At 44.7% G+C, this 72,089-nt stretch overlaps 1 protein-coding gene across 1 annotated transcript; it reads left to right on the top strand.

Moving 5' to 3' along the window:
- Positions 1-15,062: 15,062 nt before the first annotated feature.
- Positions 15,063-71,248, top strand: nt5c2b (5'-nucleotidase, cytosolic IIb; the record flags this gene model as incomplete). The annotated part of the gene is made up of 18 exons (XM_084318193.1): positions 15,063-15,283; positions 17,275-17,394; positions 33,839-33,912; positions 48,043-48,160; positions 49,056-49,151; positions 49,238-49,329; positions 52,720-52,777; positions 53,452-53,545; positions 55,052-55,105; positions 55,381-55,464; positions 57,266-57,307; positions 60,492-60,599; positions 61,916-61,982; positions 64,140-64,310; positions 66,941-66,992; positions 67,290-67,350; positions 67,764-67,940; positions 70,970-71,248. The coding sequence occupies exons 2-18, from the start codon at positions 17,294-17,296 to the stop codon at positions 71,246-71,248; spliced, it is 1,728 nt and encodes a 575-aa protein (XP_084174319.1). The 5' UTR covers positions 15,063-15,283; positions 17,275-17,293.
- Between the last annotated feature and the right edge of the window lie 841 nt (positions 71,249-72,089).

The raw sequence follows: 72,089 nt of genomic DNA, 5'->3' as shown, positions 1-72,089 counted from the left end.
AATAATAAGGGGATGCAGACCAGAGAGTTTACATCAGGGTCCCCCATTTTCAATTAATCAGGACATATATGACATACACAACATACAGATAGACAGTACTGCTACATCTAGACATTTATGACATACCAGATGTTCAAATTTGAGTACTGTTTGTGATACCAAAAGAGTCCAGAAAAGAGAGTATATATACATTTGACGTAGAAACTGTACATTGGAGGAGGTTGGGTGGGGGGGGGGGGAATTGTACATTGGAGGTGGTTGGGTGGGGGGGGGGGGGGGGGGGGAACTGTACAACTGTACAATCAAAACTGTAAATAAATACTGTAAATAAGTTTGAATGTTGATAACTGATAACATGTTGTTCATTGTTTTTTTTTTTCAACATATGCATACAGTATACATGGAGTGTATATAAATAAATCCATGGTTAAAAGCAACAGTTTTGTTCCCTGAATTCTGAGTTTATTTGATAGCGATATATTGGTGTATTGAAATACCTTACCCCAGAAATCTTACATAAAAATGTTATGATAGAGTATAAAAATATGCTCACCATATGCATACAGTATACATGGAGTGAGTAGTGAGGTCATATAAAATGATTCTGTAGTGGGAGCATTCTTTGATAGCGATACATATGTATTAACAATTAGATTAAAAACAACTACTCTGCTGAATTCTGCTGACAGCGCTCCTGTGCTTGCGCACGCATGCGCATGACCCACAATCGTTCACTACAATATTCTGCCACAAAAAAGTTATTAAAAAAAAAAAAAAAAAAAATCACATCCGCGACCCACTCAAAATGGCCCCGCGACCCACTTTTGGGTTGCGACCCACCAGTTGAGAAACACTGGCTTAGAGTAGACGACAGAGTACAGCAACTTGCAATGGGCCTGGTCTACAAGATACACTACGCGACCAAGGTACCCATGTACATGTCAAAATACTTCCCAAAGGTCAGTGAATACCACGATCACAACACCAGAGGGAGCTCCACAAATCATGTAAAACCCAGATTTGGCTCAAACAAGGGACTAAACACGTTTTGCAACTATGCCACATCAATGTGGAACTCCCTACCTAAAGCTGTAAAGGAATGTGAATCACTACCCACTTTCAAAAACACTCTCAAAAAACACCTACGTGAGACTGCAATTCGAAACTGGCCCCTACAAATGTCCTAACCTAGTTGTACAGTAAATGACCAAGTAAGGCTTTGTCAGTATTCCAATGTACAGTGTAAAATGTGTGTGTGTCCCCTACCCAACCCCCCCCCCCCCCCCCCACCTCCAATGTACAGCCCTCACCCACCCAACCCCACCCCACCCACCCAACCTCCTCCAATGTACAGTTTCTACGCCAAATGTATATACACTCTTTTTCTGGAAATTTTTGTATCACAAACAGTACTGTATTTGCAAATCTGATATGTCATAAATGTATAGATGTAGCAGTACTGTCTATCTGTATGTCATGTATGTCATATATGTTATGATTAATTGAAAATGGGGGACCCTGATGTAAACAAGACGAACGTCTTTCTCTGGTCTGCATCCCCTTAACAATTGTATGTATTGAGCTGTACTGTACTGTACCCATTCTGCAATCTGTTAATAAACTTTTCAATCAATCAATCAATCAATCAATCAATCAATCTTTTTGCAGTGCCTCTTTTCGGTGTTGCACTTTTTAGACGGTCCCTGGCTGCGCACTTGCCTCGTCAAGGCCGACTGCACATATAGATCAATTTATTATTATTAGTTATTAAATGTACAGCTCCGAGGCCGGCTCGCCTCGTTTAGGTGAAAGTAAGGTTGCAGCTCATTGTCTACCTTACTACGATAGGAAAGAGGTGTCCTTTGTCAGGGTTCGAATTATCACCTGAGAGCTATGGGGGCCCCCTGAATCTTTTTTTTTACAATTTTTTTTCCTGGAATTGTGGCTGTTTTCGAAGTCATATTTAGAGGAATATCTCATTAGGATTAGTCTAATACTAAGTAATAATGACATCACACAACATTCTAATCATTAGACCAGGGGTGTCAAACTCATTTTCACAGAGGGCCACATCAGCATTATGGTTGCCCTCAAAGGGCCAAAGACCGTATTAATGTTAATGTAATGTAAAATAAATGTAGCTACTCATTTACATATTGTTAAACATGTTGTTTCTGTATTTATTACTTATTCAAGTTATACATATTGCATATGCATTTGCATAGATGTAAAAATATATGTTAGCTTATTATTTTATTATTATTTTAACAAATAATTTTAGTTTATCAGAACCCCATATTACTCCATCAATCAATGATCAAACCATTCAAGTAAATAACAAAGAAGAATATCATCAAATACAAGCTATGACATTAAGTTTGTTCAAAACCTTTTTGTCACAGTCAAGAAGGGCAGAACTAACAACTGAGCTGCAAAGAACACGTGGGACAGATGTAGCAGATGTTACAAAAACAAATGGCTGCACACAACCTTGCAGAGGCCACTAATGGAAGATAGTTTAATTAACTTTAATTAACAGATTGCAGAATGGGTACAGTACAGTACAGCTCAATACACACAATTGTTAAGGGAATGCAGACCAGAGAAAGACTTTCGACTTGTTTACTTCAGGGTCCCCCATTTTCAATTCATCATAACATATATGACACACACGACATACAGATAGACAGTACAGATACATTTATGACATACCAGATTTGCAAATACAGTACTGTTTGTGATACAAAAAGAGTCCAGAAATGAGAGAAGAGAAGAAGTACCCAGAGACAGATCTACAGTATTGGTACAGTATATTATCCTGTAAAACAATAAAGTCGTGATGACAAAAGTTGGCTATAAGAGAATAGTCTACACACTAGATCAATATGTCTGCAGATGTGCTATACAAGCTCATAAGATAAGAGTGTAATACCTTATTAGGTAGCAGTCTATTCAAAGGTTAAAACAAGGTTTCCCCCAGTAGATTAGGCTTATATTAAGCTACTCTCCCAATCTAATTTATATTATCACAAGAAATAAGAATTCTAGATCCAAAATTGAGTCAGTTGTTGTCTACAGCGGTGACTTCTCTTTCTTTCTGCCCTCCTCAGTTCCTCTCTACAGAGGTGTCAAACTCATTTTCACAGAGCAGCGGTGACTTCTCTTTCTTTCTACCCTCCTCAGTTCCTCTCTCACAGGGGTGTCAAACTCATTTTCACAGAGGGCCACATCAGCATTATGGTTGCCCTCAAAGGGCCAAAGACCGTATTAATGTTAATGTAATGTAAAATAAATGTAGCTACTCATTTACATATTGTTAAACATGTTGTTTCTGTATTTATTACTTATTCAAGTTATACATATTGCATATGCATTTGCATAGATGTAGAAATATATGTTAGCTTATGTTATTTTTACAAATAATTTTAGTTTATCAGAACCCCATATTACTCCATCAATCAATGATCAAACCATTCAAGTAAATAACAAAGAAGAATATCATCAAATACAAGCTATGACATTAAGTTTGTTCAAAACCTTTTTGTCACAGTCAAGAAGGGCAGAACTAACAACTGAGCTGCAAAGAACACGTGGGACAGATGTAGCAGATGTTACAAAAACAAATGGCTGCACACAACCTTGCAGAGGCCACTAATGGAAGATAGTTTAATTAACTTTAATTAACAGATTGCAGAATGGGTACAGTACAGTACAGCTCAATACACACAATTGTTAAGGGAATGCAGACCAGAGAAGGACTTTCGACTTGTTTACTTCATCAAGGTCCCCCATTTTCAATTCGTAATGAAATTGCTATTATGTGTCTGCATGAACACACAACTGTAACTGTACTCAAAAATAACAAAATAAGGGTTGTCTCAGTTCACAACTATATTGGTCAAGTTTTGGGTGGGACTTGTTTGCGTCCCTACAGCTTCTTATTCAATTGAGCGAGATGCTCGGTTATGTCACACAGCCAGCTTGCATCTGACAGTTCAGACAATATTTCTTCAACCCTTTGTTACCTATTCCGCCTGGATCTTTTTTGTATTTTGGGCTGTAAAATTGTCAAAGAATGTCTGAGGAGTAAGTGCTTTTGGCTTTTTTCCTTTGTTACTTCATCAATACCTCAGATGTTCAACACACATGTATGTGTAAGAATGTGTAATAACTAAGGCTGTCAAAGCTTTATTAACGCATTAACCCACAATTATTTTAACGCCGCTATTTTTTTACCGGCGCTCTTGGGGGGCCACATCAAATGACGTGGCGGGCCGCATTTGGCCCGTGGGCCATGAGTTTGACACCTATGCATTAGACTATTGTGTGATGTCATTATTCAGGCTCATTCTTAACCATCAATATTTGTTCATTTTCTTACTCACCTCTGATATATAATGCCATATTTACTTATTTGCATTTTGCATCTGAAAAAATACAACAATTTAATTTGAAAAATTAGACCAAATTTATGAACTTGAATTAACATTTATTTGTCTCTGCACTTATAAATCAAAAACTAACAAAATAATCTAATGGAAAATAAATAGTTGTATGGCACAACAGCAGCATTTATCAGGATACAGTAAGTAACATTATCATCTGATAATAAAATGAACATAAAATAAATACTTGTATAAATCAAAATAAATAATGTTATAAACACATGTGCACAGGTAATCAAGAACTGTATGAAAAATAGTAGCAGCATCTTCTTAGAACAACAAGAAGAAAAGTAACTACTGCAGCATGTCACTGACATGCAGACTGGAAGAGCCGGGATTCAAACCACTGACCTCTTTTATCCAAAGCGAGTAGTGACGACTATATTCTCTTCCTCAACTTCTTGCTCTGAGAGCTAGTCACAGTCCCATTCATCCACTGCTCTGCCAAATGGGCTCCAAATGATTTATTTAACAATATCTTGGCGTTTTTACATGGAAGGCAGCCAATGCATCCCTCCTTGGCAAATAACCAGTCATATTTATTTTTCCAAAAGTTCCACTGACTCGGACCCCAGCATTGTGGTGGTTGAGTAGCAGCGCAGTCCAGGTCTAGTGGTGGAGACTCGGGTCTGGCAGTGGCAACCGACGCGGTAACAATAACAGGTGCACTGCGCACAGGAGCAGCAGAGCTAACACTAGTACTAGCACTAGCAGTGTCAACTTCAGTGACAGTAGCGCTGCTAGCTGCTACACTAACAGCGTCAGTCTTTGGCCTTTTTATAAAACCAAAGCTGTCCAGCTTTGTACAGCCTTGCGGCGGGTTGAGCCTTTTTTTTTCTTTCTTTTTGGCGGCATGTGGCGTACTGTTTAGTGTTTATGTTTTTAGTTGCAGGACACAGACCGGCAGCTTTCTGTTTACAGCAGCTGCTTGCTGCTTCTTCTTCACTAGGTTGGAGTAGCGTTAAACTTATGGGTGACGCATAGCGGCTTGGAGGTGAAATGCAGCCTATTCCACAACATTAATTACTCAGTTCTTTTAAAAACTGAAAAGAAAAATATGATCTATTAACAATTTATTTAGAGAAGTCGCCTATTCTCAGTCCTTGCCCCACAATGGTGGAATGAACTACCCACCCCAGTTAGGACAGCCGAATCACGTCCAATCTTTCGCCGTCGACTAAAGACGCACTTCTTCAACCATTATCTGAATTAAAAAAAAAAAAAAAACAATAAAAAAAATCTAACCCTAACTAACCGTACTGTCATGCACTTGTCCTAATAAACTAACCTACACTGTAGCACTCAACACTTTGATGAACATTGTTGCTCAGCTGATAGAGTTGTGCCCTTCCTGATGGCTTGTCGTACAGAACTTGTAAGTCGCTTTGGATAAAAGCGTCAGCTAAATGACTAAATGTAAATGTAAATGTAAATGTAACATAAATAATACTAATTCGTAAAAAAAAAAAAAAAAAAAATATTATATAAATTTTTTGAGAGACCCCCACAGGGGCTCAGACTATAGCTATGGGGGCTGAGCCCCCATTGGCCCCCTCATAATTCGAACACTGTCCTTTGTGTTTTAAAAACATTTCGCTTAAGAATTATTGACGCGGAAATTCGAATCTGTGAATATCTTTCTAACTTTACCTAAGTCTCCCGATTCCGATACAATAAAGCGAGTCTTCATCACAAATCATATTCTCAAAATAATCTGATCGGCAGATATTATTGCTGGCGGACCTATTTCGGTCTGCGAGCCGCCTATTGCCGACCACTGCACTGAACTAGGATACAGACCACACAGGCTATTTCCATATTATTATGCTATTACTTCACATAAAATATCATGTCTAAATGAAATGCACAAAACAAAAAATGTATGTATCATAACGTTACCCTGGTATAGATCTGTATGCATGTATTTATGTATTTATTCATAACGTTATACATATTCGTTAACGTTAGATCGTGCATGGCTTTTACATTGAAAAATGTACTTGTCACGTGGTTCCGTTCTCCATTCTTCACATCAAAAACGAAAAACGAACTATCAAAACGTACACGGCCCATTATTGACTCCTTTTTTTCATTTGATTCTGATACCAAAATACGAAAAACAGGCCCGTATTTCAGTTTTTCCCCGTTTTTTCGATTTTGGTTTCAAACGGAAATAGGAAACACCTCGTATTTCAGTTTTTTTTCGTTTTTTCGTTTTTCCTTTTGAAACGAAAAACAAACTATCAAAACGTACACGGACCCTTGAGGTTTGTGTGATTAGAATCTCCTCCAATTAAAAAAAACACAAGCATTAGCACTGGGGGGGGGGGGGGGGGGGGGGTGTAAACAGTACCAAAACAGAGATCAAAAGGTTCAAGTCAAGTCAAGAGTTTTATTTGTCACGGCATACGAGTATACAATGAAATGCGGGTGGTCTTGTCCGCAACGATGTGCATAATACAATAGTAATAACATATAATAAGAATCCAATAGAACGCCATTGTGCAATAAAACAAGTAAACAGAGTAGGGCATATCGGTATATGTACATAAGTTATTTACAGAGCATGGTAGGACATGCTAGGTCCTGTGGTAGTGCAATACACTGTTAGCTACGGATGAGTGTGTGTGCTCATGTGTGCTTGTGTGTGGAGAGTTCAGTGTTCAAGGCTCTGATGGCCTGGGGGAAGAAGCTGAGCCGAAGTCTCTCTGTCCTTTGTACTTAACCATCCTATATTCCGATTCAGGTGAGCAATGTCTCTTAATAATTTCTACGTTGGTACTATTTCTTTTGAGATGGCTGAAAAAAAACATAGCAGAATATATTATAATACTATAATATCCATAATCAGCACACAACGCAAGAAGTGAAATTGTATTTGTAGCACTCTTTCAAAAACATTGTTACAAGGTGCTTCACAAAACACGATGGAGAAATACATACAGTACTACTACACTAATTATTTCTCTAAATGTGGTCACAGTACGTTTCTTGGTGTCATGAATGTGTGCTGCAAGTTGTACATATTTTTAATAAAAGCTTTTCGAGATACACTAATTCTGAAATAGAACGTTTGGCCTGATGGTGGCACTAGAGGAAAGGTCATGGGGTCACCTACATCAATAGGGTTCTTCCTCTCTGAGTCATGAATGTGCAAAGGAAATTTGAAAAGATACCGGTACATTGAAAGGTATTCCGAGATACACAAATTCAGAAATGTAAGGTTTGGCCTAATTTATACATGTACGTGCAATACGACAGATGTAACTGAGGGGTACAATTCCCTGACTGTATTAATCAAGTATTAGTATCATTAAACTACTACCGTCTTATGTACATTACTGGCCAATACCGTACACAAGTATATCAGATTAGAACACTTCCACAATGAAACGGTTTCCACACAAATACTTGTTTAGAATATTTATTACATCAAAAGGGTATTATTACATTACTTTAATTGCGCTTATAAGGCAAATAGAATGTGCATAGGCAAATCAATAATGAATATTAGTAATTATCTATGGTACTCAGGAGAGATACTGGAGATACTGAAAGGGGGGTACTACCGGTTGTAAGCCAGCAGGGGGAGGCAATGCTCTATACAAAGTAAAGGGTCCACGGAGGCGATATCACCCCTGTGTCAGCGGGGAAAGCAGCAGCTGTAATCCTAGGGTGCGCGCCGCAGATGAAGCCGTGGAGTCTCTGCTCCGACAGAGACGGGCTCGAGTGATGTCCTCACGGGCCTGTGTAGATCCCACAGTAGCAGCGGGGTAGGCGGTTCTCTGCTCCAGCAGCCACAGTCAAAGCAATAATCCTGCCGGAAGGTGGCTCTGCAATCACCGGTGTAGGTATCCTCCGTGGTGCACAGTAGTCCACGGTTGAACTTGACGTTACTATCCTTATTAGCACGCGGCAATAAGTGCTCTATGTAGACACACCATTACTCACTTCACGTGGTCTTTGACTCGTAATGAAGGCTTTTACTAGTAGGGAGTGAACGATACGTTAAACAAACGTAGTAGGATAACATGAGACTCTATCTTGGGGCGATGCGAGCCCTACTCTGCCCACGTTGCGTAGTGGGGAGAGACGTCACTTGGATAACTGGAACTGAACGAGACTGAACGGGACAAGGGACTAAGAGGAATTCTACATTTCTTGCGCCCTATTTATATGCACGGTGAACAAATAGTACCATTCGTATTTCGGTAGCCGTATTCCTACGCGGAACCGGGGCTAGTTGGGACATGTTCGTCGGCACTATTGAACTTGACTCAAGGGGCCTGTCTGCTGGCGCCAGGTTCTTGTCCAATGAGAGAATGAACTATTATGGGCCGTAGTAGACTAAAGGGATATTCAGTGTATATGTACAAAGAATATACAAGGGATATCAAACGATACACAGATATTATACATGGGATCTCAGGCAATAAATATATATATTCGGTTTAATCTGACCCTTTGTAACAGCCGCCCCCTAATTAGTCCCACCTAATTAGCTAAGCAGAGACAGATTAACCGCACTGTCCACTACTTAATGTCCGTTGTGAGGGTAGGCAGGTCACAAAGTCAGGGGTCATGGTCGTCATTAGGCGAGTCGGGGAGCCTTGGCGACTCTATCAGCCTCGCCACGGGTCGGTTGTAGATCCGCCCTTGGCCGAGCACTTCTGCCACTCTGACCTTTCCGTCGGCACCAGTGGTCACTTTGCTTACGCGGCCGGCCGGCCACGCAGCTCGGGGTAGTGACTGGTCTATGGTCATGACGACTGGACGGGATGAAGGGGGGCTTAGGAGGAAGCGGGCCTGAGACTGCTTTGATCTGTGCTTGGCTGTGCTTTCTCCTCCTCCGTCTGTTTCTCTTGTTTGCTCTGTACCCCATCTGAGGAGGGGCCGGTCCCGGCCGCCCCGTCAAGGAGTCGCTTGGGGTGCTGGGTTCGAGGTCAGCTACGTCTGGAGCGCAGCTGAGGGGGGTGGAATTCCGAACTCCCTCTGGTACCCACGGTTCTCTCACGGGCCTCTCGCTTAATGTCAATAGCCTCTGCTGTACGGGGGAGAGGCCGGTGTCGCTCGCCTCTGTGTGCAGGCAGCGTGTAGACGTGGGTTGACTGTCAAGTCCGTAGAGGGGGCCCTGGAGCGTCCATCCCAGTCGGGTCTGAACCGCGACTGGGCATCCTTTAGGTCCGACGTGGGCCGCCTCAATTGGGAGAATGAGGTCCGCGTGGTCGGAGCCGATGAGCAGGGTCGGTGTGGCGCCGTCGATAAGCGGTATAGGTAGTTGACGTAGGTGCACATACTTAGCCATCAGCTGTGGGATGGGGTAGGTGTACTGAGACAGGCCTATGTCGTGGCTAGTGAAGACGTTGCTTATACTATACTGCTTCTCTGGCTGGTCCACCGCTGCTATCTCGAAGGAGACCTTTTCACCCTTTATGGTCTTCTGGTCCCTTCTGATGGTGCGTATGGTCATTGTATCTTTGACACCTCGCAGGCCCAACTGGGCTGCTGCGGAAGCGAGGAGGAGAGTCTTTTCAGACCCATCGTCCAGGACGGCGTAAGTGTCCAGGACCTTGTCCTCGTAGCTCAGGAGCACTCTGACCACTTTGAGGAGCACACGGGGGGTCCCGCTATGCTGGTCAATGTGGAGCACTCCTGTTGGTTGGTTGCCTTGGACCTTCTGGTGGGCTCCGCACAGTGCTGCGCGGTAAGCGGCGCCCGCCTGGGCCGCCCCTGCGTGGTAAGCGGCGCCCGCCTGGGCCGCCTCACGCCACTGGTCCACTTGGACGGGGTTCAGTGTCTTATATTCGGCGCACTGTGCCAGCCAGTGTCCGCCATCGCAGTAGGTACAGTAGGGAGCGGTCTGGTGGCTCTTCGGTACTGGTGCCACCGCCTCGGCATGGTACATTACCGCGACGGGCCCACTCTGTTGTCCTGGCTGACGCCTGTTGATGTCATGCAGGACCTCCAAGTGGGTGCCACCGCACCTGCTGCACTTCTTTTTCAGGCGGCACTCAGCTGCTAGGTGGCTGCGCGCGCAGCGGAAGCAGCGGCGGTGGTCCTTGGTCCACTGACTCACCTCGTCCGTGGTCAGCTTCCCGAAGGTGTCGCATTGGTACAGCCGATGTTCTCCCTCACAGTACTGGCACTCAATCTTCCACTGGTCCTCTTTCGTCGAGGGGGTGTTGTGGTACTTGTGTGGTACTGATTCGGCTTGGTGCATAACGGTCACCAACCGGCGGTTATCCGTTTGTCCCCGAGGTCCGAGTCTTGGGCTTGGTCCACTCCATACGAACGTGTCGAGTCGTAGGCTACTGACCTCCCTGGCGAGGAACTCAGATAGGTCTAGGAGGGATGCCTCTGGACCGTTGGGGTCGCGGTAGTCTCTCTGCCGCCTGAAGCGCTCTTGTCGGGCGGGAGGGAGCTTCTCTAATATCCTCTCTACGTTAGAGTTAGCGTACAGTTCGTAGATACCCTTTTCCTTTTGGGACCCCAGCATCCCTACCAGGGACTGTACCTTGATAGACAGGTCATCTAGCGCTCTGTTGTCTCTGGCTGGGGGGAGACGGTCAATGTCTCTTATCTCCTGTATCACGTAGTCCCATACGCGTCCATACCGTTGGTCGAGTGCTGCTAGAGCCGCTGTGTATGGGGTAGTAGAGTTGGCATAGGCCAGCGCTATATTGTGCGCTCGGGGCACCTTGAGGTGCTTCAATAGGGTAGCATACTTGTGGCGTTCATCAGCTACATCAACCATCATTGTCTCTAAGCACATCCGTAGCTCCGTGTACTGTGCTCGGTTCTCATGGGTGAAGTCTGGAAACGTCGGTGCGCCAAGGTACGATGCCATGGATGACTGGCACATCGGTGAGCGTTGGGGAAGAGGCCTCCTAGGCGAGTCTCCCCGTGCGTGTCGTCTTGGGCTGGTACTTGGTGGGTACCGAAGGTCGGGTACCCAGGTGCTGTCCCTCGGGGCTGGCGGTGCGTCAAACTCACCCGTGAGTTGAGTCGGGGGTTTGTAGCGCAGGGCATTGGGCTGCGTCGCGCGCTGCTTCGCGCTGGGCATTGGCGACGTCGCGCTGCGCATTGGCGCTGGCCTGGGCAGCGTCGCGCTGTGCGTTGGCGGCGTCGCGCTGGGCATGTGCGACGTCGCGCTGTGCATTGGCGGCGGCGTGCTGTGCATTGGCGCGGCTTCTCTCAATGTTCTCTTCTGTCTGGAGGCGTCTGGTCTCCAGTCTTATGCGGTCGTCTTCACTCCTTTGTTGCGCCTGGAAGCGCTCTCGCTCGACTGCAAAATGTTCGCGCTCGCGCGTCTGTTGCGCTTGAAGTCGATCGCGTTCGGTGGAGGCTGCCAGGGTGGCGATGAGTGCTTGCGCCAGCATCTTGTCCGCCGCGCTGGGGGAAGACGCCGTTCGGGGCGATCGGCTCCCGGCAGTACTTGTTGGAGACCCGTTCTCCTGTTGCGTACCGAGGAGACCCATCTCCTGGGTGCGCGTCTCTTCTTGTGGTGGGTCGGGTTCCATCCCGGGAGGGCTTTCTTTATCCTGGAGCGCTCCGGGGACTACCTCGTCGGCGTTGTCGGGGGATAAAGTCGTGTCAGTTCCCTCCTGGTCCCCACCGTGAGCTTGGTCAGTTACATTAGAACCCACTAGGGCCTCTGTTGGCGGGGTAGCCTGGTTGGTAGGGTCGGACATAATTTTACTATCCGCTTTAGTTATTTTATCCGTATCTAATTTCCCTTTAAAGCTAGGTATTGGACTGACAGAGTATGCCTCTAGATAGGGAGGTGGCTGCCGTCTGCGCTGCGGGCGATCTAGCTTAGGAGAACCGTTTGTGGAGTGTTCGTCATCGGCCATGTCAATATTAATATTATATTAATATTACGCTAATTATTATCCGGGGCTCGAAGGACCAATTGTAACTGAGGGGTACAATTCCCTGACTGTATTAATCAAGTATTAGTATCATTAAACTACTACCGTCTTATGTACATTACTGGCCAATACCGTACACAAGTATATCAGATTAGAACACTTCCACAATGAAACGGTTTCCACACAAATACTCGTTTAGAATATTTATTACATCAAAAGGGTATTATTACATTACTTTAATTGCGCTTATAAGGCAAATAGAATGTGCATAGGCAAATCAATAATGAATATTAGTAATTATCTATGGTACTCAGGAGAGATACTGGAGATACTGAAAGGGGGGTACTACCGGTTGTAAGCCAGCAGGGGGAGGCAATGCTCTATACAAAGTCAAGGGTCCACGGAGGCGATATCACCCCTGTGTCAGCGGGGAAAGCAGCAGCTGTAATCCTAGGGTGCGCGCCGCAGATGAAGCCGTGGAGTCTCTGCTCCGACAGAGACGGGCTCGAGTGATGTCCTCACGGGCCTGTGTAGATCCCACAGTAGCAGCGCGGTAGGCGGTTCTCTGCTCCAGCAGCCACAGTCAAAGCAATAATCCTGCCGGAAGGTGGCTCTGCAATCACCGGTGTAGGTATCCTCCGTGGTGCACGGTAGTCCACGGTTGAACTTGACGTTACTATCCTTATTAGCACGCGGCAATAAGTGCTCTATGTAGACACACCATTACTCACTTCACGTGGTCTTTGACTCGTAATGAAGGCTTTTACTAGTAGGGAGCGAACGATACGTTAAACAAACGTAGTAGGATAACACGAGACTCTATCTTGGGGCGATGCGAGCCCTACTCTGCCCACGTTGCGTAGTGGGGAGAGACGTCACTTGGATAACTGGAACTGAACGAGACTGAACGGGACAAGGGACTAAGAGGAATTCTACATTTCTTGCGCCCTATTTATATGCACGGTGAACAAATAGTACCATTCGTATTTCGGTAGCCGTATTCCTACGCGGAACCGGGGCTAGTTGGGACATGTTCGTCGGCACTATTGAACTTGACTCAAGGGGCCTGTCTGCTGGCGCCAGGTTCTTGTCCAATGAGAGAATGAACTATTATGGGCCGTAGTAGACTAAAGGGATATTCAGTGTATATGTACAAAGAATATACAAGGGATATCAAACGATACACAGATATTATACATGGGATCTCAGGCAATAAATATATATATTCGGTTTAATCTGACCCTTTGTAACAACAGATGTTGGGACACATGTGCAATAATGTAATTATCTAAGGTGCAATATTTTCCGCCGATGTGCAATATTTTTTCTCTATTGTATGTTTTGCAATGCTTAAAAAAAAAAAAAAAAAAAAAAGCGTTCTACTTCTACTACTTCTCGCCATGTTATAAAAATCATAATTTATTTTATTAAATTCACAATCTTTTAACATTATCTTTTTATTCTGCCGATTGATTCATCACATAAATAAAGTAAACACCACTATGCCATTCTATTAGCTCATGTGCATTTATTTTCCATTTTAGTCAAATATTGTGACTTTCATGGGTTTTTTACATTTTGTCATTTAGCTGACCCTTTTATCCAAAGCGACTTACAAGTTTTGTACAACAAGACAGCAGGATGAATGAATGAATGAAAACTTTATTTAACAGATTGCAGAATGGGTACAATACAGTACGGCTCAATACACACAATTGTTAAGGGGATGCAGACCTGAAAAAGACGTTTGTCTTGTTTCCATCAGGGTCCCCCATTTTCAATTCATATAGACATTTATGACATACACAACATACATGACATTTATGGCATAGGGACATATAGGTATTTAGTACTGATACATTTGTGACATAAACGGTATTCAAATATACAGTACTGTTACCCCTAGATCCTGACAGAGTATATATATACATATGATGGAAGGACAACTCTATCAGCTGAGTAACAATGTTCATCAAAGTTGTTGGGTGCTACAGTGTCTGCAGGGAGATAGAGACAAACTCAGTCAGCGCGGGGCTATCTCCCTGCATAATCTTAGATGTAGTTATATATGTGTACTTAACACCACATAAACCTTAGTTATATTATCTCTTACAGAATGACTTCCTAGACCCTAATCAGTCAGGCTTCAGGACTATACTATAATGTGACAACTACCTGTACATGTTAAACCACACAAGCACAATAATGCATGGATGACTTTTGATATCATTTGATCTGATACCACTGATCTTGTCAACAAATAACTAGATAAAATATACAGTATATATAATAATAATACATCGAAAGAGGAGGAGGCAGAGACAGCAGTCAGAATTCACAAATGGATTAATAGTTAGAATCCTTGGATTACTATGTCTGTTCTCAGTCACAAATTAAACCAGCAAAATATGGCAACTCTCGGATATTTGACACACACACACACACACACACACGCACACTCACAATCACACACACACACCATGACCACGTAGGCCGACCTAGCAAGGGAAAATAAAATGGATGCGTTGTTGCTGCTGGCTGGAATCTTTTGAATATAACGGTCGATAGCAGTACTATTATTGGGATGGGCAATGCTGTATAATATAGGAGCTTTGCATGTGATGATGACTTCTGTTGCCAGAGAGTTGCGCATCAAAAGCACTGTAGAGTTGTGCAGTTATTACAGTTAGCTTGTCCCTCCCCCTCCAGAGAGACCGCCGGAGTACTATAGGAGCAAAACGCCGCCCACTGGTCCATATAATAACAACTGGCTGTGAAACAGACACACTGCTGAGCACTACTGTCTACTTCCACATAGACTGTATTCGTTTTGAGAGCTACTTTTTTTTGTGGCGAAAACATTAACTTTTTTTAAATTTCCATTTTGCCCCAGTTTGAGCGTGCATGAGGCGCATGCTCAGAGTATCAGACGGTGCAGTTGTTCTATTGAGGAAAACAGAGGTGATCGTGAGTACAGTAAATATGTGAGCCACTACAGCTCAATTCAATCTACCAGATAAATCCGCGTTGGTTTTCTAATCAAAGCACAACAAACGTTAGCTGCGTTTCTTCGCCGCTAGGCTGGCCGGTTTTAGTTGATCTTCTAGAGACAATAGTGTGAGTATAAATAAAGACAGACAATGAATGCTTATCTGGAGCTAAAGGCTGTGCAGAGAGCTGTCAGTGCAACATAAAGAACTGCTAGTCTGCTGCTAGCACGGATTATTTTGTTGGTGGCTATAAGCTCAGTAGCATATAAAGGCACCTTAGGGCTAGAACTATTCTGCCTTTGTAAATGACGTTAGTGGACCAGTTAACTAACGGTATCTAGCTCTGACATGACAATTTTATTTTTTATTTTTTTATTATCATTCTTTTAACGTTACCCTCACTTGTTTGTGCTACTCTTCCTTCCACGGATCTGAGGCAACACAGCTAAGTTAACGTTAGTCAAAAGTAGGTTCTAATAAGTATGTTGTTGTTGTGCCTTGCCTCGTCTGTTCCCCGTGTCCCCATCTGCAGTGCAGACCTGCTGATCCCAACCCAACACACTGGACTGTATGGGGAGATATAGCTGAAGGATCAAATAACATTACACTAAAATGCACAACATCCTAAACGAATAGCATTTCGGTGCCACATCATTTCTAGCACAATTTTTGTGTGGAAACTATTGAGATGATGTTGTTGACATAAAGTCTCTCTCCCCAAGATAGCCGTCTTGTTTGCGTGTGACAGCGGTGGGAAGAAGAAAAGAATGCTGACCTCAGCCTCCACACCCCTTCCCCCCTTCCCCCAGCATCTCCAGAGATAGAAGGGCCGTGTTTAGGAAGAAAAACCCTGGTCATTGACCAGACAAAGCCTACATTCCGTTTAGACATAAAAGGATACATCTCTCCCCTGAGTCACGGCGAACAGATGTGCCTGCCCTGCATTGCTTTGGAGTTTTTTGTTGTTGCTTTAGGCCAGTCCGTATGTGAGCCCTTTCGGACACAATCTGACCCATTATTCAAAACGAAGAGTGTCCTTTTATCCGTTCTTTTTTGTAAGTGTACTAGTGTGACCCCATTTTAAAATCTCCTTATGGGAGTCTTGATTCAGTCCACCCTACGGCTTTGTCCTACAATCAATGCTAAGTGGGTGAGTGAGGCCCTTGATTTTATTTATGTATTATTTTTTTGGCACACCACACCAGCCTAATTGTTTGTATAGAGTAGACCATAGAGGCTTGATCAATCTCCTTGTGTCCTGAATATGGTCCTGAAATCAACTTAACCGCATCCCATGATGCTTGTTACCACCTTACACACACACACACACACACACACACACACACACACACACACACACACACACACACACACACACACGCACACACACACACACACACACACACACACACACACACACACACACACACAGCACTGACCTATATGCCACATACACACACCTCTCATCTACCCCTCAAAACCCCTGAGATTGATAACCTCTTTGGCTTTTTTGTACTGTGATTTACTTATTTACAACAATGCCTACATTACGTGATGTTTGTTGTGTGCACCCATGTGTGTTTGTGTGTGACTGTATTCCCATGTGAGAGAGGCCTAAAGTAAAAGTAGGCTAGGCTTACCTACTTGTTAGAGTTAAAAAGGTGAACTTGTTGCTACATGACGTTTGAAGTCAGAACGGCCTCTGTCACCACAACAGCTCAGGAGCTACTTTAAAGGCTGTCATTTGATTGGTTGTTTATGCTAACTATAGGTCACAATTCCAATATAATTGCGTTAAATGCATTCATACTACAGAGCTCTAATTATAGATTTTATATATAGACCTAGGGAAGATAAGGAGAATTGTTGATACCGCTTCACATTTTGGATTCTGTGTTGTGACTCACACCCCTAGCGTATAGGCGATTATAATTGCTGCCCTGCATGTCTCTCTCCTCTTCCCTTCAGACTTGGAGAGGGTTTAAAGATGACCACTTCATGGAGCGACAGATTGCAGGACTATGCAGACCTGCCTGCCAACATGGACGGCCTGACCATGAAGAAGTACAGGAGAATGGCTCACCATAGGTATGTATGGGGCTCTTGGTCATGGCTCTCATCATAGGTATGTATGGGGCTCTTGGTCATGGCTCATCATAGGTATGTATGGGGCTCTTGGTCATGGCTCATCATAGGTATGTATGGGGCTCTTGGTCATGGCTCTCATCATAGGTATGTATGGGGCTCTTGGTCATGGCTCACCATAGGTATGTATGGGGCTCTTGGTCATGGCTCATCATAGGTATGTATGGGGCTCTTGGTCATGGCTCATCATAGGTATGTATGGGGCTCTTGGTCATGGCTCATCATAGGTATGTATGGGGCTCTTGGTCATGGCTCATCATAGGTATGTATGGGGCTCTTGGTCATGGCTCATCATAGGTATGTATGGGGCTCTTGGTCATGGCTCATCATAGGTATGTATGGGGCTCTTGGTCATGGCTCATCATAGGTATGTATGGGGCTCTTGGTCAGGATCGGTTGACACCTGTGTCGCTGAACCCGTCTGCTTTAGCCAGATGCAGCAACCAAAATTCTTGTGCGTCTGTCACATCATCAATTGTGCACATGAGAATTGATCGTAATACTGTGCCGTAAACTTTGTCAGCACGAGGTTAAACACAACATGCTACAGTAGCATTTGTTGCAGGTAAACAAAGCCTTTCATTTCACTTTGTGCATTTCACAAACCGGGCCACACCACTTTAATCAAGTGAGTTTGAATTCTAAGTAGGAGGCACACCTAGTACTAGTTAGTCAGTCAGATAATGCCCCTTAGGTTTCACTTTACATTTCACACATATCCCACTGGCAGCACCTTGAAGAGGAACTACACCCCATTTCAGAATTCATATGTGTTATTCCTCCAGTCGGTACAAACATATTAGTGAAAATGATCAACTCTCTCAAATCCAAAAACTAGAGTAGCTAAAACTTGTGATGTCATCAAGTATAAAGTCTGAAGCTGCTCCATAGACAATGGATTGCGGAAGATGTTCTAGATCTAGATGGCACTGAGAGTACCAGGGGAATGTTCATAGGTACCTTTTCTGTTTCAGAACTAAGACCACTTATTAAAGCTAATTTGGATATAAAGAATAACCAACAAATTTTGTGGGTCCACAAAATCAGTCTCCCATTTATTATCAGTGGAGCAGCTCCAGACTTTATACTATACTTGATGACATCGCAAGTTTCATTCTTACTTCTCTGGTTTCTGGCTTTGCGGGAGAGTGGCTCATGTTATTAGAGTGGCTCATGTTCACAAATATTGATTGAACCGTCTTAGGCCATGGAAATAACATATTAGAAATGATAACTTGACTGGTGCTGCCCTTTTAAAGTGTTTGTGTTACGTCAACTTCCTGTCCAAACATTCACTCCAAATCTTCACTACCCTGTGTGCAGTCCTGTCAAATCTGAAGCCCACCCTTTCAGGCCATCCTCATTAAATCTTGTAACTTCTTGTTATCTTGTTGACTTAAAAGGCTAAATGACAGTGTCCACAGATATAAATAGGTGACATTCTTTAGGCAGTAACTTAACTTGAATAACTGATCAAATGGGCAACACATTAAAATAGCCTGGCCCCCCTATAGCATCTATCTAATGACAGGGGGACAAAGTGGCCTGTGGCCATGCTAGCTAAACGGTTTACGGAGGGAGGAATGTAAGTCCACTCACGTGTGTGATAAAAGGTGGTTGTGCACATGTTTAACCTACACACTAAAGACAAGTACAGGTATGTGTCCACACAGGGAATTGCTTGTTATTAACATAACACGCGACGCCCCTATGTTAACGTGGGCTCTAAAACTGTCACTCAGTTCTTATCTTTGTCCACCGTGTGCTGGCATCTGCAGCACAGCCTGTAACAACCCACATCCCATAACCACAGAGTTACACACATGACAATGGCTTGACCATTTCTCACCCGACACAAGTTCTCTTGTCACTTATTCAAAAGTAAGACCTGCTTTATCAAAGCTATTTAATCAATATTGGCCCTTGTTTAAAATTGTAGCCCTTTGTGCAATACCCGTATCTTCCAGAGGGGGACCGTTTCCTTCTGAAGCACAACTTAAGAAATGTCTCATCCTTCCAGTCGGGACCATTTGTCACATAGTGAGAGGTTCCACAGCTCTGCCCAACCCAGATAGACTGTCTTTCACAGGGGGCTGAATGGACTGTTTTCATTAGATAAGAGGCTGGTGGAAAAAAATCTGCCAGATTTGCTGCACAGCTGCTCAGTCGGACAGAGTTGTTAAGGGATTCTCTTGTAGGTGTGGGGGCTCTAGTCCATGTGGGCTATTTGAGGCTCCACTGTTGTCAGCGGCGGGGCCAAAGTCGAGGCCGACTATCTCTCACACACCGCCCCCCACCCTCTGTCAATACTGATGAGGCTGGGAGAGGCGGGAGCTTTACTTGAGTAACATTTATGGTTCTCCTTTACTGCTACTCATGCAAACCCAGGACAGCATGTCACGCGAGCATTGAAAGGGGCCTTTGAGTTCAGAAAGATCCTCCTTCCCTTGCATGTACATTTTCTCTGAACACAGAAAATACAGGAGCATTGTCCCATATTCCAGTTTTTTTTGTGATCAACCCTTTTTTATTTAGAAAATACACAACAAAACAAACACAACAACACCAGGGCGGCACAATACAACTTACGTACGAAGACCTGAGTGAAAATAGAATCCTTCCCTTGAGTGGTAATAACTAAGATTAGGAGATGAGACATTCCCAAGGAAAAGCAAATAATGGTAGCCTAAAAAGAAAAGAAGAAAAAGAAAAAAACAACCATACCAAACTATATCACCAAACCATATCACCAAACTATATCACCAAACTATATCACCAAACCATATCACCAAACCATATCACCAAACCATATCACCAAACTATATCACCAAACCATATCACCAAACTATCACCAAACCATATCACCAAACCATATCACCAAACCATATCACCAAACTATATCACCAAACCATATCACCAAACCATATCCCCAAACCATATCACCAAACTATATCACCAAACCATATCACCAAACCATACCCCCAAACCATATCACCAAACCATATCACCGCTGCCGGATGAACACCCTGCATTCTCAAAAAGGCAGACCTTTCAGGAATGAAAAACAAGAAAACAGCCTCATTCTCTGTCATCCATGTCTCTTTAAAAGTCATTACATTGGGTTTTCAATATGTTTCTACTCCATCATGTGAACCTGGCTCACATGATGGAGAACCGGTTATAGAAAGGTGCTTCAGGTCTGATATTACTGGTTATGGAGGGTTGCTTCAGGTCTGATATTACTGGTTATGGAGGGTTGCTTCAGGTCTGATATTACTGGTTATGGAGGGTTGCTTCAGGTCTGATATTACTGGTTATGGAGGGTTGCTTCAGGTCTGATATTACTGGTTATGGAGGGTTGCTTCAGGTTTGCTATTTAAGCATTACATCACACGCAGGAGTGTGTTATAAGAATTCGATTATGCATAGGGGTGGTTGTTAGATGTAATGTCTTTTATACAATTGCCAAATTCATTGCCTTATTGCTATACAATAAACACATTAATTTAAGCATAATAGAGATTTATTCACAACCATCTGCAGAAAAAGTAGGTAAAAAAAAATAAAAAGTTGCCTCCGTGTCTAGAAGCAGCTTGGAGGTGCAGCGTTTCAAAGCATGCCATCTAACAGTGAAGTTAGCGGTTGTTATTGGATTGATTGATTGAACATTTTATTACAGATAGACAGTGCTACATCTATACATAGGTTGCTTCAAAGCATGCCATCTAACAGTGAAGTTAGCGGTTGTTATTGGAATGATTGATTGATTGATTGATTGAACATTTTATTACCAGATTGCAGAATGGGTACAATACAGTACGGCTCAATACACACAATTGTTAAGGGGATGCAGACCAGAGAAAGACTTTCGTCTTGTTTACATCAGGGTCCCCCATTTTCAATGAGTCATAACATATATGACATACATGACATCAGGGTTAGAAATTAACGGGGGCTTGGGGCAAAATGCACTCGAAAATTTACCAAATGCCCTCGAAAATCAGTTAAGGGGGGCAAGAAAAGCCCCTGACAGTTTACTAATTATATATATGCTCTACAGTGCAAGCATTTCACTTGTATTTGCCCCTAATAATATGTGTGTGTGCGAACTGGAAAAACCATTTACTCGCAGTGTGCGATTGAAGATTACAAGCTCCGCTGTTAATAGTTCAGAAACTACAAGTCCCACAAGCGTCCAATCACAGTAGAGTTTCCTGCGGTGACGCGGCTGGTTTCACGAGAGAAATGAAACGATAAACACAGTACGCGCTGGAACAGAAAGTCACCAAGTTATACATTCAGAATCAGACAACGCTAAAGATTCAGCCAGCCATGAAGCCCATTCATATTTTTTTGAGCAAAAGAGAGACGAGGAGAAAGAGGAATCCGGCGAGGCAGCTAATGTTACTGAGGCGGATAACGTTAGCGAAGTTAGCACACGCACATACATGCACACTGTGGGCCAGCCAGTGACTTTGGTGGTGTGACGGGTGTGTGCTATTGCACAGATGTGTGTCCCGTTCCCGTTTGCACACGCATATACACACACACGCACATAGTAAGCCATCACTGGGAACGCTCAGAGGAAAGGGGGGGCTGAGAATATCTGTGTCTATCTGTGTGTGTGTCTTGCTCTCTCTCCCTCTCCCTCTCTACATCTCTCTCCTGAACCTATTTCTGTTAGGGTTTGAAACCGACCTCAAACTGACAGGTAGTTCAGAGTTAGCCAAATACTAGGGCGTATTTATTTTCAGAGTCAAAAAGGAGCAAGTAACAATCTTGAAACAAAGGGAGACTGCCTTCAGCAGAGTTATCTGCGGCTCTGCAGATCCTCCTGGTGTTCGAGGTGGGGAAACGGTGTTGACGCCGAAGCGGCTCTGCAGATACTCCCAGCTTCAACTCGAGGTGGAAAAGAGAGAGAGAGAGAGAGAGAGATCAATAACAGTCCACATCACACAGAGGCAGTGCGGTCTCCTCCTCCCTTAGCTGAGTCCAGAACAAACAAAACGATATCTTCAGTGTTCACCACAACACACAATTAAGCTGAGGGTCATTGCAAAACCAAAACGATAAACTTCAGTGTCTCTTCTAAACACACACCCCAGCTGAGTCCAGTGCAAGCAAAATGATAATCTTCAGTGTCTCCTTTAACACACAACTTAGCTGAGTCAAGTGTAAGCAAAAATAGAACTCTTCAGTGTTCTTCAAAACACACAAAACAGAATAGTCCAAAAAGGGGTTTGGTTCAAACTCACCAAAGCGCAAGAGTAAAGCGGGTAAACGAGGCGCAGCTCAAAACGGGGGGACAAGGTCTTCACCAGCGGCAATCCACAGATGTCCTGGAGTAGACGAGGCACAGCAACGGGGAACAACAGGCAGAAACAGAAGTATTCAAAGCAGTAGTACTCAAAACGACCCAACATCGAATGACAGAAGGTCCGAGTATATGAAGCCTCTGGAGCGCTGATTAGAACACACATCAGGTGCGTGATGGTAATTGATACTTGACCTAGAAGTGTGCGTTCGGCAACGGGCCAATCCTCACAGTACCCCCCCCTCCACGGGAGCCACCCGGCGACCCAACCGACCTCGGCTAGCCCGGATGGGACCGAAGGAAGCCGGTGATCAGGGGCACCGGAGAGGAGGACAGAGACAGAGGCCCGGAGGGGGAGGCTGGAGACGGGGACCCGGTGAGGGGGGCTGGAGACAGGGACAGGGAACCGGCGAGGGGGGCCGGAGACGGAGGCAGGGGCCCGGTGAGGGGGCTGGAGACGGGGACAAAAGGGGAATCCCGGGGCGAAGGACTGGACGGCGCCTGAAGACACTGGGCATGACTCTGATGGTGCCGGAGGACCAGGCGATGTGGGGCTCATGCAGCGCGAGCCAGGGCCGACCCAGGACTACCGGGACAAGAGGGGATCTGGTAATGAAAAACTGGAGTCTCTCAACGTGGTTACCAGCCACGGTGAGGAGGACAGGACAGGTGCGTTGAGTGATGTCAGCCAGGCGGCGATGATCCAGCGCGAAGACCTCCAAGGGCCTCTCGAGGTCCTCAAGTGGAATGTTGGCCCGGGTGGCAAACTCAACGTCCAGGAAACTCCCATCAGCACCAGAGTCAATGAGTGCACCCACCGTCGCCCGCTGGTCCGCCCAGGCTAGGGTGACGCTCGTCAGACGGTTAGGTGGTGCACGGGTGGGGGAACAGGAAAAACGGCTCACCAGAATCTCCCGGGGTCCAGGCGAGCCTGGTCTTCTTGGCCGGGTAGGGCAATTGGAGACACGGTGTCCATCCCGGCCGCAGTAGAGGCAAAGGCCGGACCTGAGCCTGGACTCCCGTTCGGCCGGGCTAAGGCGGGTGCGTCCCAGCTGCATGGGTTCCTCCTCGGTCACAGCCCGGGAGGGAAAAAACCCACCAGTCACGGAGGGGGCAGGACGGTCAGCAGAACGGTCCCGAGGACGGGGGGTCTGGGGAACGTCTGGGGGTCCTAGTCGTGCTCGCTCACGCCTTCTCTCCCGGAGGCGTCCGTCGATGCGGATAGCGAGGCTGATCAGGCCCTCGAGAGAATCGGGCTCCTCCTGGGTCGCGAGCTGGTCCCTTACTGCGTCGTTGAGCCCCCTCAGGAAGGTGAGACGAAGCGATTGATCGTTCCAACCGCTCTCCGTTGCGGCCAGTCTGAATTCCAGCGCGTAGTCTCTGACACTGCCACTGTCCTGCCGGAAGGTGCCCAACCGAGCTCCTGGGTCCTGGCCACGAGCTGGGTGGTGGAAAACCCTTCGGAGCTCTGCCACGAAGTCTGGGTAGGAGAAACAAAAATCGGCCCTCATAGCCCAGGAAGCAGTGACCCACTGTGCTGCTCGGCCCGTGAGCAGGTTAGTCATGTAGGCTACTCGGGCTCCCTCTGACGAAAAACGGCTGGGTTGATGAAGGAAGACCAACTCACACTGCATGATGAATGTGGCACAATCCTCGAAGTTACCCTCGAACAGACGTGGTTCGGAGAGACGGGGCTCCCGAGGTGCGAGGTCTGCCGCGGGTGGTGGTCTGGCTGAGACTCCTGGGACAGGTGGGGTTAAAAGCAGAGTGTTTAATGCTGTACTGAGAGCCTGTAGCTGGTGCAGAACAACAGCCTGCTGATACCCCTGGGTAGTCTGCTGGGTGGCCAGAGTGTCAATGGCATCCAGAATAAGCTGGACCTCGGCCCGGAGGTCCTGTAAAGCAGCCGCAGCCGCACCCAACTGTTGGGTGTGGTCGTTGACCAACTCGATCTGGACCGCCAACGCTGCCCTGACCCTGTCTGTGTCGGCTGAGGTCGTCATGGTCGGGTCGTAATGTTAGGGTTTGAAACCGACCTCAAACGCACGGCACAGACAGGTAGTTCAGAGTTAGCCAAATACTAGGGCGTATTTATTTTCAGAGTAAAAAAGGAGCAAGTAACAATCTTGAAACAAAGGGAGACTGCCTTCAGCAGAGTTATCTGCGGCTCTGCAGATCCTCCTGGTGTTCGAGGTGGGGAAACGGTGTTGACGCCGAAGCGGCTCTGCAGATACTCCCAGCTTCAACTCGAGGTGGAAAAGAGAGAGAGAGAGAGATCAATAACAGTCCACATCACACAGAGGCAGTGCGGTCTCCTCCTCCCTTAGCTGAGTCCAGAACAAACAAAACGATATCTTCAGTGTTCACCACAACAGACAATTAAGCTGAGGGTCAGTGCAAAACCAAAACGATAAACTTCAGTGTCTCTTCTAAACACACACCCCAGCTGAGTCCAGTGCAAGCAAAATGATAATCTTCAGTGTCTCCTTTAACACACAACTTAGCTGAGTCAAGTGTAAGCAAAAATAGAACTCTTCAGTGTTCTTCAAAACACACAAAACAGAATAGTCCAAAAAGGGGTTTGGTTCAAACTCACCAAAGCGCAAGAGTAAAGCGGGTAAACGAGGCGCAGCTCAAAACGGGGGGACAAGGTCTTCACCAGCGGCAATCCACAGATGTCCTGGAGGGAGAGTAGACGAGGCACAGCAACGGGGAACAACAGGCAGAAACAGAAGTATTCAAAGCAGTAGTACTCAAAACGACCCGACATCGAATGACAGAAGGTCCAAGTATATGAAGCCTCTGGAGCGCTGATTAGAACACACATCAGGTGCGTGATGGTAATTGATACTTGACCTAGAAGTGTGCGTTCGGCAACGGGCCAATCCTCACAATTTCATTCAAAAGGAAGACATTGATGGACAGTAGCTATACGTATAAATTATAGCTCAGTTGTAGCTGTAACAGAATAATTGTATTAACTATTAATTAACTATTATTCAATAGCGTTTCAATTATAATGAATTAAAGAAGTGTATAAAGAATTGTCCATGTTCTGTCATCTAATAATATATTCCATTGCCTTTCCTATCTGTATCAAAGTCTAAATGTTGGTATCGTGACAAGACTACAACATACAAAAGCAGCTTGACAACTGATATCCTTTGCGTCTAGTAGGCATGGGGCAATTTGTGATTTTGGTGGTATGTGCTATTTGCACAGATGTTTAGCTCTTAGTATGCACACACACAGTATAATATACATGTAATAAATAGTTTGTTAATAAACTGTTACTTGAACAATTTTCACTGTACTCCTAAATTTCTTTGTGTGCTCCTAAATTTAGATTTAGATTTTATTTATTAAAAATTTATTTAGGAGCACATGTGCTCCTTGGGAAAAAGGTTAGCGTAGAGCCCTATATATGGAGACATTAACATTACGTTATCAAACATAGGGACGAAGACTGTAAAAAAAAGTGTCAACAATGTTTTATAATCTTTATGTTAATTTTCATCATAAAAATTCTGTGCCCCCGAAATACAAAAAAAAGCCCCCGTAAAAATCAATTAAGGGGGGCAAAAAAAGCCCTGGGGGAAAAATGTCATTTCTAACCCTGCATGACATACAGATAGACAGTACTGCTACATCTATACATTTATGACATACCAGATTTACAAATACAGTACTGTTTTTGTAAGGTGATTATGGTTTAGTTCTGGGGTCACGTGGAGTGTATTATATACGAAATAACAACCGTCGGCTTTCCTTTTCTAAGCATATTCGGTGATAGAAGTGATTGGGGAATAGTTGCGGGACGCCAAGATGTACCCACAATAGAAAGCTTGCATGGATCCTTATATTGGTTCTTTTAATACAGCGTTTTTTAAATCACGCGAAACAAATAACCTCTGTTCTCCTTGCAATGCGTTTTTAATTCGTTCTTATACAGTAGGAAGGGGGAAGAACACTATATCGTGGGTGTTCCTATGACTTGTATTCTGCTTACAGCTTCGAAACTCCACTTATTTCGTTTTACAATGTCAAAGCCTTTTAAATATAATCAAAAACGTTCCCGTATTTCTGCAATCTATGCGCCAATAATAACGAGTTGAGTGCTATTACATGCTGGGTAGGCTGATGGTGTCTGCGCGTTCACCAGAGAGGAGTCTGATTCTGCAACTGCCAGTGGCCACCCCCCCTCCCCCCCGCAATTTATATTTTGTTTTACAATGAGTCATGACAAACCAATTACATAATCCAACAATGTGTAAACAACTAACATATTCCAGGGTGCTCCAGGTCTGATATTACTGTTATGAAGGGGTGCTCCAGGTCTGATATTACTGTTATGAAGGGGTGCTCCAGGTCTGATATTACTGTTATGAAGGGGTGCTCCAGGTCTGATATTACTGTTACGAAGGGGTGCTCCAGGTCTGATATTACTGTTATGAAGGGGTGCTCCAGGGCCCTCATTCATCAACGTGTTCTACGCACAGATCTGTGCTTACCCTGTGCGTACGATCATTTCTAAGCAAAGAGTGGGATTCATCAATTTCGATTTGAACTTGACTCCGTGCTTACATCTACGCACAGGTCAGACCAGTCGTACCTGGCGCCCAGTGGTAGAATATCGTTACTACGCATAAGCACTCCTCAGTCCTGCATTCGTTTCAAGGCGGAAATAAGCTTCCGTGCATTAGTGTTCAACTTCTGTATGACCCGTAATTCATTATAGTTCATTGTAAAATAGCGACAGTAGTGTAATTAAAACGGGCTCACACGCGAACAAGAGGTTGGCCTGCTTGTTTGGCACGGGGGGGCAGACGCAAAACACCAACCTCCAAACGCGATTAGATATTGTTTCAAATAAAAAGCAAATTATTTTGTGTGTCATGTTTCCAAATAAGATTGGTCACGAAATGCTTTCTACTTCAATTTGTTGGTTAGAATAGATGACCTCCGTTGAAACTTCACTGAGACTAACAGTCTATTTGTGAGCTCCCGCACAGACGTGATGATAATAATAATAATAACAATAATAATAATAGCTTCATTTTATATAGCGCCTTTCAAGAGACCCAAGGTCGCTTTACATAGATAGGGGGGGGGGGAATAACAAAGTAACAAACATAGTGGACAGACACACAACATATATGATGATGGAATTCATTCAAGATCCTCTCCACCCTCGGGTCTTTGCCACCGCGGCACGGTCCATCGTGATATTGGAGATGGATCGAGCAATAGACTGTTACTTACTGTAGCTGTCAAAGCTCCATCACAAATGCAGTTATGTGAATAGAAAGGGATTCCACTCAGTCAATGTTGCGATGCGCATTTGCCTGATACATGTTATTGCTGGATGCCGGGAGGAAGGCGATGCTGAATGTTTTCAATTCATTAAATAAAACGGATACTTTTTGCAAGGGTTTACTGACTGTCACACAAATAATCAACCAACTACATACTGTAACTTTTCAGTGCACGTTCTTATTTACATTGTGACAACAGCCTTGTGAGTTCCCGCAGTGACCCGCACACAGACATAATGGAATTCAAGTTCATGTTTGTATTGATCACATATAGGCAGGCTACACATGGCGCATCTGCTACATCATACATGGCAGTAAGATTCATTGTTCTTGTATTATATGCTCTCGTATTATTGTTTATGTATAGGCTACCCAATACTGACATCAAAATAGATTGTAGTATGCCTCTAGAAATCATATGCAGCAGGTAGAAAATGTACGGGAGATCCATCGCGATTTGGAATCAAATTGAGGAGAACTTTAATCCCTGGGTATTAATCAAACAACACGGGAAAAGGCAGTCATATTCCAGCGCGTCTTTATTAGCCGACAACAAAATAGATGCCTCTAAAAATCATATAGCCAATCGAACACAACTAATAAAGGCATTCATATTACAGCACGGTTATAATGACACACAACCAACGCCAAACAGTGGTCAACGAACGGTCTTTATTAGTATTTTGAGCTGTCCAGGCAGAATTGCAGCAATGGTCTTAGGGAGCCGTTGATATCTGACATCACCGTTTACAAATCCGCCTTTTATTTATCCCATAATACGCGATAGTGTCTTCTTGGTTCGACAGCAGTGAATTCTCCGTGGAGTTTCTCAGAGTCCCGCTCGGGTCAGTCCATTATTTCACATCCCATGGGGGGTGTTTCCTCATTTTCATGACCATATATGGATAATCATGCACGAGCATTGACGGTAGAACAAAGTGGTATTCATCAACACGGAGGAGCATAGAGCCTGCGTACGCACCGTGTGATGAATCCCGACTTCCCTGTGCGTACACTAGTTCTACATTCCGTGCTTACGTGTGGAAATAGAAATGTTCTACGCACAATATTGATGAATGAGGGCCCTGGTCTGATATTACTGTTATGAAGGGGTGCTCCAGGTCTGATATTACTGTTATGAAGGGGTGCTCCAGGTCTGATATTACTGTTATGAAGGGGTGCTCCAGGTCTGATATTACTGGTTGTGGAGAGGTGCTCCAGGTCTGATATTACTGTTATGAAGGGGTGCTCCAGGTCTGATATTACTGTTATGAAGGGGTGCTCCAGGTCTGATATTACTGGTTGTGGAGAGGTGCTCCAGGTCTGATATTACTGTTACGAAGGGGTGCTCCAGGTTTGATATTACTGTTATGGAGAGGTGTTCCAGGTCTGATATTACTGGTTATGGAGAGAGGTGCTTCAGTTCTGATATTACTGGCTATGGAGGGTGATGGGAGAGGGAAGAGCTTCTTTTTTTTTAATGGTAGTTCCTTATGGATACAGCTATGCCTGACTATGCTTGCACAGTGGCAGGTTTGGCTTTGTACCATTGTGCATTCAAGCAAGGCCATACTCTGGTAAGAATCCATCCAGCATAGAATCAAAGGAAGATTTGGATTAAACTATAGTGTCGGTATGGTATTTTCTGCTGCAGTAACATTAGTCTACCCTGATTTTAAAATGAGAGATGATGGAGGCGAGTCATCATTGAACAGACAAAGGCAGGGATCAGATATATTATTGTAGACCCTAATAACTCTGACAGTGTTGACATACCGGTAACCGTATTCCTGTTGATTAGTCAGGGGGCGCAGCCTTACATAAATGACCTAACACCTTTATATATTAGTCTCATCCATTCCATGTAGTACATAATCCACGTATGGATCACACGAGAGATTCTGCTGCCGTAAATAGATTCTATTTAGATGGAAGAATAATCTAAAGAGTAGCTGTATAGAAGCGAGCCTTGGTGATGTAAGCGGCAGTAGCAGTGGCTTGGGACCTGGGACTCGCTTGATTCTACCTTGTTATTGTTCTGGAGGTCTTTGAGGGCCAACAAACACCACTCAACACAACAAAACAACCCTGACCGACAACAACAACAACAACAACAGAGAATGACGCGGAAAGGCCACAATCATTTTTGCAACAAGTCAGAAATGTTTTGAATGGCAAGGAAGCAAAGAGAGTGGGGGGGCATTGTTTTTGGGCCAGAGCTGCCGTGCGTTACCGTAGCAGGCTCGGTCAGCGGCGGGTCAATCCCGGGTTTAATCGCGCTCAGAATGCATCGCCAGTCCTCCGCCGGCCACGGATCTAAATGGCAACTAGTTCACTATGGATCTGCAGCAAGGTATTTCAGAACGGAGGGGGGGGGGGGGGGGTGTTTTATAGAGCTTTGTCTAGAGAAAAGTGGCATTGTTAGGCTAGTTAATTAAGAGATCATTTCTCCCCTACAGTGGTATTTGTGACTGATTTTGTCAGCTAAGCTTATTTACCAGCAATTACGCTCCGAGTTGAGTTCTGGGTGATCTTGTTTTCCCTGTTCATGTTGGCTTGTTTTAAAAAGAAACATTTACATTTTGTTTTCATAAGGGCATTGGGCAAAGTTATCTTACCGTTATGGAACAGAATAACTGAATATTGATTTATGTGAATCCATCTGGAAGTCACGATTACACTTAACCTACTGATCCAACATACCTATCAAAAATGTATCCGATTAGGCCTACCTCTTGTTTTTTTGTATAATTATTTCAGCTACTGTATTTTGGAACTGGTAAATTTCTGACTACTTTAAATACTTTATATAATTCCTGTGTAAGAAAGACACCTAGTATACGCTGTGTTCGATCCAGCGCTAAAATGTATGGTCGTGGATAAGCTAAGCCGTGTGGCTGGCTAAGGTAGCGGAGTGCTGTCCAGCCGCTGGAGATGACGGGCTCGTCAGTGTCAGGCAGGCTATGTAAACATTTCTGAACACTCGGGCCACGCTGCTCCCCTGGCCTCCCGCTTGATTTATGAGACGGGACAGTTGAGCTGGTTCCTGGAACACTAGGCTACAGGGGGGATTGTCGCCGTCCTCAGACTAAGTCTCAGGGCTCAGCCCCGTTCCCTTACATAGGCGTATTTGTGACGGTCCACCACAATATATACACACTGCACCACTGCAAATAGATTTTCTTCCCCAAACCGATAATAATAACAGCAGTGTTTTTCCTACTTAGGATGTTGGATTCTTTGTGGTGGCAGTGACGGGGTGGGCCAGAGTAAAACAAAGAGCTGATTTAGGAATTTGGAATTTGTGGGTTTTGGACACAATGTGTAATTAGGACATTTTCTTTCTTGGAGTTATCTTGTGCACACAGCCCGATCTCGCTTAGAATATGTAAATAAAGTACTAATTGACCACAGGAAAAGGGTACATATTGTACGTTATGTTATAGCCATAACTTATATATTGATGTATTTACGATGTGTACAAATGAGTACATAATATACAGTATTACATATGCAAAAAGATTTAATATGAATGTTTTCAGAAAACTCAAGGACTCGCGACTCAAATCCGGGGCGCTTAGTCACATGGGAGGCATGTGCCTTTAGCTCAAGACACACTTTTCCAACAGCCTTGCCCAAACCCTAACCTCAACCACACTGTTACCTTAAACTAACCTTAACCATCGAACCTTAACTCTAACCATAACCTTAACCACACTGTTAACCTTAAACTAACCATAACCATCAAACCTTAACTCTAACCATAATCCTAACTTTATATCTTAACCATTAAACGTTAAAATGAACCATAATCATAGTATTGCTGTGTTTGTATCAGGGTTGGGTGGGTGCTTTAGTCTAGTGGTGAGAGCATTCGCCCGTGACCACAATTCCCGGTTGCAGTGTTTGTTTTATACTTTTGCCGATACGAGACGTAAATATATGACTTATACTAGATTTAAATATATTACTTATGGCTATAACATAATGTACATTATGTCCTTTTCCCCCCTGTGGTCAATTAGTTAAGTACTTTATTTAAGTTTTCTGATGAGACCGCGGTGGTGCACAGCACAGTCCTTTCTCCTCTGTGCAATGTGTGCCCTCGACACCACCACAACAGATGACCTATGACCCCGTGGGAAACTCACACAGTATAGGGCTCTGAAAGCATTCTGGGATGTGGAACGGCTGTGTTGAATCTGAATTATCTCAGATTCCTCACTTTCTTGTAGCTTTTTCTCCTTTTTAAAATTAAACTGTTACTGCTGTTATTTTGTGAGACAAATAATCATCATCATTACACAATGTATGTCCTGATTGCAGCAGCCCTAATCCCTGGGAAATGTAGTCCCTTAATTTTTTTTTTTTTTTTTACTGTGGCCAAGAATAGCATTCACTAAGATGTTACTCTGAACTTTGAGAAGTGATGAAGTGTTAAGAGCGATGCACTGCTCTGTTGTTAAGTTAAGAGCAATGCACTACTCTGTTGTTCTATAAAGTAATTTAGAACTGAACTTTGTAAAGAAACTCAGTGTTAAGAGCGATGCACTGCTCTGTTGTGCCCCCTAGACTCATTACATCAACACTGAGTTCAAGTTCAAGTTTCAAGTTTCTTTAATAGTTGTCATACAGAAGTACAGAATACTTTTATACAAAATGCTTCTTACTGTTACGCTCCAGAGACTGTGCAAGACAAGATAAGTATGAAATAAAATAACATAGTATAGCATGTAAATTAGAAGTAAAAAAAATGAGGTCACAGTGTTCAGTATAGACATATGTACAATGTTCGATGCAGAATAGACGTAACTGAGTTACCATATAATATACAATACTATGCAGTGTACTAATATACAATACTATATAGTGCAAGGCAGAAATGGGATGAGGTGCAATTTAGGTACAATTTACAGTAGGTGTACGAGTTGTAGTGCAAATCCTTTATCAATAAATATAAAGTGTGTTTGTGTGATCTAAAGTGTGGAGAGTGGGTGCTGCAGTGTGTTGTTTGTTTAAGTGAGTGCGTGTGGGTGTGTGTGCTGTGTGCATTTGATGGTTGTTGCATAGTGTTTATTGTTCGTTTAGCAGCCTGATGGCCTGGGGATAGAAGCTTCTTCTGAGTCTTTCTGTGCTCGCCTTAAGACTCCGGTATCGCTTGCCTGACCGCAGCAGTTCAAAGAGGCAGTTGTTCGGGTGGCTCGAGTCCTTAATAATTCTCTTAGCCTTCCCCCTGCACCGCTTGTTGTAAATGTTCTGGAGGGTGGGAAGCCCCCCTCCAATTGTGCGTTCGGCTGAACGTGTCACTCTTTGTAGTCTGCTACGGTCTTGTGCAGTGCTATTCCCAAACCAGGAGGTGATGTTGCCAGTCAGGATGCTCTCTATTGTACATGAGTAGAAGTTCCTAAGGATCTTCTGACTGATTATTGTATTGTAAATGAGGGCTATTCTATTTTTACTAACTATTTTATTGCACTGCACTATTGCACTACTTTACTCTGTCTAGTCTATTTTACTCTTTTTATTACCGTCTATTTTAAAACTGCCATAGAATCAAACCGTAAACAAAGAGGCCTAAGAGGATGTTAGCCTGTCTTTTTTACTGCCGTGAAGCACTTTGAGCTGCAATTCTTGCTATACATATACATTACACACCTATAAAAGGTGCTATACAAATACAGTTTATTATTCTCCCCCCTGAAGATAGGATTGTCACTAATGTAACCTGTGTGTGTTCTGTGTCCCTCTCTCCTCACAGAGTGTTTGTCAACAGAAGCTTGGCCATGGAGAAGATTAAGTGTTTTGGGTTTGATATGGATTACACTCTAGCAGGTAAAGTGGAATACAGTGCATCACCCCCCCCCCCCCCCACACACACACACACACACCACGGTACAGGCTACGTCAGCTCCGGTTGGCATAACAACTCTCCTGTACTGACCCCCCCCCCCGTTCTTCCACATGTTTAATAAAGCAGACTAGTGCAAACGGGCTCACCCCATCACCCGAAAAGATCCAGGCTGAGGGGCAGGATAGGTGTGTGTGTGTGCGTGCGTGTGTGCGTGCGCGCGGTTGGGTAGGTTGAAATGCCCAACGAGGAGGGAAAGTTGATCCATCCATCAGAAGAGAGGAAAAAGGCGTTCTGTGAAGGTCAGGGTAATATTAGATTTGGTGGTGTGGGACGTTGAGTGTCCCTCGTGGAATTTGGAAAACAAAACGTTATCTTCTGGAGCTCCTTGGACGTCATGTACAGTATATGGAGGAGATATGAGAACTGAACTACTACAGTACTTGCTTGTTACTTGGCTCTAAGAAGCTCATAGGGTGGAAGTGTCTCTCTTTCACACTGGCCAAATGATGGACTGAAAAGGATCCAGGTCTTATCGGTCACTAGGGGTGGGATGGTTCACAAAAGTCACGGTTCGGTTCATATGGCGGTTCTGGGGTCACCGGTTTCCGGGTTCCGACTGGTCCATTATGTTAAATGTATTTGCGCTTGCATATGCCTCATGCTGTGCAATGCTTTTACATTGTCTATGTTTTATCCATCACTGTCACTATCATATCATGGCAAAACTAAATCTATAATGCGCCCAAACGCCAGACTTAAATTACTCTGTGATTTAGCAAGCTTATCTACTTACCAGTAATCGGACTCAGGATATAGACTGTGGGTATCTGCTGCCATTGGCCGACTATTTCAGTTGGAATTCTCCTCCCCTTCTGCTATCTGCGACACTATTTCGCAAGGGCACTGTCACCGCATCCTAGGCTTAGCACCGCCCAGGATGATTGTGATTGGTTTAAAGAAATACAAACAAGCCAGAGCGTCCGTCCCCCCCCCCCCCCCCCCCCCATACCGGAATGATCATATGTTCACCCAGCTCTGGCTCTCCAGCTCTGGCACAGCACTAACGTAGTGTGGAGAGAGGTCTGGCTAAGTGAGACTAACTCACCAGTAATCAGTGTTGGGCTTGTTACAAAAAAATATTATATATTCTTCGTTACTCATTTCAAAAGTAATATTATTACTTTACTCCCTGGGCGCAGTCATTTGTTACACTATATTACTACCGTTACTCCCCCCAGAATTGTTTCCTTTCTTATGGTCAGAATTGGGTACAACAGTGCAGGGGTGTAAAGTACCTGAGTAATTGTACTTTGTTACAATACTTAACCCATTCTCTGCTGGGCATTGTACCCATCATTGTACCCTCTCTGCCAGCGCTATAAGTCTATGGAGATGTTCACCTTCTTTGCAGGGCTATAACTTTTTAAATTGTATTGCTAAATTGACATTACTATGGCCCATTCAACATCAATTATCTATCGTTCAGGATGTAGGAACGTTTTACTTTCACACATTCATACTAAAATACCGTCTAGAGTATAAATATGTTTTAATCGTTTTCTGCAGTATTTCATAGAACGTGAGATATAGGCATAAATGCATATATTAGATGATCAAATGCAGTTTGATACCGATCAACGTTATATTAAAAATGTCAACTGTACATGGTCCTAAACGTCATGACTGGTCATCTGCGGGTGAACGGAGGGGGGGGGGGGGGGTCGTTTATAATTCAATGACCGACGTTAAATGATTCATGTAGTATGGGTGATATATTGATCAGAGCAGTTTGTATCGAAAATGGTAAAGAAAAATGCTGAAACTCACCCCAGTCTCCTCGTAGCGTTGGGCGATGAGAGTGGAGCAAAAAGATTGCTATTATGGGATGTTGATCGATGCGATCCATTTCCGGTTTGTATATTACTAATACACGTCCAAATCATGTTGATTATTGAGTTATGGCAAAGATTCATATCGACGGTGTCTGTATTGAGCCCCGGGACGATAAGCGAGTGGCCGGACGAAAATAGGGGACGGACCGAGCACTTCCGGGCACTTCCGGTTTGGCAACTCGTCGATCGGCCACGAGGTGGCGGTATTGAAGCGTTGCAGAGTTGTGATGGCCCAGACAGCATCACCCAAGACTCCGTGGGTGAAATATGAATACCATGACGAAAATATGAAATAATGATCTCAAAAACGCCTTACGGAGTTATTGGCAGACAGTGCATGGCGGAGAAACCCGCCTTAACACGTGATTGGCGAAGAATGGGTTAAGTACTGTTTTTGGGTATTTGTACTTTACTCAAGTATTATTAGGTTTGTATACTTTTACTCAATTACATTTCAGAGAAAAAATATATACTTTTTACTCCTTACAAATGCAGACCTACAAAGTACAAATCTCGCAGGTGCAACAATTTTAATTAGTATATTTGTTTCTCTGGCCGAACTAACATTAACGTTATTAATCCTGCGGCCACAATTTATTCAAAAACAGCCAATCAAATCCCCATCAATGGAAAATGAACCCGCCCATTGGCATACCCATGCTGATTGGTCCTTGTGCAAGACTAGAAAGCGGGGATCTTTGATGAAACACCTGCTATCGGAAGAATAGACGGTCAGAAAAAAGGTTTTTACTTTTTAGTACTTAAGTACATTTAAAAGTAGATTTAATTTTTTACTTTTACTCAAGTGTGTTTTTAAGCCAGATACTCTGACTTTTACTTGAGTACCATTTTGAGACTGTCACTGTACCCATACTTTCACTTAAGTATAATTTCTGGGTACTTTTTACACCCCTGCAACAGAGGCTACTTGGCGCCTCTATGTGAATGATCACCTCCAGGGGCTTTCACACCCGACACGCTGCCGCAGCACAGAGCTGCGTGACCTAGATGATTGTTTTTCAACGGATGACCCAAATGCGGTGGACGATGACATCTAGAAAGGCCCAGACCACAACGTATCTTGATTTGAAAGCGCATTAACTGAACAGTTTTTTCCCCCTGCAGCATTAGACAGGGTTCGCACAAGGTCCTTGAAGTGCTTAAAGTGCTTGCTTTTTGACCAAAATAATTCAAGGCCTGGAATTCCTTGAAAGCAGCCAATTTTTTTAACAAGGTGCTTAAAAAGTTCTTGAAATTCAAATCAACCATTCACATTGGAAGTTTTGTTCATCCATGATAAAATAGTTATGAATCAAGATAAAAAATGTTTTAATCTAAAGTGTAACTAATTGTCGGAAATTGTTTTTAAGCCATAAATATTGGATCCGATTTCTTTTCAATAAAAAAACAAACTGCATTTAAAAAAGTTAATTGTATCCTTTTAAAATGAAAAAGAGTGCTTGGAAAAGTACTCGAACGTCCTTGAATTTCATTTTGCAATGTCTGGGAACCCTGATTAGAAGTTTGGTAACAAGGCTTCTACAGACTTGATCAAAAGCACAGCTGGCTCAAAATGATGAAGGACAATCTCTGTGAACGACTCATTGTTGTGCTGTTGTGTAGAATAGCAGGCGTTTGAAGAGATTTAAAAACAAACCTTTTCAAGTGAAAAGCCACCTAATCATCCCTCCCTAGCTGTTCAGCCATTGTGTGGTGTGATGTGTGCCTGGTGCCAGTGTATGGCAGCCATTGAGCCTGCACTCACCACATCGCCGGGGCAAACTGAACGCTTCTGCTGGCTTTTTGATTTAAATGAGAACGGCATGTGCAAATGACTAATGTTAACTGAATTAGTATTCCCTATTTTCAGTGTTGCCAGTAAATGGCCAGTGTCACTTCTGCCAGTTCTACAAAAAAAAGCACTCCATACAAACTTTAACGCGCAACGTATTACAGTAGTCAAGTGAGCCGGACACTTTCTAGGCACCCTGAACCGCAGGAAGTCGAACCGAAAACAGTTAAAAGCGGTACAAATCGACCGTCTCATCCCTACCGTCACTGTGTGAGCGAGCCAGCTGATAAGTCTGTGCTCCGTACTAGAACTGTGAATCTTCACTGGCCTCTCACGATTCGATTCGATTACGATTCAGCTGTCCACGATTCGATTCTACGATACATTTCGAGGCATCTCGATGCAGCTCAATAATATTACATCCTCAATTTTATAATCTATATTACTGCACATGGCTACTTTTTCATCAATTAATACAAGCAGTCAGGTAAATTAACTTTTATTTAGAAAGTTCTTAAATCAGAATGTCAAAATAAATGTCTTTACTAGTGTTGCATGATACAGATACTAGATAGGTATCTCGATACCCAGCTGTTAAAAACTGTCCAATACTCTTTTTATTAGTATCAGTATTAGTATCAATACTTTTAGAATAGCCTGATGCTGTATTTTCTATGGGTTGAGTGGATGGATGACCAGAGCACTAGCTTTAATAATACAATAATAATATTAATAATAATATATTTGATTTGTAGGGCGCTTTATAGTTGTGGAGCAAATCCCAAAGCGCTACATTGTAAAAGAACATAAAAGCTTGCAAGAGAGTAACATTTTTATTTATTTTATAATCGATTATGTTCTGTCACTGCATCGATGCAGAATCGTCCACGTCCGCATCGCGATGCATCTTAGAATCGAGAAATGTCCACACCCCTACTCCGTATAGTATGTGCCTGTGTGACGCCGTTCCAGAGGGTGGACATCATCTCTATAAATACAACTTCCCTGACTTTGAGGAGCAGGTCATATCTGCCAGGCTGCTCCAGGACAGACTATTCTCTCGAGAAAGGGGATCAGTCATAGTCCCTCTTTTGGCCCACACGCCCGCCCCTATCCTCCAGCGCAGTGGTTTGACATGGGCTCAGCTGTTGACAAGTCTCACTTTATAGGCACTCATAACCAAGTGATAATGTTTTCAATGAAGTGTGGCTATCATGTAGCGTCACACCGTGTCGGGCGTTTTGACCACAGGGGCGCATTGCGTCGTCATCCCTGGGGAACAAGTGGTGTCAAATAATGACCAGCAGTGTCTAATAACGACCAGCAGTGTCAAGATACAAGATACAAGAGTTTTATTTGTCACGGCATACAGGTATACAGTGAAATGCGGGGGGTCTTGCCCGCAACGATGTGCATAATACAATAGTAATAATATATAATAAGAATCCAACCAATAGAGCGACATTGTGCAATAAACAAGTAAACAAAGTAGGGCATATCGGTATCTGTACATGAGTTATTTACAGAGCATGGTAGGACATCGACAAAATCTGCATATGGCTCGCTGATAACAAACTATCATTACACATGGGCAAAACAGAGTCCATTCTCTTCGGTTCAAATAACAAACTCAGCAAGACTGACGGTTTCTCAGTTACAGTGGGTGACAATATTGTCACAAGGAAAGAAGATATTACCTACCTGGGTTCCATCCTAGAGGCAAATCTTTCCTGTGACAAAATGGCATCCAATGTAATAAAAAAAGTCAACCAACAAACTCGATTCTTGTACCGGATCTCCTCACTGGTAAACAAGAATACCCTGAAGACTCTGGCAGGAGCACTCATTCAAGGGTACTACGACTATGCTTGCACCTCATGGTACCAAAGCACCTCAAAGGCGCTAAAAACTAAATTACAAACATCTCAAAACAAACTGGTCAGACTACTACTTGACCTTACTCCTAGAACCCACCTCACCCCTGCCCACTTTGACAACCTAGGATGGCTTAGAGTAGACGACAGAGTACAGCAACTTGCAATGGGCCTGGTCTACAAGATACACTACACGACCAAGGTACCCATGTACATGTCAAAATACTTCCCAAAGGTCAGTGAATACCACGATCACAACACCAGAGGGAGCTTTCATTTTCTACTTCTAATTTACATGCTATACTATGTTATTTGATACTTATCTTGTCTAGCACAGTCTCTGGAGCGTAACAGTAAGAAGCATTTTGTATAAAAGTATTCTGTACTTCTGTATGACAACTATTAAAGAAACTTGAACTCCACAAATCATGTTAAACCCAGATTCGGCTCAAACAAGGGACTAAACACGTTTCGCAATTATGCCACATCAATGTGGAACGCCCTACCCAAAGCTGTAAAGGAATGTGAATCACTACCCACTTTCAAAAACACTCTCAAAAAACACCTACGGGAGACTGCAATTCGAAACTGGCCCCTGTAAATGTCCTAACACAACCCCCTCCAATGTACAGTAAATTACCAAGTATGGTCTTGTCAATATTCCAATGTACAGTTTTGTTTGTACAGTTGTACAGTGTCACCCACCCACCCCTCCTACCCAACCTCCCCCCCCCCACTCCTACCCAACCTCCCCCCCACCCACCCAACCACCTCCAATGTACAGTCCCCCCCCCACCTACCCAACCTCCTCCGATGTACAGTTTCTACGTCAAATGTATATACTTTTTCTTCTGGACTCTTTCTGTATCACAAACAGTACTGTATTTGCAAATCTGGTATGTCATAAATGTATAGATGTAGCAGTACTGTCTATCTGTATGTCATGTATGTCATATATGTTACGATGAATTGAAAATGGGGGACCCTGATGTAAACAAGACGAAAGTCTTTCTCTGGTCTGCATCCCCTTAACAATTGTATGTATTGAACTGTACTGTACCCATTCTGCAATCTGTTAATAAAGTTTTCAATCAATCAATCAATCACATGCTAGGTCCTGTGGTAGTGCAATACACTGTTAGCTACGGATGAGGCACTGGGTCTTTATGTACACTGCTATACAATGCTATATTATACAATCTCAAGTTATACTATACTATTCTTAAAGTGACCTTTCCTTCTCTAAAGTGTCCATAAGTGTGAGCGTGTGCAGCATGAGTGTGTGTGTGCTCATGTTAAAGTGGCTGCTAGTGTGTGAGCGTGTACAGTGTGTGTGTTGTGTGTGTGCTCATGTGTGCTTGTGTGTGGAGAGTTCAGTGTTCAAGGCTCTGATGGCCTGGGGGAAGAAGCTGAGCCGAAGTCTCTCTGTCCTCGTTACTGGTGTTCGCAGGCGTTTGCCTGACCGCAGCAGCATGAACAGGCTGTTGTTGGGGTGGTGAGGGTGTTTCATTATCCTGCAGGCTCTGGATTTGCACCTCTTGTTATATAGGACCTGCAGGGGTGGTAGTGCAATACCCGTAGTACTCTCAGCTGAGCGTACAACTCTCTGTAGGGCCTTCTTGTCCTGTGCCGTGCTGTTGCCATACCAGGCAGTGAAATTTCCAGTCAAGATTCTCTCTACAGCTCCGGAGTAGAAGGACTGGAGTATCTTCCCAGATACTCTGAACTTCCTTAACTGTCTCAGGTGGTAGAGGCGCTGCTTCAAATAACGACCAGTGTCTAATAATGACCAGCAGTGTCTAATAATGACCAGTGTCTAATAATGACCAGCAGTGTCTAATAATGACCAGCAGTGTCTAATAACGACCAGCAGTGTCAAATAACGACCAGTGTCTAATAATGACCAGCAGTGTCTAATAATGACCAGTGTCTAATAATGACCAGCAGTGTCTAATAATGACCAGCAGTGTCTAATAACGACCAGCAGTGTCTAATAACGACCAGCAGTGTCTAATAATGACCAGTGCCTAATAATGACCAGCAGTGTCTAATAATCACCAGCAGTGTCAAATAATGACCAGCAGTGTCTAATAATCACCAGCAGTGTCTAATAATGACCATTGTCTAATAATGACCAGTGTCTAATAATGACCAGCAGTGTCTAATAATGATGACCAGTGTCTAATAATGACCAGTGCCTATTCTGCCTAATAATGACCAGCAGTGTCTAATAATGACCAGCAGTGTCTAATAATGACCAGCAGTGTCTAATAACGACCAGCAGTGTCTAATAACGACCAGCAGTGCCTAATAATGACCAGTGCCTAATAATGACCATCCTTTTCACGGCTCTTTTCAACAGTGTTTTTGTTTTGTCCGTAAAGGATTGATAGGTAACAACTTGTCGTTTGCTCTCAGGATAAAACCTGGTAGTTTTTCCATTCTAAATCTTTCCGCAGCTATCTGGTAGAATTCAGTTGAGATGTGGGTCAGTGCAGTGATATAACTGTAGATTTCCCACAACCGTTAGCTCGCTGTATGTCCTTGCTACAGTCATAATATCAGACACAAAAGGGCAACAGCGGGTCACTCAAGATAGTTAAAGGTCAAAGGTCAAACACCCCCATTTCCTGGGTCTAGTGTTGACGCGTCTACTACCTCTGCATAGCCCATAACAACACACATATAGACACACGAGTGTCACCGTGGTAACAGGATATCATCATATCTGTTCCCAGTGTTCTAAAAGGGAGCCCATGATAGCCGAGAGAGAGAGCACTGCTCAAACACACATCGTCCTCACGACTGCATTGAGAGACAGGCCTGCTCTAGTTTTCTGTCACACTTTAGGCAAAAATATGTCGTCGTCGTCCCCCAGGCTGAGAGCCGGAACGTTTTTCGTTCATTTTCTTTTTAATATGCGTCATAGTTGTGCTTTATTCAAACTGGTGCAAAGGCCTATATTAGGAGCGTAGGAGACATTATCATGTTTTTAATTGACACTGTGTTTGTTGTAATAGAGATAGCTAAGTCCTATATAGTATAGTAGTAGCAGCCAAATTAACATGTTTAAATTGACGAGGCGTTGGTTGTAATAGAGATAGCTAAGTGACATGTGGAGAGGTTGTATTTAGGCCACTCCCAGTGATATAGATCTACTGCCTGTCACTCATAAGGTGACTTGTTTACCTTGTGATCAGAGTGTATACCTTACTTTTTGGACCAAGGTGACCGAGGCTGTAAATTCTAGACCCTGTAATATATACCCACCACACACACACACACACACACACACACACACACACACACAGACACACACACACACACACACACACACACACACAGACACACACACACACACACACACACACACACACACACACACACACACACACACACACACACACACACACACACACACACACACACACACACACACACACACACACACACACACACACACACACACACACACACACACACACACACACACACACACACACACACACACACACACACACACACACACACACACACACACACACAAGCATTTGGCCTAGGGTGAGTATAATTATCTGGCGATGACAAGGAGGTCCGTAACAGAACCCTGTAACTATAGTGGCTGCCCCTTCAACCAGGAGGTTGTGTGTGTGTGTGTGTGTGTGTGTGTGTGTGTGTGTGTACGGGAGGGAAGCAGGGGCCCCAGTCAACCATAGATGAGGGAGAGCCAGGGGCATTGGCAAGCAGCCGCAGGCCTACACACACACACACACACACACACACACACACACACACACACACACACACACACACACACACACACACATACACACACACACACGGAGATGATATAGGCTTTCCTTGTGAAATGTTCACACAGTATTTTGTTCTCCAACTTCTCACCTTGTAGTGATATGTGTCACTGTTCAGGAGGGTTGCCTCCTATGACTATAATGACTGACTTGTATTATCCAGGACTGGAGGATGTGCACCCAAGAGATAAAAACAGACCATTTAGAAATAAGACACATTTCTTTTTACTACTTTTTCTCCTCCTTTTTTCTGTATTTTTCTCCCATCCCAATTTTTTGTCGTTATGCCAATTCCCCCCTCCCCTTCCTGGTCTTTGCGCGCATTTGCCCCCCACTTGCCGGTCTAGGGAGGGTTGATAGATACTATCACATGTCCCCTCCGATACATGTGGAGTCAGCCAGCCGCTACTTTTCACCTGACAGCGAGGACTCTCACTGGGAGAGCGTAACGTGTGGGAGGCTCACACTACTAACCCCAGTTCCCTTCCTCGCTGAGCAAGCGCCCCGACCGACCTGTAGGAGTCGCTGTTTACAATGACAGGATACACGGCTTCCCACCCGCTAACACTGCCAATTGGTTAGTATAGACGACCGACCAAGCCGGAGGTACCACTGAGCTGGATTCGATACCAGTGTATCTGCGGTGGTAGGCAGGCGCTTAGTCCGCTGCGCTACCCAGCCGCTCCGAAATAAGACACTTTTTTTAACAAAATAGCACGATGTCATTTGCATTACTAAGATAATGACATTAGCGGCATATAACATTGTAAATTCTACTGCAAAACTAAATACTGTGTTTTAGCCATTTCACATTGGTAGAATGTCAAGGTCATTGCGAAGCCTAGGGTTCTAGTAGTTGAGTCACGGGTGTATCCACATTGGTAAATGGTCATTGCAAAGCCTAGGGCACTAGTAGTTATGTTAGGGGTTTATCCACATTGACAGTAATAGTTGTGCTATTTAACACTGTACAATTTGTTGCGTTAGTGTTGACCCAAGATAGGTAGACTCGAGATAGTATCGTCGTAGGTAGCATTTTGCTTTACTGTAGCTTATAATAATAATATATTCGATTTGTAGGGGCGCTTTATATTTGTGGAAAAAGAACATAAAATAAGTAGGACTAAAACTAGTAGAGTAAAGGAACATAAAATGTGTGGAGCTAAAGCTAGATAAAACTCAAAAGGCTCTATTAAAAACGTTTTAAAAGCATCCATGGTCTGTGGTGCTCTCAGATGGTCAGGGAGAGCATTCCACAGACTGGGAGCGGATGAGCAGAAAGCCCGATCTCCCATAGTGCAGAGTTCGGTCCTTGGGCGCTGGAGGAGGTTTGCCTGGCCGGAGTGGAGGTGTTGTGACTGTGAGGAGGATTGAGGGGTGATGAGTTATTTGAGGTAGAGGGGGTTGTTTCCGTGGAGGCACTGGTGAGTGAGCAGGGAGACGTTATACTCAACCCTGAGTGAGACAGGGAGCCAGTGAAGGGACTTGAGGACGGGTGTGATGTGGTGGTATTTCCTCACTCTAATCAGGATATCTTATATCTTCAGTTACTAACTGTTGCATGTGAAAGAGGCCTTATGTTTATGTAGTTATTGAGCAATCAATCAACTGCCTGACCATGAACAAGTCGCCTGACACTTATTTTCTTATAGATAACCTTTATAGCTCTTTTTTATATTTGTGTTTGTAGTGCAGGGGGGGGGGGGGGGTGCAGGCGACTCTCCCAAGGGCAACACGTGAGAACAGCTTCCCAGTCGACCAAAAGCAACGGAAGGAGAGAGTGATGATAGGAAAGGTGACGGGGGGGAAAGGCTTCTCAAAATAGGTTCCTTTGTAGTGGCTCAGAGCTTAGAGGAGGAAAAAGGGGCCATGGAGAGGAGGGGAAAGGGTTATTTGCATGGAGGAATCTGGTTGGTGCTACTGCTCTGGGCACAGTGCCCAAGCCCTCTGCTAGCTAGAGGGGAGACCAGGGGCCCAGGGTGCAGTGCCCAAGCCCTCTGCTAGCTAGAGGGGAGACCAGGGGCCCAGGGTGCAGTGCCCAAGCCCTCTGCTAGCTAGAGGGGAGACCAGGGGCCCAGGGTGCAGTGCCCAAGCCCTCTGCTAGCTAGAGGGGAGACCAGGGGCCCAGGGTGCAGAAAAAGGTACCGTTGGATACCGGTATCGATTCACATGTACCGGTACCGGTACCGTATCGGTTCAAATGTGAAAGGTACCCATCCCTAGCGCCCAAGCCCTCTGCTAGCTAGAGGGGAGACCAGGGCTAGGTTAACCACTCGGAGAGAGACATGAATAGTATGCACTGTACAGTCTGGGTTAGAGGTGCACAGTATAGGGAAGGCACCATGCATTGCACACTAGTCCACTGGGCCGAGCACACGCTCCACACATACTGTAGACCCAACTGTGTCGTACTGTACGTCCATGTTCACCTGTCCTGTATTTGTATACATTGACTTTAATGACCTTACCACCTACATTCCACTAGGGGTGGGAATCACCAGAGGCCCCAAGATATGATATTATCACGATACTAAAGTCACAATAATGTTGCAATATTGAATTTGTTTCACAACTGTATATATATATATATATATATTATACATATCCCCTCACCCCTACAGCCTAGATTTTAATAACTTACAGTATAAATTAACTGTTTATATTAGGGGGACCTTACATTGCAAGTTTACAGAGTTTATTAAGTTTACTGAGTTTTTTTGAGTTTTATTGTTTATGGAGTTTTATTGAAAGAGTTTGTTATTATATTATATATTTTTTTCTGATGCACACACAGAAAGCACATCACTGCTGTTGTGCATGTATAATGTGTATGTGACAAATATACTTATCTATCCATAGATCAGAAAAGTAAATAGACTATTAGTGCTATGTCTTTTCTGCATAAGGAAACCATACCTTTTGGGCGGCTACGTGGCGTAGTGGGCAAGGCGCTCGCCACGAAATGCTGGAGACGCTGGGCTCATCAGTTCGAGCCCAGCGCTCCACATTTGCTTTCAGTTTAGCTGGTCGTTCATACTAATACACATTGGCCGTATTAGGGGGTGGGAAACTGATGGGTGGGGATCGGGCGTTGTGGACAGCGACTCCTACAGGTCGGTTGGTGCGCCTGCGCAGTAGAATCAGGAAGTGTCGGGGGCAGCGTGAGCCTCCCACGCGTTACTCCTCGCCACTGAGAGATCGAGCTGCGCAGGTGAAAAGATGCGACTGCTGTTACCTCAAGTACCGGAGGGGACTTGTGCTATGTATGACTTAGTCCACATTGCAGCCGGCTTGTGGGAGGCAAGAAACAACGTCCGTGACAGGGGAGGGTTGAATTGGATGATACGAAATTGGGATGGGAGAAAATATAGAAAATGGGAGAAAAAGTGGACAAAAAAAAAAGGAAACCATACCTTTTTTGGCTGCTTTCATCGTTGATTCCATTGGACACAGTGAATAAACGAGGCTGCACAGATGCTGTGAAATTAAATTACTTAAACTTATTTAAACAATTTTCAGTTCTTATTTATAAAAAGAGACAGAAAATACAGGGGGAACATCACTATATTATGATTTATACAATATCTTAAAGGAAAACTATACAAATAAAGGTAGCACTGGTTAGGTAACTTCCTGTCGGAGCAGAGATGTTTGACAGTGGAACGTCGTCCAACTCTCTGCGTACGAGTGTGAGAAAAAAGGCAGCAACAACAACACAACAACACATCCTGGCTCCTCCGTACTTTGCGTCCATCTGTACTTTTATTTCGAGTGGAGTTTTGGCTCGGCCAGGGCAGGGACGATGTCTTTGTCTCTGAAATGTCATGGGTCTCAGCAGGGCTCATTAGAGCTGCTGCTGAGCATCGAGCCAAGTCTCTCTTTTCACCCAGGATCCTTTTTCCTCTGCGGAGGATTAGCTTGCCAGAACATTCAGGCCCCTGTCAAAACTGAAGAGAGGGAGGGAGGGAGGGAGGGAGAGGGAGGGGGAGGGAGGGAGGGAGAGGGAGGGGGAGGGAGGGAGGGAGAGAGGAAGAGAGGGAGAGGAAGAGAGGGAGAGGGTGAGAGAGAGAGAGGGTGAGAGAGAGAGAGAGAGACAACATATTTTGACAGATTATTTGTATTTTTTGTCTCAGGGGAGAACAGGTAGCATTTAAAAAACAACATGTAGCTTATAAACAACATGTTGTGTAACTGTTTGCAACAAGGTTAAGGACCACTGTCTCTAGGTCAACTACCTAAACTCAGTTTACCATGTGACAATAACTGCAGTAGCCTTCACAGTTCACACACATCCCAATGTTGGCACCTTGCATGGTTGCCTCTGCCATCGGTGTGTGAATGTGTGAGTGAATGGGTAAAATGTGAGGAACAAATTGTAAAGCGCTTTGGATAAAAGCGCTATATAAATGCAGCCATTTACCATTTATTTACCAGTGTAGCAAAACAGAAACGCCTTACTGTCATTCCAAGTGTAGTGGTATAAGCCAGTACAGCTATAATAGTTTAGATGGCCATGCTACTTTGAGGTGTTAATGACGCATGTTGGTTCTACTGTGTGGTTGTCTCTGTAATGTATATCTAAATGTTATCCTACGATATTACCAGAGTATCACAATGCCTGATTTACAATACCACAACACTTTCACATGACATGTATTGTAAAGTAACGCAGTACTACAGTGGTATAGGACAACCCAGGTGTACATTTGATCATATTTTGTGTGTGTGTATTTGTTTCCAGTGTACAAGTCACCAGAGTATGAGTCGCTGGGCTTCGAGCTGACGGTGGAGCGTCTGGTTTCCATTGGGTACCCTGAGGAGCTGATGAGCTTCGTCTACGACCCCTCCTTCCCCACCAGGTGAGAACAGTCACACGGGAGTGGGTTGTGAGGGCCTCCAAGTGACAGGTTAACATTCTCACTTACTGTACATGATTAATGCTAATATTTAGGCCTACCTGTTACTGTTTAACACCCCTCAGCCTTTAGTTTAAAGGAACCAGCCAACTTTTTGGGAAATTAGCTTATTAGCCATCTACTCTGGAGTTAGACAAGCAGATACATACCCTCTTCTTCTCAGTGCATGCATTAGAATAGAATAGAATAGAATAGAATAGAATAGAATAGAATAGAATAGAAAACTGTATTGCCATTTCAACACATGATTGGGATTTGTCTTGGTGCCACATACAGTACAGACATTATAAAAACATACAATATAAAAACACAAGAATACATGCAATACAATCTCCACAATAAAAGTTGTACACAAACAATTAAAAAGAAAAAATGCTATAGTACCTAAAAATAAATGGCTCAGTGTTCCAGTTTAAAGTGCTATTAGGCTTAGGGAACAGCCGCACCGTTAGCCTAGCTTAGTTTCGAACAGTCACGAAATACACTCCAAATAAAACTCCAAAACTTTCCTGTAAACATGTTGTGTGACCTGTGTATTTACCACGTGGAGAATATATATATATTTCTTTTTTTGACATTTTTGTTTTCTAAGCCGATATATAGGTACTCAGAAATAGTTTTTGCCGAACCACTGCTGCCTGGGCGCAGTAATTTCATCACCTCAAAAGCCCTGTTGTTTTTTGAAACAACAAAAAAAACATGGGATCATGATCATGTTGAATATTCTTTTGTTCACACAAAAAGTTGATGACACATTACAATCAATCGCTTGTTTAAATGTCACTCTGTAAAAGTGATTTGTATAACGTGTGATGTGTTTCCCTCTTCCTGCCTCTAGGGGCCTTGTGTTTGATACCATGTATGGGAACCTGCTGAAGGTCGACGCCTACGGCAACATCCTGGTCTGTGTCCATGGCTTCAACTTCCTACGAGGGTGAGTGGGCTCAACGTCGCATCTCCACTAGCGCCAACGTGCGATGGTACGTGTGATAATAACCTCCGTCTTTCCTCTCTCCTCAGCCCAGAGACCAGAGAGCTGTACCCAAACAAGTTCATCCAGCGAGACGACACGGAGCGCTTCTACATCCTCAACACTCTGTTCAACCTGCCAGGTGGGCGCCGTCCGAGGGGAGGCAGGGGTGCCGTCCGAGGGGAGGCAGGGGCACCGTCTGAGGGGAGGCAGGGGCGCCGTCTGAGGGGAGGCAGGGGCACGGCGTGGGGAGGCAGGGGCGCCGTCTGAGGGGAGGCAGGGGCACGGCGTGGGGAGGCAGGGGCACCGTCTGAGGGGAGGCAGGGGCGCCGTCCGAGGGGAGGCAGGGGTGCCGTCCGAGGGGAGGCAGGGGCACCGTCTGAGGGGAGGCAGGGGCGCCGTCTGAGGGGAGGCAGGGGCACGGCGTGGGGAGGCAGGGGCACCGTCTGAGGGGAGGCAGGGGCACGGCGTGGGGAGGCAGGGGCACCGTCTGAGGGGAGGCAGGGGCGCCGCCGGAGGGGAGGCAGGGGCACGGCGTGGGGAGGCAGGGGCACCGTCCGAGGGGAGGCAGGGGCGCCGTCTGAGGGGAGGCAGGGGCACGGCGTGGGGAGGCAGGGGCACCGTCCGAGGGGAGGCAGGGGCACCGTCTGAGGGGAGGCAGGGGCACAGCGTGGGGAGGCAGGGGCACGGCGTGGGGAGGCAGGGGCACCGTCTGAGGGGAGGCAGGGGCACCGTCCGAGGGGAGGCAGGGGCACCGTCTGAGGGGAGGCAGGGGCACCGTCTGAGGGGAGGCAGGGGCGCCGTCTGAGGGGAGGCAGGGGCACCGTCTGAGGGGAGGCAGGGGCACGGTGTGGGGAGGCAGGGGCACAGCGTGGGGAGGCAGGGGCACGGCGTGGGGAGGCAGGGGCACGGCGTGGGGAGGCAGGGGCACGGTGTGGGGAGGCAGGGGCACAGCGTGGGGAGGCAGGGGCACAGCGTGGGGAGGCAGGGGCACCATCTGAGGGGAGGCAGGGGCACGACGTGGGGAGGCAGGGGCACCGTCTGAGGGGAGGCAGGGGCACGGCGTGGGGAGGCAGGGGCACAGCGTGGGGAGGCAGGGGCACAGCGTGGGGAGGCAGGGGCACAGCGTGGGGAGGCAGGGGCACAGCGTGGGGAGGCAGGGGCACAGCGTGGGGAGGCAGGGGCACAGCGTGGGGAGGCAGGGGCACCATCTGAGGGGAGGCAGGGGCACGGCGTGGGGAGGCAGGGGCACAGCGTGGGGAGGCAGGGGCACAGCGTGGGGAGGCAGGGGCACCGTCTGAGGGGAGGCAGGGGCACAGCGTGGGGAGGCAGGGGCACGGCGTGGGGAGGCAGGGGCACCGTCTGAGGGGAGGCAGGGGCACCGTCCGAGGGGAGGCAGGGGCACCATCTGAGGGGAGGCAGGGGCACGGCGTGGGGAGGCAGGGGCACGGCGTGGGGAGGCAGGGGCACGGCGTGGGGAGGCAGGGGCACAGCGTGGGGAGGCAGGGGCACAGCGTGGGGAGGCAGGGGCACCGTCCGAGGGGAGGCAGGGGCACAGCGTGGGGAGGCAGGGGCACCGTCCGAGGGGAGGCAGGGGCACCATCCGAGGGGAGGCAGGGGCACCGTCTGAGGGGAGGCAGGGGCACCGTCTGAGGGGAGGCAGGGGCACAGCGTGGGGAGGCAGGGGCACAGCGTGGGGAGGCAGGGGCACCGTCTGAGGGGAGGCAGGGGCACCGTCTGAGGGGAGGCAGGGGCACAGCGTGGGGAGGCAGGGGCACAGCGTGGGGAGGCAGGGGCACAGCGTGGGAAGGCAGGGGCACGGCGTGGGGAGGCAGGGGCACAACGTGGGGAGGCAGGGGCACAGCGTGGGGAGGCAGGGGCACAGCGTGGGAAGGCAGGGGCACGGCGTGGGGAGGCAGGGGCACAGCGTGGGAAGGCAGGGGCACGGCGTGGACCATTATAGGGTTGTTAAATCAATAAAGCCTGGCTTTTATCTGGATCAGGCGCAGCATAATTACATTGGAGGCAAGTCCAGACAGATGGCGTTCTATCTGCTGGGGGATCCGGGGCCAGGCGAGGTCGTTAGACTTGAACTCTGCAAATCAAATCAAATGTATTTGTAAAGCCCGAAATCACTAGGTAATGCCCCCATGGGCTGTACAAGTCAAGAAGAAACATCACAATAAATCAAGAATAAAAAAACATCATAAAATCCAAATATGCGACATTCCCAGACATTCCCCCATGAAGATGAGGAACAACTCACTAAGAGCCTAGCAATAGGAAAAGAAAAGCACCACAGGCGACGTGGAGGAGAGAAACCTCAGAGGGGCTGTTCAAAGGGGGATCCCTCAACTTGGATGTTGTCGGTGATAATATAGTGTTGCTATGGATGATAGATGGGTGGAGAATAAAACAGGCGAATAGTGTGGTATGAATGTACATAATGTATACATGTAAGAAAACACACATATATATACATGCAATAGCGACTAAGGTACATAATAACTTTTTAGATATTTTTTTAATAAAATAGACACAACAACAAAAGAAAAAGCATAGGGAAACGAGTCCTTGCAGTCCTTATTGATGACCGCTACTGTTGGGAACTATCTTACTATTTCTTTCACTATTTGGGCAATTTTACACAATTCCTTTGAGTCTATGGAACACATCTGTAAGGTTTTTTTTTCCAAAAAAAATTCATTGTTTTGTATTTCTAATCAAGTACTGTAGAGGAGCAGTTTCTGCCCTTCAAGATTCCAAGCTGATTTTGGCTGAGCTCCGCCCATACTCGCAATGCGCTTTGAGTGACAGTCACCCACTGCACTGCACTGCACTGGCAGATACCTTTTGGGGGAGAGAGAGAGATAGAGAGGGACTAATTAATTTAGCCGCGGGGGGCATAATCCCACGGGACAATGCATTGGTAACTTGTTTCAAATGACAATATATACCCCAGTGAATATTATTGCACGGATCGGAATATGCGTGGGAGCGTGCGCTATGATATTTCGCAACAGGTTGACGTGATACAGCGAGTGCTGATATGAGAGTGAGAGAGAGAACGAGAGAGAGAGACAGATAGAGAGGGGGAGAGAGAGAGAGAGAGAGAGAGAGAGAGAGAGGAGAGATTGCTCCGAGACGAGTCGCACCGTATGAGAGCCTCTCTCTCTCTCCCTCTCTATCTGTCTGTCTCTCTCTCTCCCTCTCTCTCTCTCTCTTTTGAGGAAGTGTCAGTGACAGGGAAACTGCTTCCGCATTATTCCCACTCGCTCCGTTGTTGAGCGAATTGTTGATTGTGGGCGGTGGCTACAACCACAGAAGGAGCTGAGGTATGCAGATCAGAATTCTTACACGTCACAGACATGCTAAATTCAGAATGGCTTGGTTGGAGGAATCCACAGTATTTCACACCTAGTCAGTGTTGGTACAACCCCACATTGCTAGAAAAGAATGCAAACCACTGGAAAAGGCGATTTATAAGATAGGGGACCTTTAAAAACTTATTTTATTTGTATTGTTTTCACAGAGACTTACCTCTTTGCCTGCCTGGTGGATTTCTTCTCCAACTGTGACAGATATGCCAGGTATGGAACCGCTAGTCACGTCAAGTGTCGTGTGATAAACAAAATGTCGGGACACGGGCAAGGTGGCACAATGACGAGACAGCGTCAAGCCAATCGGGGGTCGGCAGCCAGCCCTACATCAATTGGGCGGGACCAGCTCTGTTAACCAATAAGCTTAGTCCGTTATCCCAAAAAGGAAATGGGGGGATGTATATATTATCCTGTAAATGACATTTCATTAGAATAACCCTTTTTGTTGTTCCTTTTCATGAAGAAGATATGATTTTCCTATACTAATCCTTCTTTTAAGAAGACATTAATTCTGATCGTGATAGGAGTACAAATCAGTTTAAATGACTAATCACAGAGCATGGAGAATGTATTATTATACTCTTTATGGCGTAATCGTCTCTGTATTACTCTTAAGGAGCTATAATAGCCTGGTTGATTTCTCTGTATGTGATCTGGAATGGCTGCATGTCCCTGTGTCCTCTGAACCCCGGTTGTTGGTCTTTTAGGGGGAGAATGCTTTCCTGTTTGGCTGGGGACCCCTCCAACAAGGGAAGACTATCCCATTTAAAAGCAAACAAAACAAAATGTCCTGTTTTGAAACAAAATGGCTAGCATTGTTTTGTAAAGCGGAGGCCTGTCCGACGGCTGTGTGTCGTGTGTGTGCTCCCCCTCTTCTCCCGCAGCTGCGAGACGGGCTTTAAGGACGGAGACCTCTTCATGTCCTTCAAGAGCATGTTCCAGGACGTCCGCGACGCCGTGGACTGGGTCCACTTTAAGGTAGAAGGAGGATTTTCCTGTCTTTTGATTTTAACTTGTAATCTTTTTTACAGAGAGACTCCCGGATTGACGTCAAGTGATGACCAGTGATGTTATCGGAGGACAATGAATACTTGTGTGTTTAATTACTGCTCCATTAGATTCATCCATCATTTCAGTGAGCCTTAATTAAAGCTGAAAACAATGCTGATTTATTTTGCACATAATCTTACACGTACCCCAAAACTGTAAACGGTTTTGCACACATACATTTACTTCACAGTTTATTTCACAGTTTTCAGGAGTTAATGGGTTTGAATATGTCCTCCCCAGTCCTCAGAGGACACTGAATCCTTGTGTTGTGTATATGTTTGTATTAATAACAATGTTGTCCAACAGCAGCATAGGGTTAGACCAGTCGGTGTTTATTACATTGTAGGTTGGGCCTCAAAATACGTGAGCCTGTGTCTAGTGTCTAGTGACCATATCCCAGGGTGAGAGGAAGTCGGTGCATTTGGGTCCTGGCCCTTAACCTCTTAACAGGCACCCAGAAAAGTGGCCATTCTTTTACTTGAACTTGAGGACTGCATACCTTTTTTTGCAAAGCTTAGCTTTATACTTTATACTTATAGCACATGCATGAGCCTGGTCTCTTTTGAAAGATAACATTCTGAAGTTACCAATGCAAAAAAAATAAGGAAAACCACTTTTAGTGCTAATGAAATAGAATAGCAGAGGTCTGAACTTGAGTTTAACTTTAACTTGTGTACTCACATTTTTCTGTAGTGGTTGCAATACCCCCCCCCCCCCCCCATATGTAGTACAGGTCCAAATTTTATAAAAACCCGTTCAGAAATGGGAGATCCGGGTAAACCGTGTGCAAAAAAAAAGCTCCCCATTTCCTCGTCCACGGCCATTCATTCTAAAGGTGATTCACTTCTGGTTTTCGCTCGTCAACTTTCACCTAGATCCCTTATTCATTGGAAACATACACTCATTGGCTACAACCGGGTCATATACAATGATCGCATACGACCTGGTGCACGTTAACACTTTGAGTGCCTCGCTGTTTTCGGGCCCCATCTATTCAATGCCATGCTCAATACCGCTGTCTAGCTGAATGCGGCCGGTATTGCACTTTGGCGACATCAGACTCATTCCCTATGGTAACAACAGGCTTCCTGGGTGGATAATGAATAAAAATATCGAAAAAAAGGAAAAACAACCCAGAAACGACTTAAGTCGTTTTTGGCACTCAACGGTCGGGGCCCAGAAACGACTTAAGTTGTTTTTGGCACTGAAAGTGTTAAGAGGTTAAATAGGTGTCACTGAACAGAAATTATTTTCTCCATTAGAGAGATCTACCATCTCTCTTAGTGTTAACGTGTGAAAAAGGACATAAAACAAGGTTCCTTAGGTTTGATATCTTGACGTATGACATTCTGAACTAAAGAGTTTGAATACTCTGAGGTTAGATTGTGAATATATTTCTTTAACCTCTTCTGTCTTTTGACTGTTGTCTCGCAGGGCACCCTGAAGGAGAAGACGGTAGAGAACCTGGAGAAGTACGTTGTGAGAGATGTAAGTAACTTGTTACATCAACGAGGTGGAAATCGTTGGCGCCATGAGTGCTTCCTTGTTCGTGGCAGTAAATATCTACTACTGGCAGAGAACATGAAATGTTTCTGAATGGTCTTTTTGTATGAGCGATTCTAACCTCAGGAAATGTCTCTGTCCTCTCTCTCTCCCTCTCTCTCTCTCTCTCTCTCTCTCTCTCTCTCTCTATCTCTCTCTCTCTCTCCCTCTCTCTCTCTCTCTCTCTCCTTTCCTCCATTCATTCAATCTGTCCATCATAGGGAAAGCTGCCTCTTCTCCTTAGCCGAATGAATGAAGTGGCCAAGGTGTTCCTGGCCACCAACAGTGACTACCAATACACTGACGTGAGTACACCGTCTTGACTGAGATAATCTACAGTTCTACACTAACGGCAGCTTAGGTCGCATTCACACCAGAGCTGTTTGGTCCGCTTTAAATGCACCAGAGTTCGTTTCCTCGGATAGTCCGCTTGGTTTGGGGTAGTGTGAAAGCTCATTCAAACTCTGGTGCGGATCAAAAAAGCGAACTCTGGTCCGTCTGAAAACGTAAGTCTCGGTTCGCTTCCAAGTGAACCCTGGTGCGTACTTTTGTGGTGTGAATGCTCATCGGACCAAATGCAAGATTAAATATAGGAAGTGACCCGATAAACTGTGCATCTTGAGTAGAAGGAAACAAAATAAACACTGCGGCGCGCACTGCAAAACAAGCATGCGTGGATCATGTCTCGTGGACAGACAGAGAATGAGGAGGTAAAAGCCCTGATAGAAATATGGTCAGACGAGCTAATTAAACAGCTGCTTGTGGCCACTCACAAAAACAACGAGGTGTACAAGTTGTTTAGCGAGAGAATGATGGCAATGAGCTTCAATCGAACAATCGACCAATGTCACATCAAAGTTAAAAAACTGCGTCAGCATTTCAGCAATATATGAGAATAATGTGTGTGCACTGGGCTGCTTCGCAGAATAATGTGGTGTGTATGTGTGTGCGCTGGGCTGGGCTGCTTCGCAGAATAATGTGGTGTGTATGTATGTGTGCGCTGGGCTGCTTCGCAGAATAATGTGGTGTGTATGTATGTGTGCGCTGGGCTGCTTCACAGAATAATGTGGTGTGTGTGTATGTGTGTGCGCTGGGCTGCTTTGCAGAATAATGTGGTGTATGTGTGTGCGCTGGGCTGGGCTGCTTCGCAGAATAATGTGGTGTGTGTGTGTGTATGTGTGTGCGCTGGGCTGCTTCGCAGAATAATGTGGTGTATGTGTGTATGTGTGTGCGCTGGGCTGGGCTGCTTCGCAGAATAATGTGGTGTGTGTGTGTGTGCGCTGTAGAGCTGTCCCCGAAGCCTGTATTTGGGATTCTATATATCCAATAGACGAGCACCCTTTTCGATTGCGTGACATTGTTCAGAAAGTTTGCTGCACTTGACAAATTGTAGTGTGAAAGCAAACCGAACCAAATGAAGAATGCAACAATGTTGCAACTTCACCCCCCGAATCGCACCGAGTCAGTCCACCAAACTATATGTGAAAGCGACCTTAGTTAAGAGCTTAAAGGAACACGACAACTTTTTGGGAAATTAGCTTTACCCTGGAGTTAGACAAGCAGATACATAGTGTACCCTTTTCTTCTCTGTGCATGCATTAGGCTTAGGGAACAGCCGCACTGTTAACCTACTGTACATGTAGCTTAGCGTCATTCACTGGAAGTAGGTGTGCCAGTGTAGCCTAGTTCCCAACAGTCACGAAATACACTCCAAATACAACTCCAAAACATTCCTGTAAACATATGTTGTGACCTGTGTATTTATATAAAAAAAAAAAATAGGCATTTAAATTTTCTAAGCAGATATATACTCGGAACAATTTTTTGCCGAACCACTGCTGCCTGGGCGCAGTGATTTCATCACCTCAAAAGCCCTGTTTTTTTTTTTTTTTTTTTAAGTTGGCGTGTTCCTTAAAGTTGAACTACTCCGGATAGAGAACAGCTTCAGAGATACATCCAGAGGTCGAGAAATGTAGCAGTGACTAGAAGAAGGCAGGGTTTATTTGTTTTAGTTTTGGTGCCAAACCCAGAGGTATTATATGCTGTTGAATCAATGTGGCCTGGCCGAATGACACACAACTCAACTATCTGCTGTTCTTCCCACAGAAAATCATGACCTACCTGTTTGACTTCCTTCATGGCCCAAAGGTAACACAGAGGCTGTCCCTTCTGATATCTGTACTTATTCAACATGATCACACTTAAAGGTGCACTGTGTCGTTTTAAGAGAGATACTTGTTCACAATGGCAGAGCCTGCAACTACAATGTAAATCTTTCAGTTAGTTTCTCATTGAATAATCTTGAAGCACTGTAAATCAAACAGAAGCCTAGCAGATACTTCTTTGAATAATACATATTATTTGTAAACAGAATCTCTGGCCCTGTAATTGTAAACGGCAACAGTGAAATGGTAACCTTTCGGTGTACCAGGGGCCCAGTTTTCCCCTGAGCATACATTATTGTAATGTATATTTTCATATACCATAGAATTTTCCACAACTTGTGAACTGAAGACGTATCCTCCAAAACTACATACTGCACCTTTTTTTAAAGGGATAGTTATTATTTTTGGAACCCTATCCCTATTTTCTACTTAACAATGATGTTGTAGGGTAGATTCCTTTCTCAGCAGCAAAATCCATGCAGTTCCTCATACAGTACTAGCTCTGGCTAGTTAGCCACAAACTAATCAAAGTCAAAGTCAATGGAGTCAAACTCCCTGTCTGTACAAGGTGACTGAAGCTCACTGAAATTGACTCCATCACAGTGTTCGCACAAAGTAGATTTCTGAGAAAGGACTCTACTGATCAACATCATCATTGATGAGTCGGAAAAAAATCCGAACTATCCCTTTCAGAAACGATACTTGGTCATTTAAAAAATCTTAGTGGGTTCTTTTTCTTCACCAGACTCATGTTAACCCTTTCACTACCACACTACAGACGGTTTCACCACCACACTAAAGAAGGTTAACCCTTTCACTACCACACTACAGACTGTCAACCGTCTGTTGTGTGGCAGTGAAAGGGTTAACCGGCTGCAGTGTGGTGGTGAAAGGGTTAACCCTTTGTTGTGTGGCAGTGAAAGGGTTAACCTTCTGTATTGTCGCAGTGAAAGGGTTAACCCCTTGGTAGTGTGGTAGTGAAAGGGTTCAATTGAAAGGGCTATATTTGTCCTTTTATGTCTCCCAGAAATGGCATGTTAGCATTATCAGCATTTCCTATACGGAGGTGTAGTCTGACGTCACTGGTTGTTCCACCCGTATAGAGATTCATCATTGGGAAAATGGATTATCGGCTATTGTAACAATTCTGCCGCATGGACATTGTCAAGCTTTCCATTTTTGCACAAAATGAGTTCCCTTCTACCACTAACATTATTGTTTAAGCATTTTTGGTTGAAATAAAGGTAGTTATAAGGTTTTTAATTTGTTGTAAAAAAAGAACTACAATTACCAGTAGGCAGCCTGTTGTTCACTAGGCAGCCTGTTCAGTGCTGTCGCCTGAACCACGTCATGGCCAGCAAGCTAGCTAGCTAGATAACGTTAACGTTACCTCGCTAAACATACTAGACGTTAGCAATGTCTACTTTCGTTAACCATTTTAAATCGGGGCATGTAGAGGCATTTCGGGGCAGAGTAAAATGTGCAGGTCCTCTTCTCAGACCTGTGCACTGCATGCATCATGCCGGCTAGCAAGCTAGCTAGCTAGCTACACGTCACGGCCGGCTGATGCCACGATAGCTAACTAACGTTACAAGCTCAAAAACCTTATAACTACTACTGTCGTGTCCATAAGTTCCCTGGCAGACTACTTTGTCTGTGAGGACAAAAGTAAATAAGAACGATATATATAACGCTGTATAGCATATTCTCTAAAAAGTATACAAAGAGGAGATTTCATTTCAAACCTTTATTTATACTCGTGAAAGCACTGAGGTTTCCCTCATTTACAGTGATGACAAGATAACCATTTTAAATTGGGGCATGTAGAGCCCACCGTAAAAACAATAACGTTATTGTTACACGCACACACACACACAACATTAAGAGATAGTGCAATTATATTTTATACCCCCCTGTTTTATTAATGTTATTTACACCCCACCCTGTTTTTATATTTAACACTGTGTTCAGGACTGTTTTTATTCTTATTTTACTAGCACCTAGGGTTGCATTTTTTAATTTCGTTGTAACAACTGTAACAATGACAATAAAGATCTATTCTATTCTATTCTATTCTAAACTATACACAGTATGTACAACGAAACAATGATTTACATTAGTATTTACAGTGATTTAATATGCAGTGAATACAAATAATGATAACGTGGTTGTTGCTTTTAGAAATGGTGTTTGGCTTCATCTGATAAATGGATATGATCACCAGAGAGATATTAGCCACAGATTCAGGGTCAGTTATTTAACTTATTTTCCCATTGTACGAATTGTTAAGCTTACCGAATGTAAGGGAAATCTGATCCTAGGTCTGTGACTAAAGCCAGGCGTCTACGCTGTGGTGACGTCAGTCAGCAGCGCCAAATAGCAGTGTAGTTTGATAGTTTCCCAGCGAACGAAAACATAAACGTTGTTATTTTGCTACCTTTACGATTAATTGCGAATATTTTCATGTTAAGCTATAGATTGTGGATAAATACGCACAGAAAGGTACACCATGCCAACATTAATGCTTTATTTATCTAAAACGAGACAATTTAGAAATGGTCAATGGGGAAATACATTAAGTGGAACAGAGGGTGGAACAGGAAAAAACGAAAATGACATAACCACTACACCTCCCTATTGAAACGATGGGACACGGCTAGCTGCAGCCACACTGCTCGTAGCGCCCCTTGGCTTCAGTGAGGAATGTTAACGCTTGACGTGCAATTTTAGTGAAACGAAAGGACTTGTAAAAGTTAAAAACGTCTTCCTCCAACATGACAGGTGGAGAGAAAATAGCTACAACTCAAAATGTCCCCAAGTATCCCTTTTAACCCTTTCACTACCACACTACAGAAGGTTAACCCTTTCACTACCACACTACAGACGGTTAACCTTCCGTAGTGAGGTTGTGAAAGGGGTTAACCCTTTGTTGCATGGTAGTGAAAGGGTTAAACATGTATTGTCGCAGTGAAAGGGTTAACCCTTTGGTAGTGAAAGGGTTAACTGCATGTGCTTTTACATTCCCAGTCCCACTGATGGAGACACACGCTGAACTATTGCAAGTGTACTGACATCATCTTTCCCTGTGTGTGTGTGTGTGTGCGTGTGTGTATGCATGCGTGTGCGTGTGTGTGTGTGTGTGTGCGCCGTGTGTGTGCACGGTGTAGCACGGCACCCCCCACCGGCCGTGGCAGTCCTACTTCGACCTGATCCTGGTGGACGCCAGGAAGCCTCTGTTCTTCGGCGAGGGCACGGTGCTCCGGCAGGTCGACGCGGTGAGTGGAAACACACCTTTTTACACTGTTTAAACAGAGACGCCATTCTACACAGTGAAGCCACGTGCAGCTGGTCTGGTCTGCCAAGAAGGAAATAACCTCTTTAAAGTAGAGCCTCTTTAAAGTGCCATGAGGCATGAGTGACGGGACAGATGGCAACACTGGGAAGCAATTATGTAACGCCGATAATGTCACAGAATGTAAAGAGGAAGAACGGCATCGAACGCCAGGACAGAGACAAGTCTTTTTGTCTGAAGAGACAAAGGAGGGATTGATATTCTGTAAACTAGTTGCCTTTCACCTTAAGTCTTGTGTCTCGAGGCCAGTTTCTAAGACATGAATGAAGTTCAGAAGTTCTTGGGGACTAAAACCTTTCTTTTTTATAAATGGATTCATTATAAATCTCCTTTTGGTGGGGAAATCTATGTCTGTGAAGCTGGCCTTTTAATGGGCTAGTTTACCCCTTTAGCACATGAGGTCTGGTAAAAAAAAAAAAAGATGCAAAGTTTTTTTTTGAAACCATCCTCAACAGAGTACAACATTCCTCATGTATTTCCGATGCTTGGTTCTTCTTTCAAATCGATATATCTTGGAACTAGCTAGCTAGATAGTCCCAGTGCATAATGATAGCCTGGCGTTCTTCAAGAAGAAAAGTGTTCATGAGCGGCTAAGTGGCGCAGTGGGCAAGGCGCTCGCCACTAATGCAGGAGATGCTGGGATCGAGCCGGTCGTTCATACTAATACAATTGGCAGTGTTAGGGGGTGGGGATCGGACGTTGTGGACAGCGACTCCCAAAGGTCGGTTGGTGCGCCTGTACAGCAGAATCAGGAAGTATCGGGGGCAGCGTGAGCCTCCCACGCGTTACTCCTCGCCACTGAGAGATCGCGCTGTACAGGTGAAAAGATGCGACGGCTACTTCCTCGAGTACCGGAGGGGACACGTGATGCAAGGCTTCGTCCACATTGCAGCCGACCAGTGGGAGGCATGGCCTAACAGTGTTCGAGACAGGGGAGGGTAGAATTGGACTATACGAAATTGGGATGGGAGAAAAATAGAAAATGGGAGAAAAAAGTTGATAAAAAAAAAAAAAGAAGAAGAAGAGTGTTCCATGATCTGTGAGAGAAGAATCGAGCATGGGAAATATAAAAGGACTGTTGTTTTCTGTTGTAAGTCATGTATGTATGTATTGATTACACTACTGGCAAGTATTTCAAACCACTTTATGTCAAATAATCCAAACTACCACATCCCCTTAGACTTGGTGAAAAGTACTAAAGACAAAAAGACATTTAAAGTTGTGTTCTCGCTCTGGCAGATATCGGGCCGTCTGAAGATAGGAACCTACACGGGCCCCCTGCAGCACGGCATAGTCTACTCTGGAGGTAAGACTTATTCCCTGTTTGCACATACAACAACAACTGGGCTCCACGAGGTTGAATCCACATGTTTGTTTGCTAATACAACAGATTACTTTGGCAACAACACTCTGTCCTTGCCCCACAATGGTGGAACGAACTTCCCACCACAGTTAGGACAGCCGAAACCCATCCAATCTTTCGCCGTCGAAACTAATATCTTCAACCAATATCTAAAAGAAATAAACCTAACTAACCTTACTGTCATGCACTTGTCCTAATATACTAACCTACACTGTAGCACTCAACACTTTGATGAACATTCATTGTTATTCAGCTGATTTGAGTTATGCCCTTCCTGATGACTTGTCTTACAGAACTTGTAAGTCGCTTTGGATAAAAGCGTCAGATAAATGACAAAATGGAAATGTAAATGTCAACACAGGACACACTTTGCGATGTGCGTTCACACTTGCTGAGCAGCTGGATGGATGCACAGGATATGTGTATGTGTGTGTGTGTGTGTGTGTGTGATGAGCCAGGAAAACAAATAAGGTCTCTATGGAGTAACGTTAACCACTAAACGTTTGTTAGGTTGGAATCCGATAATCAGATAACAAGAACAGAAACAATGGTTCGGAATTGTGCCAACAACATGTTGCTTTCTTTGCGCCTTTTGGTATTGAGGGATCATTGACACAAGTTGTGGCTAGCTTGTGCTACATGGTCATGACTCATGGACCCAAACACTTGAGACAATCTGGCTGTTCTATTGATCACACTGTACAAAACACTTTTCTTCTCAAAATATCTGACGTTCCATGAGTGGAGAGAGCTGCTGCAGTGCAGTCAGAGTTAAGGTAGTGTAACGTTAATTATTACTATTGATACGGAAGGATATGCTAAAGTTGTGGCTAGCTGTTAGAGTGGGGTTTAATGTCTTTGCATCGGACAGGTAGGCTGACAAGAATAATCGTAGCGCTAAGTGACTTTTGTCAATAACGTTACACGTGTTGGGTTATAAATGTAAACAAATGCTCTGTTGAGCTCCTAAGGTACTTGTAAAATTATTCAATAGCTTTATATTAGCTTATATCATACATTTCAGAGTTGCATGGTGAGTTTAACGCAGAAGCAGCAGAGCTGCCATTGTGATCACATTACGACAGAACGTTAGACCTCACTGCCTACGGTACTCCTGATTTTTTAATGTGTTTTTGTGAGAGCAAATAGTCAGAGCTTCGTTTGTAATCTGCAACGAACGTCCAATATGTCATAATGACGCATAGCTCTGCCCTCACTCAATTTAGAAGAACGACGGCAGAACAGACCCAGAGGATTTACCCATTTAAGACTCTTACAAATAATGTGTATAAACTCTGTATATCCTGCACTGCAAATGTATTCTTTCTACCCCTGCAAATATTCTGTATGCTATGTATTATGCTCCTATTATTCCACTTTTTTTATATTCTTAATTCTTAATTCATTACAAATATATATTTATTTTAATATTATTGTAGGTGTTGTTTTGGTCTTCTTTGTGTGAGCAGCACCAAGACTAATGCATTGTGCTGTATGTTGCGGAGCACTTGGCAAATTGTCAGATTGCGATGTGGATACCTGAGCTAGAAATAGAATGACGAGTCATCTCTGCAGGAATGAGAGGTTGTTGACCTCTGCATGTAGCCGTGACCCCTCTGCGCCGGGCTGCGTTTACACAGCCAGTGAAAACCAATAGTGAACTGAGTGACATGTTTACACACCCCAGTGACCCCTTTAATATCCAAGTGGGCCAGGTAGGGTTGGGGTCAGCCGTCGACCACTGAGCCAACTATTTATTTCACTGGTATATTCTGCAGTTCCATCACTATGACTAGTATTTCATTTTTTTTATATATATTTTTTTTCTAATCAGATGATCTGCTTATTAACGAGGTCGTTTTAGGCTATAGGGGGGAAAAGTAAGGAAAGACCAGGTGAGAAGGTGAGGATGGGCTCAAATGTGAAAAAAGTTATTAATATCCAACATGTATACATGTGTAAAAAGTATAAAGAAAGAAAGTATATTAAAAAAAAAAGGTGTGAGTGTCCTGGTTAAGGCAGCCTGGAATTCTTCCTGCATGTAAACAGGAGTGTCTGTCCCTCTCCCGTCCCTCTCCCATCCCTGTCCCGTCCCTCCAGGTTCATCAGACATAGTGTGTGACCTGCTGGGGGCCAAGGGGAAGGACATTGTTTACATCGGGGACCATATCTTCGGAGACATCCTCAAGTCCAAGAAGCGCCAAGGTTGGAGGACGTTCCTGGTCATTCCTGAGCTGGCCCAGGAGCTACATGTCTGGACCGACAAGAGCTGTGAGGCCACACACACACACACACACACACACACACACACACACACACACACACACACACACACACACACACACACACACACACACCACACACCACACACCACACACACACACACACACACACACACACACACACACACACACACACACACACACATATATATACACACACACACACACATACACACATACACACATATATATACACACACACACACATACACACATACACACATACACACATACACACAGTCACAATTACACCCATTAAATGTGACCAGGCACAGAGTTTGGGGTCTTGTTGGGGCCTTGTGGATTATTATATATTTTTTTACATGATATGTAATGATACAATAGTCAAGTCAAGAGTCACTTTATTGTCCCATCAGCTGGGAAATTTGTCTTGGACTTACACCCACTACATACATACAGACATGACACAACACAACTGAGTCCAAACAATACACAGTATAAAAGATACAGTAAAGTACCTGCACAGCAGGATGTCTGGCAACACCACATTAGAATAGTATACACAAATAATATAATATTAATATTATAATATTATAGTATACACGATAATATAACAACCAAATATCCGTTATTCGATAGTTGCCCTTTATCTGGCACTATTTAAAAGTTTAACTGAGATCGGAATAAAGGAGTTTTTAAACCTATTTAGTCTAGAGCGTGGAACTCTAAACCTCCTCCCAGAGGGCAGTAGCTCATACTCGGCATGTAAGACATGGGAGGGGTCCGAGACTATTCTATTGGCTTGCCTTAGAGTAGCCTGTTCAAAAATAGACTGCAGGGATGGTTGACCTTTCACCCCTATGATCTTCCATGCAGTCTGCATCAGACGGACCAGTTTGGACTTTAATTGTACAGACAGGTTACCAAACCAAGCTGTAATACCGTATCTGATGAGACTCTCTAATACAGATTGGTAGAAAAGTAACATACATTTTTGAAAGTGCAGTCGTTGTTGTAGTCTGCTACACAGGCTATCTACATGGGTGTTCCAGTGATCACTGACATGATCACTTGTACAAATCGGACGGATACTTTTCAATCTATGTCTTATTAACCTCTTAATATCCCTTCAGAAAATTCGCCTAAAAGTATATACCAAAGTAGTACATACCCACTGACTCACATGGTCCTGATTTTTTTGTTCTTGTTGAGGAAAATACGCATATCGACATGGTCGGTCGGTTGTCAGATGGAGCGCATGCAGTCTGGTCACAATCAGTTAAAAAACACTCGCTCGGATGGTACCGATGTCGCGGGTATAAAGAGGTACTGGCTTGCCAGCTTTGCCAGCCTGGGGAATCTCCCCGCATTGACTTTCCACCAGTCAGTCAGATTTTTATCCAGGGATGGGAAATGGCTTCTTTTAACTGTTTTATGCAAGGTGGTCTGCCATATGCCGACCCAGCAAACGTCTAGTTAGCAACACCGCAGTGGTGACTCGCCAGTCCTCTGTGATGTAGTGGCAAGTGGCGGTAACATAGCTTTCGGTCGTCAGGGCAGTCCAGCTGTCTGTTGTCAATGCAACCTTGCGAGCAGCGGTAATGTTAACTAGCTGCGCGAGCAACTCCAAACTTTGCATCGATGTAGCTCTTCTCGATGCGCGAGGTGGTTGTGCCTCAGGATGGGATATGGTACGCTGGCTCAAGCAGGTGTATCATCATCGGCCCGTTGTGGGTCGCAGCTGAAAATCAACGCTTCTCATAGCATGCTTAATTTTGCAAGTTGCCATGCTCATGTTTTTTTTACCCTGCTTATTTTTCAGACACAGACGTGGTTGCTAGTTATATTGCGCCCTCTATCTGTTCATTGAAACATGCTTTAAAAATACACCATTTTACTGACGGCTACAATGTAATAAGGGACGGACAACATTGTAACATATTGTTTGATAGAAGATCAAGTAAATGTCACATGTTCAAGTAAATCCTTAACGATTAATCAATCGATCTTCAATAAATTATTAACATACCTAGTGACGAGTAAAAAAGCACTCTTGCATCGAACTTGTGCTCGGCATGTTAGGCTAATTTGACTAGCTAGGTCCATCATCCTCTCTTTTTATATTTTGCACATGGTGCCATGGTAGAACAACTCTGGTCCACATATCCCATGCTAGACAAGTTTCATTCAATTGTCTTGAGGTTTACCACCGGGATAATGCTATGTTGCAGCCAGCTACTGAGCCAAGGCAGGATAACAACAGCGCATGCAGGCCAGAGGTCAGGCAGGAACAGCGCTCCGAGCTCAGGTGGAGGTGTTGCTCGACACAACACTACCTCCTAGCGGCTGCGATTGAAAACTACTTTTCAGTCCACACGGTTCGGGACATTATTGGAGGCAATAGCCTGCATATAAAACAATTAACAGCCACATTACAGAAGTCAACTTTGATCCACACAGTTTTAATGATCTCTAGTAAAGAAAGACACTGACAGACACACATGGAATAAAGATATGAGTCATCCATCATCGGTTGCAATAAAACTGTCTTGTAACTGGCTTGTCAACCTCACTAATAAGTCATGCCAGTGGGTTGAGGCGAGAGAGAGAGCGAGAGCGAGAGACATAGATTCTCATCACCTTCCTTCTCTTTTCCAGCGTTATTCGAGGAACTACAGGGCCTGGATATTTTCTTGGCAGAGCTCTACAAGTGAGTCCCTCCCTCCATCCTCATAACCTCCACACTCTTGCTCTAAACATCAGCAGCTGGCCGCGCGTGTGTGCGTGGTGTGTGTGTGTCTGTGTGTGTGTGTGTGTGTCTAAGCACGTGGATGGGGGTAAAGTCCAACAGGCAGACTGATAAACTGGGATTATAGGGTTCACAGAGGCCTATTCATAACCTGGCACAGCACCCTGACCCCCCCCCCCCCAGCGGTCACTGCCCTTTCCTCATACCTTTTAACCCCCCCCCCCCCCCCCCCACTCTTCCTCTTTTCAACTTCTCTAGGCATCTTGACAGCAGCAGTAATGAGAGACCAGACATCAGCGCTATACAGAGAAGAGTCAAGGTAGACACCTTTAACTCGACTGTCTCCGTGGCAACGCTGAGTGAACAGATACACGTGTGCCACCCCCCAAGTCTTTACATTAACTCTCTTTTAAACCCCCCAGTTGTGTATCAGCTAAGCGGTCATGGCGAAACCTATCTCTCTTTGATGGTCGCAGCAATCAATTTCATATCTCTAAAGAACACTATTAAATGCGTAATACCTTGTAGTGAATGGCAATTATTGACAATGATCAAATCGACAGGTAGAAAATATACCTACTAACCTAAAGTCTTACCGCATTGAATTCCCTCTGCTCAAAGAGTAAGTATGCCTGCATGCCATATTTTAATATCTTCAGACCAAAGCCACTCTTTCTTTGGTCTGTGGTCAGTAGGTCAAGTTCCTGTCTCTCCTCTTCTCCTCCTGTGCAGAAAGTGACACATGACATGGACATGTGCTACGGCATGATGGGCAGCCTGTTCCGCAGCGGCTCCAGACAGACCCTGTTTGCCTCGCAGGTGATGCGCTACGCCGACCTGTACGCCGCCTCCTTCATCAACCTGCTGTACTACCCCTTCAGCTACCTCTTCAGAGCCGCTCACGTTCTGGTCAGTAGGGCGTCTCTCTCTCTCGTAGAATACCTGCCGGCTAACGTGACCCACTCAAAGATGTCACGGGCCCTGTGTCCACTGATCACCTCTTCTTTTTTAGCTAGCAACACTCAAGGGGCGACAGTGGCTCAGGAGGTAGAGCAGTCGTCTGGTAGTCGGAAGGTTCCTGGTTCGATTCCCGGGCAGCGTGTCGATGCGTCCTTGAGCAAGACACTTAACCCCAAATTGCTCCCGATGTGTAGGTTGGCACCTTGCATGGTTGCCTCCGCCGTCGGTGTGTGAGTGAATGGGTGAATGTGAGGAACAAAATTGTAAAGCGCTTTGGATAAAAGCGCTATATAAAAATGCACCATTTCAACAGGGGTGCGTATTGGAAGCACTGCTAATGCTGTCGCTTTGAGACTATTGAAAAGAGAACGAGAATCCAGCTCTTTAAAGGAACACGGCGACATTATGGGAAATGTGCTTACCGTCTTCTCCAGAGTCAGTCAAATGAATGGACCAGCTAGCCTAGCTGTTGGCCAAACACCTCTGAGAGCCTTTAAGCTAGGCTAGTGGTCCATATCTGATTATATTCTAATGTGCTAAGCTAGGCTAGCTTGCAGCAAAATCAAATCAAATGTATTTGTAAGGCCCGACAACACACGTTAATGTCCCCATGGGCTGGACACGTCTTCTTTAAACAAGTCAAGAAGAAATATCACAATAAATCAAGAACAAAGCAAAAACACCATTAAGTCCAAGAAATGTAAAATAAATCAAATTATGTATGCAACACTCTCAGACATACCCTAAAACCTAGCAATAGGAAAAAATGCACCACGGGCAATGTGGAGGAGAGAAACCTTAGAAGGGCCGTTCAAGGGGGGATCTCCCTTCTTAGATGTGATAGTGATAGGTGATAGTAGTGTTGCAATAAAACCGGCGAAATAGTTGCTAAGCATGCACACATACGTGTAATGAAACACAAAGTGCATGCAATAGCAACTGAACTCACAGGGAGACGGGACAGGTGTTAGACAGTTTGCGTGATTGTGATGGGCGGACAATACCGTACTTTTCGCACTATAAGCCGCACCTGACTATAAGCCGCAGCAGCTAAATTGAATGATGTGTACATATATAAGCCGCACTGGACTATAAGCCGCATGTGTTTTAATGTTTAATTACCATATGTAAGGAGTGGAGCCTGCGGCTTAATTTGACTCAACACGGGAAACCTCACCCGGCCCGGACACGGAAAGGATTGACAGATTGATTGCTCTTTCTCGATTCTGTGAGTGGTGGTGCATGGCCGTTCTTATATTGAGCTTTAAGTTCCCACCTCTACAGAGAATGACTCCCATTGGGACACAATACTGTCGGACAAATAACATTAACTCATTTACAAGTTGTATTAAGTTTAGCAAATAAGGGAACAGATAAATAACATTTCAATGCAGTAAAAAAAAGCAATATTTCGATTTTCGGGTTTTGTCCACATATAAGCCGCACCGTTATATAAGCCGCAGGGTCGAAAAATGGGGAAAAAAGCCGCGGCTTATAGTCCGAAAAGTACGGTAGATGTGGTAAGCATAATGTGAATAGAATAGATATATAGTAAGCATAATATGTGAATAGAATAGAAGTACTTAACCCAGCATGGACAGAAGACGGTATGAAGCTGATCCATGGCCTCGGTGGTGCACATAACCAGTGTGGGGGTAGAACAGTCACTGCAATCTTGGCCAACACCCGAGACATCCACCACCTTGGTCAACACTACGAGACAACCACTCATAGAGATGGGGAGATGGGGACAGGGTGTAGAGGGTTCCCATGCTTGTAGTGTACAGTAAGTGTACAGTAAGAAAGTTGTGAAATTAAGTAATAGATAGAACTAAGAACTACTGCAAGCGTATGTATACAGGATGAGATACAAGACGATGGTTCAGGGCCATTATGCCCCGGGGGGGCAGGAGAAACCACTCAGAATTGGTCAGGGCAGAGCAGGTAAGGTTCAGCACTGCAGGCCAGACAGGAGGCGGTATGAAGCTGTTCCATGGGACCAGTTGAGACAGAGACAGAGGTAAAAAAATTGTCCCATGTCTGCAGAGAAGCAGACATGGGAGCAAATGGACATCCTAATTAAACTAGACAGATTAATCTAAGGGTCAGTCCCCGACCAGGTTTAAGGGTAGGTTGAAGGAGAGAGAGAAAAGATGGGTCTTAAGCAAGGATTTAAAAGCTTCGACGGAGCAGGCGCCCCTGACGACGGCAGGTAATTTGTTCCACAGGTAGGGAGCACGGTAGACAAAGGCTCTGTGGCCGGCAAATTTCTTTTTAACCCTAGGAATCGATAGAAGCCCCGCATTTTGTGAGCGCAGAGCACGAGCGGTAGATAGCTTTCTACTGAACACACAGAGAGGAAATTGGTATCTATCTTCTTTTCTGACTCTGTAGAAGATGGTAATCGCTAGGGGTGTAACGATGCGACCTCACACCGATTAATTTCTATTACGATTATTCAGGCAACGATTCAATGCATCATGAAATCTCTTCATTAGACCACGATTCGATTTGATTCGATACATTTTCGATACATTTTCTATCTGTTAATTCCCCAAAAAAATCTGAATACACAAATGTGGCTGGGGGAACTGATTCACTCAGCATGAATGGACTATAGGTCAATAAAAACAATACACAAACATTTTTAAATTTTATTTCGATTAATTTCGATTATAATCGATTCTAACATATTCAAATCGATGCAGTTGAATCGTCACATTAGAATCAATGCATTTCGATTAATCGATGCATCGTTACACCCCTAGTAAGCGCCTTTCCAACAACGTTGGGAAATTCCTTTAAGGCCCTGTTCTAACAATGCCTTTTTGCTAAACACATGGTGTGAATGCAGCTTAAAGAGAGTTTCCCTGTCATCTTGCAGCCATAGGTAGTCCCCTGTTTTCACCTACCTGTTCTCTTGTCTCGTCCTCCGTTCACCCCCCCCCCCCCCCCCCCCCCCATCCCTCCCCTCCCAGATGCCCCACGAGTCGACGGTGGAGCACACCCACGTGGACATCGACGTGGAGTCCCCGCTGGCCACCCGCAACCGCACCCACTGCAGTGACTGCAAGGACCTGGAGTGCAAGCGCAGCCAGCTGACGCGCTCCATCAGCGAGATCAAGCCCCCGAACCTGTTCCCCCAGACCCCCCAGGAGATCACCCACTGCCACGACGAGGATGATGATGAGGAGGAGGAAGAGGAGGAGGAGGAAGAAGAGGAGGAGGAGGAGGAGGAGGAGGAGGAGGAGGAGTAAGTTAGAAGAGAGCCAATATGTGGTTCCTGCCTTTGTGTGTTTCCCAGTGGAGTTGGGTTTGATTGCTTCTTGAAAAACAAAAGAGGAGAGGAGGAGTGGTTCGGAGTGAGATGAAGATGAATTCAGGGGAGGGGTGGGCTTGTAAAAGACAAAAGCTATGTATAGAAGATTTATGTATAGAAAAACTATAGAAACTGAAATACTTTTATACTATCTGGAGAGAAGTATAATGGACCAAGAGCTATGATAGATTGTATGATTGTTTTTTTGGGGGGGGGGGGGGGGGTGTTGGCGTGCATGCTCAGTCCTCTAAACCTGCCCTACTGTCCTCCCCATCTTACTGTACATTTTGGAGAAAAAAATACATTTTCTTTTTCTTCTTTTTTTTTAATGGCAAAATGGTTCTTTTGGCAGACATTTTGAAAAGTAGGGTAAAACGACTCAAAGTTTTGTTGTAAACTGATACTATGTTTGTCCCGCGGTTAGACGGAGGCGGAGCAGAGCGCACTCCGAGGTAAACGTTCCATGCTACTTTTCACCACGTCTCTCAGAAGTGTGGGGGGCGGGGCAAACCAGTCGCAGTCTCAATTGTAAAACGTGTAATGGTGACATTGAAAATACTGTAGTTTGAATGTGAAGTTCAGAGGTAGACTGCAAGTCTGGAGTTATGTATGTGACGGCTATATCGTTGCCGTTATCCCTTTTTTCTTTTTCTTTTTTTAAATGAGAAACACATTGCATCGGTACTGCACTGTAAGAACGTGCATATTATAATTAACTACTATAATTTTTTTTAAGCAACATGAGAATGACGGTCCAATTTTTAACCTGTTTTTTGTTT

Source organism: Notolepis coatsorum, assembly GCF_963971535.1.
Source record: "Notolepis coatsorum genome assembly, chromosome: 7".
In the NCBI taxonomy this organism is placed as follows: domain Eukaryota; kingdom Metazoa; phylum Chordata; class Actinopteri; order Aulopiformes; family Paralepididae; genus Notolepis; species Notolepis coatsorum.
The sequence above is the reverse complement of the archived record's forward strand: the minus strand, read 5'-3'. Positions and strand labels throughout refer to the sequence as shown.